General features: G+C 34.9%; 1 protein-coding gene and 3 long non-coding RNA genes across 6 annotated transcripts; 1 reads left to right on the top strand and 3 right to left on the bottom strand.

The window, feature by feature from the left end:
- Nucleotides 1-29,003: 29,003 nt before the first annotated feature.
- Nucleotides 29,004-29,954, bottom strand: LOC145113197 (uncharacterized). Its single transcript, XR_013710742.1, has 2 exons — nt 29,843-29,954; nt 29,004-29,703 (listed from the first exon to the last, which is right to left on the bottom strand). It is a non-coding gene; the product is annotated as an uncharacterized LOC145113197 (long non-coding RNA).
- LOC145113198 (uncharacterized) lies at nt 29,696-32,303 on the top strand. Of its 2 annotated transcripts, XR_013710744.1 has the most exons (3): nt 29,696-30,296; nt 31,093-31,897; nt 32,017-32,303. It is a non-coding gene; the product is annotated as an uncharacterized LOC145113198 (long non-coding RNA). The 2 variants fall into 2 exon arrangements; XR_013710743.1 differs by lacking the exon at nt 29,696-30,296 and having other exon boundaries at nt 30,990-31,897.
- A 1,723-nt stretch (nt 32,304-34,026) lies between these two features.
- On the bottom strand, nt 34,027-35,775 carry LOC145113196 (GDSL lipase-like). 2 transcript variants are annotated; one of them, XM_079049316.1, is made up of 5 exons: nt 35,392-35,772; nt 35,167-35,294; nt 34,865-35,086; nt 34,538-34,787; nt 34,027-34,446 (listed from the first exon to the last, which is right to left on the bottom strand). In XM_079049316.1, the coding sequence occupies exons 1-5, from the start codon at nt 35,675-35,677 to the stop codon at nt 34,217-34,219; spliced, it is 1,116 nt and encodes a 371-aa protein (XP_078905442.1). In that variant the 5' UTR covers nt 35,678-35,772; the 3' UTR covers nt 34,027-34,216. The 2 variants fall into 2 exon arrangements, with proteins under 2 accessions (XP_078905442.1, XP_078905443.1); XM_079049317.1 differs by having other exon boundaries at nt 34,306-34,446; nt 34,521-34,787; nt 35,392-35,775.
- Nucleotides 35,776-53,313: 17,538 nt separating this feature from the next.
- LOC145117312 (uncharacterized) lies at nt 53,314-55,711 on the bottom strand. Its single transcript, XR_013712600.1, has 6 exons — nt 55,672-55,711; nt 55,407-55,587; nt 55,272-55,310; nt 55,078-55,152; nt 54,711-54,811; nt 53,314-53,549 (listed from the first exon to the last, which is right to left on the bottom strand). It is a non-coding gene; the product is annotated as an uncharacterized LOC145117312 (long non-coding RNA).
- Nucleotides 55,712-72,089: the final 16,378 nt, after the last annotated feature.

The following is a 72,089-nucleotide window of genomic DNA, read 5'->3' as shown; positions in this document are numbered from 1 at the left end:
ATTCCAAAGAGAAGATGAAGCATATTACTGGTGGTGGTTCAAGTGATGCTAAAGCCGAAGGTTTGAATGCCAGAGGAAGAACAACAGAGAGAAGTAGAACTTCTCAATCTTCCAACAGAACCAGATCCAAGTCAAAAGGCAAACGAAAGTTTTGCAACTATTGTCACAAGAAGGGACATGTGCTTGAAGAATGCTTCAAGTTGAATAACAAAGAAAAAGAGAAGACGGCAGCAAATGGTAAACAAGCTAGCACTTCGGGTGAAGCCGATCTAGCTGAGGTCGAATGTATTGGAGAACTTTTGACAGTTTATTCAGATAAACTGGATTCCACTGGTGATTGGATACTCGACTCTGGTTGTACTTTTCATATGTGTCACAACAAAAGTTGGTTTTACACATTTGAAAAGGTTAACCAGGGCTATGTGTTGATGGGTAACAATACTACATGTCCAGTTATTGGACATGGTTCAGTCAGGATCCGTATGTTTGACGGAGTTATTCGAACCATGGGGGATGTTAGATATGTTCCTGACCTCAGAAGAAACTTGTTATCTCTCAGTTCCTTTGACAAAAAGGGATACGAGTTTGCTGGTAAAGGTGGAGTTCTCAGGGTATTCAAAGACGGTTCCGACAAACTGAGAGCCAAACGAAAAACCTTAGATCTTTACTTTCTTAACGGGCAAACAATTTCGAGTGATGCTGCTGTTGTTTCAAAGTCTCTTTCTGATCCAGATCAGTCCCGTCTTTGGCACCTTCGACTCGGCCATATGAGTTTTCAAGGCATGTCAGAATTGAGTCGAAGAGGTTTACTTGGTCAACAAAAGATTGTTGATTTGGATTTCTGTGAAGACTGTGTATATGGCAAGGCAAAACGAGTAAGGTTTGCAAGTGGTATCCATACAACGAAAGGACCACTTGATTATGTTCACTCGGATTTGTGGGGACCGGCTCGAGTTGCTTCAAAAGGTGGAACTATTTATATGATCACTATTATTGATGATTTCTCCAGGAAGGTGTGGTCTTTCTTCTTAAAAAATAAAGGAGACGTTTTCTCTACCTTCAGAAATTGGAAAGTTTAGGTTGAAAAGCAATCAGGTCTGGTGGTAAAGTATCTTCGTACGGATAATGGACGTGAGTTTTGCTCAGAAGAGTTTAATGTCTATTGTCAAAAGGAAGGCATTACTCGACATCGCACAGTAGTCCATTCACCTCAACAAAATGGTGTAGCTGAAAGGATGAATCGCACCATTATGGAGAAGGTCCGGTGTATGCTTTCTAATTCCAAATTGCCAAAGTCTTTTTGGGCGGAGGCTGCTTCGACTGCTTGCTATGTTATCAACCGATCACCGTCACGAGCAATCGAGAAGAAAACTCCGTTTGAATTATGGTCCGGTAAACCTGCAAATTATTCAGATTTAAAACCATTCGGATGTCCAGCGTATGCACGAGTTGACAATGGGAAGCTAGAACCAAGAGCAATCAAATGCGTTTTTCTTGGGTACAATCAAGGTGTAAAGGGTTACAAGTTATGGAGCTTTGATTTGAAGAAAATTATCATCTCAAGAGATGTTACTTTTGATGAGTCTGCTATATTTCAACCAGTTACTGACTCTTCTAAAAGAACAGATGCATCAGATGTATCATCCGAAGCAAATAAAGAGAATGCTCAAATGGAGGTGGAGCTTCCTACTTCACCTACCACTAATCAGAGTACACATCAGCATCAAGATTCTTCTTCGTCGGATGAGCATGTTGTTGGTGAAGATTCAACACCTTCACAACCACAAGCTACTACTCCAAGCATTGCAAGAGATAGACCGAGAAGACAGATTATTCCTCCGAAGAGGTATGCTGAATCTGATTTGGTTGCCTATGCTTTTATTGTTGCTGATAATATTGAGTCCGCAACGGAGCCTACGAATTATGACGAGGCTATCGAATCTGAAGACTCAAATGATTGGATGCTCGCTATGCAAAATGAGATGGAATCCTTGCAGCGAAACAGTACTTGGAATTTAGTTCCTATTCCGAAAGGGAAGAGACCAGTTAAATGCAAGTGGGTCTACAAGCTCAAGGAACCTGTCAACCCAAATGATAAACCAAGATACAAAGCTCGGTTAGTAGCTAAAGGCTACAGTCAGATTCCTGGTATTGATTACACTGACATTTATTCCCCAGTTGTCAAACATACTTCCATTCGTGTGTTGTTGGGGTTGGTTGCTTCTAACGATTTTGAGTTAGAACAACTTGATGTCACTACAGCTTTCCTAAATGGTGAGCTTGAAGAAGAGATTTTTATGCAACAACCTGAAGGTTTTGTAGTTCTTGGAAAGGAGAACTACGTATGCAAGTTGAACAAATCTCTTTATGGCCTCAAGCAGTCTCCTAGACAATGGTACAAGAGGTTCGATTCTTTCATGACCAGTCACAAATTCAGCAGGTGCACCTATGATAGCTGCGTTTATTTTAAGAAAGGTGACAATGGTTCAAAGATCTACTTACTCTTGTACGTGGATGACATGTTGATTGCAGCGAAAGATATGAAGGAGATTCAGAAGTTAAAAGACCAGTTGAAAGCTGAATTTGAAATGAAGGACTTAGGAGCTGCCAAAAAGATTTTAGGTATGGAAATTATTCGTGACAGGAAGTCTAGGATCTTGCATCTTTCTCAGAAAAGTTATATTGAGAAAGTCCTAAGACGCTTCAGTATGCACGAAGCAAAGTCTGTCAACACACCTTTTGCAGCTCATTTCAAGCTATCATCCGCTTTGAGTCCTACTAATGAGACTGATATGGCTTACATGGCACGTGTTCCATACTCTAGTGCTGTTGGATCTTTGATGTATGCTATGATCTGCACGCGCCCTGATTTGGCTTATGCTGTTAGCATGGTTAGTAGATACATGGCGAACCCGGGGAAAGAACACTAGAAAGCAGTACAGTGGATTTTTCGTTATTTACGCGGTACGTCTTCTATGTGTTTAAGTTTTGGTAAATCTAACACTGGGGTGTTCGGATATGTTGATTTAGATTATGGCAAAGATTTGGATAAACGAAGATCAATTACAGGGTATGTGTTTACTCTAAATGGTTGTGCTGTTAGTTGGAAAGCCCAGTTACAGTCTACAGTTGCCCTGTCTTCTACCGAGGCAGAGTACATGGCGATTACAGAAGCAGTTAAGGAAGATATCTGGTTGAAGGGGTTATTTGGAGAACTCGATGATAGAATAAAGGTGACCACAGTTTTCTGTGACAACCAGAGTGCTATCTTCTTGAGTAAAGATCAAATGTTTCATGACCGAACAAAGCATATTGATATTCGTTATCATTTTGTGCGGGATATCATTGAAAAAGGTGATTGTGTTGTGGACAAGATTCATACAGATTATAATCTCGCTGATATGTTCACTAAAAGTCTTCCTATAGCCAAGTTCAAATTATGTTTGGACATGGTGGGTGTTTCTGATCGCAGTTGAGCCTGAAGGCTCGTGGTGGAGGAAGTATTATTTATTTTTCAGAAACAATTTTTTCTCTATATAAAATTTGCAGGTTTTTATGGAAGTTTTAGAGTTTGATGAGCTATATGTTTTGACTAATCGTAAAGCGTGACTTGCTTAATTTTGACGTCAAGGTGGAGATTGTGGAAAAGTTGCCTCCAAAATTAGCAAGTGACAAATAGTTCAGGGGTTATTTCTGTAACTTATCATTTACTATTCATAGTTTGACTATCAATAGTAATATAAGTGTGAAATTGAAAATGAGAATGGACGGTGAGTTACATGTGGGGCGCCTAACTTTTTCTTCGCCTACAATTATGGACGGCTTTTTTCTTTCCTTTTCATATGTTCTCTTTTGGCTATAAATAGCCTAAGCCAGAAGGCTTGATATAATAACCCACGAAAAAAATCAAATATATATATATATATATATATATATATATATATATATGTATAGTAAAGCATTACATATATCTATATATATATATATATATATATATATATATATATATATATATATATATATTGATACACCACCGTATATTTTAGCTCTCCCACTCTATTTGTAATCTCTTTCATAATCCCTGTAAACACTGCAAATTATAGTGAATTGTTTCTCGGCTTCCTCCGCCCGTAGTTTTTTCCCGATTTGGGTTTCCACGTAAATTCCTGTGTCTCTATTCTATTTATTTTATTCGTATTACGTTGTGATTATTACGCTTTGATAATTTTTGATCCCATTCCGCATTGAGCTAATATTATTTAAGTCAATTTGGATCCGTCGTATTTTACAACATAGACGATTCATCAAAAATTTTAGTGCGATTTCAAAACCTTTATGCAATTTGCTCTCTAAAGACGCACCATTTTCTTTTGATGAATCGTGTATGAAATCCTTTCAAAATCTAAAGGGACAACTTTCCCAAGCACCAATATTGCGATCACCTGATTGGTCACAACCTTTTGAAATCATGTGTGACGCAAGTGGTTATGCGGTTGGTGCTGTATTGGGGCAACGGGTGAATAAAAAGCCCGTTGTAATCTCGTATGCTAGCAAAACTTTTTCCGATATACAATTGAATTACACAACAACGGAAAAAGAGTTGTTAGCAGTTGTCTTTGCTTTAGACAAATTTCGCTCATATGTTTGGGGGTCAAAAGTCGTTGTTTTTACGGACCATAGTGCTTTGCGTCATCTCATGCAAAAGAAAGATGCAAAACCGAGGCTTATTAGATGGATATTGCTACTACAAGAATTTGACTTAGAAATTCAGGATAAGAAAGGAAGTGATAATGTAGTAGCTGATCACTTGTCCAGACTCCCCATTGATGTATCAAGCACTTTCAAGGAAGAAATTCGGGATACCTTTCCCGATGAACAATTATTGAACATCAATGGATTACCTTGGTTTGCTAATATTGTGAATTATTTGGCTACAGGAAAAATACCAGAGTATTGGACAAAGCAAAAGATGAAACATTTCATGGCACAAGCAAAACGGTTTATTTGGGACAATCCAGACTTATTCAAGATTGGACCAGATCAAATAATTCGGAGATGTGTCCCTGACCATGAAATTCAAGATTTATTGGCTCATTGTCACTCATACGCATGTGGAGGACATTTCAGTGCTCAAAAGACGGGTCACAGAGTTCTAGACACGGGTTTCTTCTGGCCAACAATTTTTCGTGATGCGCATGTGTTTGTTAAATCCTGTTTGAAATGCCAGCAAGTTGGGGGGATCTCAAAAAGAGACCAAATGCCATTGAACCCCATCTTGGTTGTTGAAATATTTGATGTGTGGGGAATTGACTTTATGAGTCCTTTTCCAACTTCTTTCGGCAATATTTATATTTTGGTGGCTGTCGATTATGTCTCAAAGTGGATTGAAGCCGAGGCCACCAAAACAAATGATCACCATGTTGTTTGTAAGTTTGTCAAGAAAAATATTTTTGTGAGACATGGTATCCCTCGTGTGATCATCAGTGATGGGGGGGTCACATTTTAAAAACTTTAAATTTGGCAAACTACTCAAACAATATGGTGTGAATCATAGAATTGCCACACCTTACCACCCTCAAACAAGTGGTCAAGTGGAAGTGTCTAATCGACAGATCAAAGAAATTTTACTAAAAACCGTTAGACCTGACCGCAAAGACTGGTCACTTCGACTAGATGATGCGCTTTGGGCCTATCGGACTGCTTTCAAAACACCGATTGGCACAACCCCTTATAGACTTGTTTATGGAAAAGGATGTTACTTACCGGTTGAGTTAGCACATCGAGCATTGTGGGCCATCAAAGAAGTAAATTTGGAGTATGATCAAGCAGGAAAGGAACGAAAACTACAATTGAGTGAACTGGAAGAACTCCGGGATGAGGCATACAATAATGCTGCCACATATAAGTCCAAGATGAAAGCATTCCACGATGCAAAATTAAAGATCAAAACTTTTGAAAAAGGACAAAAAGTGTGGCTATTTAATTCACGATTAAAGTTTTTTCCCAGGAAATTGAAAAGCAAATGGTCAGGACCATATGAAGTAGTTGATGTCACACCTCACGGAGCGATTGAGATCAAAGATGAAAAAGGCGGTGAGTCATTCAAAGTAAACGGGCATCGTCTCAAGCCCTATATTTCATCCGCCACACGACATGAGGTACAAGTAGAACGGGTTGACTTTTTACAAGAACAACCCACTTACTTCATCTAGTTTTCGCTTCGAGGTAACACGTCTGGCTGAAGACGTTAAACTTAGCGCTACTTCGGGAGGCAACCCGAGAACTTTGTGGGTATGTTCACTGCAAACCCTCACGAGACTTCACTCGTCCACTAGGGTAACCTAGGGGTTTAAAAGGCTTGTTGCACATGCCAAGTGCAATCGCGATCCTCAGCGAAAATGATGGATTTATTTTATTTGGTGTGTTTGTGGTTTATTTCATTTTATTGTTTTATGGTTTTCTTTTGTGTTTTACATCGAGGACGATGCAAAGTTTAAAGTTGGGGAGGTATACTTAAATGAGAAAAAGGCGACAAACCAAATATGCTGCAATTTTTGGTTTTGATCGAGCCCAAAAAAAAAATTCAACATTTTTCTCCTATTTTTGAAGATATAAAAGTCTCCTCTACCAAGAACTATCAGGTGATCTCGATTTTTTGTTTGTTTTGTGTGATTTTTTTAATATAAATAAGAAATTATCCCAAAAAGGAAAGAATGTAATTGTGTTAGTATGTTAGTGTGCTTTTACCAAATTATAGCAGGAAACATAAAAAAAAAACATTTTGAAGCACCAATTAGTATTACTTGTATGGATATAGAAACAAACAATAGGATGCATAACAGTGAGAAAGTGGACCGTAATAGACTGATACATTTCATGCAGTAGATCAGCTTTCTAGAACTTGTTTTAACTCTATTTTAAGAATACTGAATATCAAAATGATAAAGGCAATTCATTTATTTTTATTTTTAGCCAATTAAGCCTTAAGCCTACCCATTTGTATTTAAAATCCCTGTTGTTAACCACTTTGAGCCTTAGCCTGTTCGTTTCTTAAGCAGATTTAAGCCATATCCCAAACACTTTCCTACCATGTCTTTCGACTTTATAAGCAAAGTTTTATCATTTCCGTGTATGTATTTGTTATATATATTGTTCATATTTTAGCGAGTCAAATAAATTGTGAAATTTCAGAAAATTTCTCTTGCTTGGTTCTAAAAAATTGGTTTAAATATATATATATATATATATATATATAAATTGAAAAAGAAGACAGCTACCCCTTTATTTGAATGTTCTCTTTTTGTTTATGTAAGTATTTATAGTTTTATAAACTTAAGGTTAGATATCAAGAAATTAACGTTGTTCGAAACATTTTACACAAATTTTCGACATTTTTAGAAAATCTAAGCCTAAGTTTAAAGTTGTATGATGTGAGATTTTTTATGTGTTATTTGTTATTTTTAGAAAATCAAAGTTTAGAAACAAATCTAAAGTTTGAGCTTCCATATTTTGATATATATCTGTTGTGTTAAAAAAAATGTTAAAAATAAAAGTATAGCGTTAGTGAAGGTTAGTTAGAAATATTTTATATGTTTATAAACGTTTGCAATTTTTGTTTCAAGTTGAGTCCATGTATATACACTTTGGGGTTTTGCTGTGCAAAAAAAAAAAAAAAAAAAGATTGAAAAGAAAAAGAAAGAAAAGAAAACCAGAACCAAGCATTTTAGTTTGAATAAATTTTGTGTTTTTGTTAATAATACAATTTTAATTTGAAATGACATATTCAAATAATGTCATGATTTTTAAGTTGAACATAATCCAAAAAGATTTTTGTCTTATCTAAATTAGATAAGTTGTAGATGTTATTAATGTTTGTATATAGTTGTATTGTATTTATCGAGTTGTAATAATTATCTTTGTTGTGCTCTTAAAGTCTAAAAGACCCAAGTCACCAATCCAAAAACATCCCTACCCTACCCTTAGCCGAACATTACAACCTGAAAGTCCTTTTGATTGATATTTAAGTAGTCACTAAGTAGAGGTAGATCAAGCCTATGGTAAAGCGATATCTTTAAATCGACCTTGAGAGTGTAAACACGTCCCCACTTCAAAGAAAGAAATGTGACCTCATCCTAACATTTGTTGCTATATCTTGATCAGGTGGTATTGATTGGTGTTATTTAATTCTGTTATGGTTCCATGTGAAAACTAGTTTATAATTCATATCTTTAGTTTTCAAAAACATCAAAGAAGTTTTCTAGCACGCTAATCAATTACATTTGGATCTTTCTCGGGACGAGAAAGAGATAAGTTGGGGAGGTTTGATCGGTATATTTTACATCACGCTTAATATACTATAATTTATGTAAAATAACCGATTTTATCTAAGAATGGTGCTACTTTGATATGTATTTGAATTATGTTTGTAGGTGGTAAATATGATGAAAATGGTACAAAAAGATGCAAAAAGAAGTTCAAGGAATTACACGAAGAGAAATCAAGATTGAAAACAAAAGAATTGAAGATGTTCGGGTTTGGAAAGACGAGAAAACAAAATAAAAAAAAATGAAAATTTGTATTTTTAAAATAAATATAATTTAATTAAAATGATTTATTTAGGAAATAATAATTTTATTATTTTCTAAATAATTTAATTTAATTAAATGTATTTTTAATAAAATCAAAATAAAAATAATATATAAAAATCATGTTTTTAAAAATAAAAATAAAAAGAATTTAAATTAATTAATGAGGTTTAATTAAAATAAATTAGTGGGAAATAATTAATTATTTTCTAATTAATTTATAGTAATTAAATTGAATTTATTTAATTTAAATTAATTTAAAAAAAAATTGAAAAAGAAAAGAAAAGGCCCCAGCCAAGCCAAGCCGAAGCCGAGCTCAGCCGGAGCCAGCCGAGCCAGCCAAGCCAACAAAAACCAAATAATTCCATCTTTTGAATTCTTTTTCATAAGATTTAGATTGGATCTTAGATCCAATCTAAAAGCTTAATATTCCTAGCTTTATTTCATTCTTTTTGGTATTTAATTTTCCAAAAATTCACTATAAATACCACCTCAAAATCACCAATTCTTACACACCTCTTACATTCTTACACACCTCTTACATTCTTACACACCCTCTTACACACTCATACACTCTTACATACTTCATATACCTCTTATACCAACCTATTTTCATACCACCACTTTCTTTAGGAAATCTCTATATTTTTTTGGAAGAATTTTAGTCTTCCAAATTCTTTTCTTTTTCCAAAGAATTCAAGCCATCAAAGATTCAAGACTTTTCAAGATTCAAGATCAAGACATCAAGAATTCAAGAATACAAATATGAGTTTGTATAAGTCTACAATGTGCGGCTAAATCCTCTCGTGATCGCAACCGGGAGTAGGTTTTAATTCTTACTTATTGTATTATTTTTGGGTGTGAACATTTGAATTTGTTGAATATTATTTGTGGATTTTTTTTTATGTTTTTAACATTATAAAATCGTTACACTTATTTTTATTCATTTATCAATTAATTGTCCCAAGTTTAAAACAATTTTAAGTGATCTCCCCACCGTGCCAAATCATCCAATAGCGGTGTGTAGGACGGAGGGTGCGGTTACACTTATTTTCTATTTTTGACTTAGACTTTAATTGAATCGGCTATGAAAAATTAATAACACTCATTTCTAATTCATATAATTATTAATTCTGAAACCGGAAGCGATCATTTTTTTTAATTGAATTAAAATAATATTTTTTTGTTTGTCATCATATTTATAAATCTCAAATTAATCATCATTTCTTTATCGTTAAATCAAAATAGTAACTAAACTATTAACCATAAGCTCCTCTGGATCCGACCCTTACTTACCACTCGCTAGATTAGTGGAAATAAGGTTTTATTTTTGACGCGACAACGACCGCTCGTCAGCTCCCACTAGCCCTTTTGGAAATCAGCTCCCTCTCTTAAAAGATTGTCCTTTGAGCAACATACACTTTGTTCTCAGAAGGCTGTTAAAAAATTATCCAAAATGCTTGATGGGCTCTCCAACGAGATAACACATCTTTAATCAAAGTCCTAGATTGTCGAGCGCTTCACGACAAGCGTAAGCCTCATAATCGTAGACTTCCATATATAGCAGTGAGGATATAATCCCACTTCATATACCATAGAGTGTTTCAAGAACCTACTTAGTTGGCACAAGACAAAGGACTTCTTGTAACATTATTCATGGTACAATCCACGAATTGTTAGCAAACACAGTGCGACTCATCTAGTACAAAATCAATGAACGATTTGTTTCTCTATCCAAGTAACACTTCCTAGTGGTAGTGTTTTGGGCGGAGATAGATCATGAAACTCTTTCACGATCACTTAGATGATCGATAAAGTTTGGACTGAGATTCTCACTATGAGTGTCTCATCCTATTGCCCAATTGATTCTTAACTTCGCTAGATGAGAGCTCTGAACACCTGAGAGGTTCCAGACTCACATTCATACGAAGTTGGTCTCGCTATGTATCGTGGTTAATCTGAACAGTCCATTAGTGTAAACTAATTCCAACAGATACTCACATCACCCAGTGACGTATTCATCATCTATCTTGATAAACAAGATTTGCATTTATCATAAGACTCGAGGTCAAATGATATCCAAAATCCGATCCAACTGGATACTTGGTAATGCATTTCTCATTTATGTATCGAATACTATGATTCCACAAATACATTTCACCCAAACATTTGGATGTATTTGAATAAGTACCTATTATGGTCAATCTGAACGATCCATTAGTTGAACTAACATCAACAGATACTCACAATAATTCACCTTATTCAAATGTTCGAATCAATTTTGAACTATTGCTACTATACTAGCTTCATAGATTTGATGACTTTCTTTTAACATGTTAGAATGCTCCACATTTAAATAAGTCAGAACTATCTCATAAATCATAGTATAAACAATTTCAATTATAATACCATAAACTAAACATTTTGAAAATAGTTGTCTTTTGATCCTATGAATGTAGCAAGGGCTTGGCATTCATGATCAAATTATCTTCTCCATGTTTTAGTCTTCTGACTTCATTTTAGTGACTTCACATTCTTGCAAATGTCAACACTAATCCTTAGCAAAACACTCAAGGTTTAGAAGTAATGTTTTGATGGCATTATAAATCCATATATTTGATTGAATAACAAACATGGAAAAACTAGTTATATTTTGATCCAATGGAAAGTAGCACGGGCTCGTGATCCATGATCAAATTTAACTTCTTCATGTTCCAGTACTTTCACCTCAAATATACATTTGGGCAAGTTTGATTTCTTAGTCCTTTTCTTGTTATGGAAACGAGCAGCTATCAGAACATGTCTTATAATAAGCCTTCTTTTGTCCTAGGTATTAGGGCCTAGATTAGGTATACTAATCGCCTTTTAAACCACAGGCAATTGACTTTCTTCTTGACACTTCTATTCATGATAGTAAAATATGGGAGTGTTTTGAAGTATGAGTTTCTATGATTGGCCATGTTAGTTCCAAAAGGAAACCTCAACATGCTACACAACTCCTTAATGGACATTCCAAGTTGTTCATATCAAAATCAGAATGAACTGATCATATGTACATGTTAGCTAGTCGACTAACCATAGTCAACTCCTAACTCAAGAAAATTCCATTTTACTTCAATATGTCAACGTACATTTGATAATTACTCTTTCTAACAATTTAGAATGCAATGTTTGAAGTAACCTAGGAAGAGATTTAACAAAGGCATGATCTTTCCTTTCGTTTATGAGAACTATTCCCAAACTACGAAATTGACAATATTGATCATCCTCATAGCTAATCCTTTCAAAGGTTTTATAGTAGTAGATTTTAGTGGATAAGGTTTTCGACATCATTCAATAAAATTCCATTATAGTTTGTTTTACTTATCCTTAGAAAATAATCACCCTAAATTATTTTAGAAGGCTAGGATCCATATTTGGCTCCATGATGTGTAAAGGGATGTCGTAAACACACCATAAAGTTATTTAGGTAGGCAAAGCCCTTTGCCAATTTTGATCACCACGAAATTCCTAGATCTTTGAGATTCATTTACTATCAATGGCATGTTAATCTCGGATTATGTTCATCTCAAATTCAATGACGGGGTCGTCGCGGATCACTGAACAGATGGTGAATCGACCATACAAAATCGCATGGTCCCCGACTCAAGTTACGCTTGAGATTCGCGAGTTCCACATCATTCTCTACCTCTACTCTCAAATTGACGTGCTGGTTAACCACACGAGCTCCATCAACAAGTTATAAAGAGAATATGTAACTTTTATGGATAACATAAGATTCACATTAAATAGACTGAGAATTAACCATACAAAATCGCATGGTCCCCGGCTCAAGTTACGCTTGAGATTCGCGAGTTCCATATCATTCTCAACTATACCCTAGATTGATGTGTCGGTTAACCACACGAGCTCCACCAATAGAATATAAAGAGAATATGCAATTTTCATGGATAATATAAACTCACATTCTATTAATAAAATGGGATTTTGTTTTATACTTGTATTTAGAATACTTTTAGATTGACCATTATCACTATCAAACCCTTTCGGTAACTCCATTCTCAAAATGCAATTGGGCGGTGAGGGTGGTAAGCGCGAAGCATATTAAAAACTGACCTCATTAGGAATCCAAGAGACCTCCTTAAACCCCTACATTCGAACGGGTGAGCCTAGTCGAGGTAAGACTGACAATGTCAATATTTAAACATGCGAGGGCGCATGTTGTAACTTTCTTATATATATAATAAACACAATTCTAATATATATAAATACAAGGGGTAAATTTAAAACTCTTTAAATTTAGTTGTCTATTATTAATTCTAATTAATTACGACGACGCAATGTAACAATTAATAAATCACGAGGGGTAATATTCAAATTTATAAATCTCTATTACAAATAATATTAAAATATTTAAAATTCACTATTTAAATAATAGATAAATATCCAAATTCAAAGAAACATATAATATTTATCAATTATCAAATAAATATTCAAATTTAAATAAACATATTTAAATAATATTTATCAATTATCAAATAAATATTCAAATTCAAATAAACACATTTAAATAATATTTATTAATTTTCCACATTTAAAAACAATTTAAATTAGGTATTTATCCATGTTTATCAAATCTTCATATTCAAAAAATGGCAAAAATCCGAAAATCCTGATTCTGCTGAGCTCACGTCGTGAGCTCCTAGCTCTCACGTCGTGAGCTGCGACTAAGGTATTATCAATTACGAATTTTTCAATAATCCTTCTACCATTCAATTCCAAACAAGTATTTTCAGAAAACATGGATCTAGGGTGAAAGTAACCATGAACCAATGGCTCTGATACCACTGTTGGGTTTTCTACGCATCAAATACACTCTAGAACTAGGCAGCGGAAAAATCGAAACAACGATATACCTAAGTGTACATACATCCTATGGATCTATGACTTCATTCTAATTACATCAACCCTAGAAAACATAAAAACAAAGAAGAGAACATACCTCTCATGTTGCCCTTGATCTTCATGCTTGAGATCTTGATCCTCCATGAAGTTGCTTGGATGAGAGGATCCAAACCAGAATCCCTCTAATGGTATCACACCCAATGACACCAAAGTGTAGAATAAAAATAACTAGGAGAAGGTCAATTTCACAAACCCAAAGGGGTTAGAAATCGTCCCTAAGAGGGGGAGGAAGAAGGGTTGGCGAATACTTCAAGCCAAGGTGCAAGGAGGAATGAAATCCCTAAGGCCATATTTATAGCCTTGGATCCCTCCTAGGGTTTAGTACTCCTTCCCATGTGGGATGGAGGCATAACCACGAAATTTCAATCCTTTCCCATGTGGGATGGAGTGATTTTCATCCAACCCTAATTCCATAAGGGTTCTGGAACATTCCTGATTAACCAACTATCGATTAATGAACATTCAACCCTTTAATTAATTAAACTGTTAATTAACTCCCAAAATATATTTCCAGTTAGTTTCTAATTAATTATTAACGATAATAATTAATAAACCAATTTATCCTTTATTTATTCTACTCAATTTGGGTCTTGAGGGCAACCCAAAAGGACCCTGTTATTATTAGAAATATTACCAATAGTTAATGACCTTGGACACTATTCCAACAGAAATCTCCTTGAACAACCCTAGATCTTTGAAAATTTGGAGAAGAGAGGAGGTTTTCTAGAGATAGTGTTCTTGAAAGATTTAGGAAAGAGAATGAAGTGGTGAGAGTGAGGTTCGGCCTAGAAGAAGAAGAAGAGAAGAGAGAGGGAGTGGGGTGATGTGTATGGAGATCCACCATGCAATAAAGAGGTGGCAAGCTCTCATAATTCCTCTAATTTCCCTTTATTTTTCTTTTCTTTTCCTCATTGGGCCGAGAATTGGGCTTAAGATGGATGAAATTGAATTAGTTTGGCCCACTCTTGGTTTTGGTCGATTTTGTGAAGCCCAATAAATAGGTTTCGGCCCATTGGGCCCTTAAGTGTATTAACGGCCCAATTTGACATAAAAGAATGGATTTATGGCCTATTAGGGTTAATTGGATTAGTTATGGCCCAATAAGGCCCATTAGGGTTAGAATGAATCATTCTAAGTCCAAATGGTCCAAAATGTTATAGGTTTATGAATTGGGTCAATTTAGAATCCAAATAGGGTTTCTAAGCCCAATATAGTTGAATTGAATGCTTATTGGTCCATTAGGCCCAATAAGGAAATCCTAGTCCATAAAGAACTTGAACTTGGATCTCTTGGGTTTTCAACCCTTAATTGAACATAAAAGATGTATTTAAATGGGCATTGATTGATATTCACTTAGAGTACATGCTTTACAATGGTTGAATGATTTCATAAGGATAGATTTTTCCTAGCTAAAATGCTAGTTGTGACATCATCCCTCCGTTAGAGGGAATTTCGTCCTGAAATTCTTTTGAAAGATAGGTTTGTGAATGCGAGAATAGGTGAGGGTACTTTTGCTTCATTTGATCTTCGCGTTCCCATGTGAATTCCAGTCCACGCTTGGCGTTCCATCGAACCTTCACAATAGGAATGCGACTTTGCTTTGTACGTTTTACTTCCCTATCCAATATCTCAACTGGTTCTTCGACGAACAGGAGATTCTCGTTGATCTCGATCTCTTCTATAGGAATGACAAGAATTTCATCTGATAGGCACTTTTTCATATTTGAGATGTGAAACACGGGGTGTACGTTGCTGAGCTCGACAGGTAGCTGCAGCTTGTAAGCCACTGGACCAATCCGGGAAAGAATCTCGAACGGTCCAATGTATCGCAGGTTTAGCTTTCCCCGTTTCCCAAAGCGGATCATTCCTTTCCAAGGAGAGACCTTTAGTAACATGCGATCCCCGACTTGAAATTCTAATGGCTTCCGCCGCTTGTCGGCATAGCTCTTTTGTCGGTCTCGCGACGCTTGAAGTCGAGCTTTGATTTAGATTATCTTTTCAGTCGTTTCATGGATGATTTCTGGTCCTGTGAGTGCACTGTCTGGTGTTTGCCCTTTTTCTAGTTGGGTGTCACCCACCTCGGCCCAACATAGGGGTGATTTGCATTTACGCCCGTAGAGAGCCTCGTAAGGAGCAACCTTGATGCTCGTGTGATAACTGTTGTTGTAGGAGAATTCGATAAGAGGCAAGTGAGCATCCCATAACTTACCGAAATCATTCACGCAAGCTCGGAGTATATCCTCAAGTGTCTGGATGGTACGCTCGCTTTGACCATCTATCTGTGGGTGATAGGCAGTGCTCATATCTAGATGTGTTCCTATTGCCTTTTGAAGAGATTGCCAGAATCTTGAAGTGGACCTACTATCTCCATCCGAGATAATAGACACTGGCACTCCATGGAGTCTCACGATCTCCTTAATGTAGATTCGGGTCAGCTTTTCCATCTTGTAGGATTCTTTTATTGGTAGGAAATGAGCGGATTTTGTTAATCTATCGACGATTACCCAGATAGCATCCAATCCGTCTGCTGTCTTTGGTAATTTGGTCACGAAGTCCATAGTAATCCTTTCCCATTTCCACTCGGGTATCACTGGTTGTTGCAATAATCCCGAGGGCTTTTGGTATTCCACTTTCACTTTGGCGCAAGTAAGACACTTGCCCACGAAAGTGGCTATTTCTGCCTTCATATTAGGCCACCAATAATGTTGCTTGATATCCAGATACATCTTATCTGACCCCGGATGAATAGAATATCGCGTCTTGTGGGCTTCATGCATAACTACTTCTCTGAATCCCCCAATCTTGGGAACCCAGATTCTATTCATGAAGTAGTGGGTTCCGTCTTCTTTAACTTCAAGTCCCTTATCCATTCCACGCAGTGATTCACCTATGACATTCTCCGGCTTCAACGCGTTCAATTGGGCTTCCTTGATCTGTGAGGCTAGATGAGATTGGATGGTGATCGATAGAGTCTTCACACAACGACTTGAATACTCCTTCCGAATCAGGGCATCGACTACCACATTAGCCTTGCCTGGATGGTATTTGATCTCACACTCATAATCATTTAATAGTTCAACCCATCTCCGTTACCTCATATTTAGTTCTTTTTGATTTAGAATGTGTTGGAGGCTTTTGTGGTCTGTAAAGATGGTGTACTTGGTACCATATAGGTAGTGCCTCCAAATTTTCAAGCCGAAGACCACCGCCCCCAGTTCGAGATCATGCGTGGTATAATTTACTTCATGAGTTTTCAGTTGTCTGGATGCATATGCAATTACCTTCCCGTGTTGCATAAGGACACAACCTAAACCTTGATTTGAAGCATCACAGTAAACTACGAAGTCTTCGGTTCCCTCCGGTAAGGATAGCACTGGGGCACTACAGAGGGCTTGTTTCAAGGTTTGGAAGGCAATCTCTTGCTTCTCGGTCCAGTTGAAAGGTACGCTCTTTTGTGTCAATGTGGTGAGGGGTTTGGCTATCTTGGAAAAGTTTTGAATGAACCTTCGGTAGTAGCCTGCAAGACCCAAGAATTGGCGAATTTCTGTTGGCATTGTCGGAATTGCCCAGCCTTCAATGGCTTTGACCTTGGAGAGATCTACATGAATTACTTCCTTGCTGACAACATGACCCAAGAAATTTACACTGCGGAGCCAGAACTCACACTTGGAGAGTTTCACATACAACCTTTCATCCCGCAGGGCCTCTAAGATCTGTCGGGGATGTTGGCTATGATCTTCTTCGCTTCGAGAGTATACGAGAATATCATCGATGAAAACGATTACGAAATTGTCAAGAAATGGGCGGCAAACTCAATTCATGAGGTCCATAAATGCAGCGGGGGCATTTGTTAGACCGAAGGGCATCACGACGAATTCGTAATGTCCATAGCGAGTTCGGAAAGCAGTCTTAGGAATGTCCTCATCTCGGACTTTGAGTGGATGATAACCGGATCTCAGATCTATTTTTGAAAAGTAACTAGCCCCTTGAAGCTGGTCAAATAGATCATCGATTCGAGGAAGTGGATATCGGTTTTTGATGGTGAGCTTATTTAATTTGTGACAACCCGAAACTTTTATCTTGTACACTTAGCCAATTCTATCAATGCTAAACTCGTTTCAACTATCTTTTAGCATCGTTTTGAGCCTGTTTGGATGATCTAAAGCCTTGTACAACCAAAGTTTGAATTAGGGATGGGTTGGTTTAAGATTTAGGGTTGCAAATAGGCCAAACACTCCATCAAAAGGAGTGTGTGGCCGCACACCCGAGTGTATGGCCGCACACATGAGTGTGTGGCCGCACACCCGAGTGTATGGCCGTACACATGAATGTGTGGCCGCACACCCGAGTGTATGGCCGCACACATGAGTGTGTGGCCGCACATCCGAGTGTATGGCCGCACACACGAGTGTGTGGCCACACACCCATCCTCCAGCCGCACACTCATCCCTATTTATATAGGGTGACCCCTTCACTCATTCCTTTTATTTGGTTGCACTCTACTTTCTCTCTCTAAAAACTTCATCCAAGAACGCTCTCAAGGCCTCAAAAACGTGAGTTTTCCATCACCTAGCTTATCATACATGAAGGACCCATTGATCTAAGCCCTTAACCATCAAAGTTCATCATGTTCTTCATCACATGAAGGTGTACGGCCGCACACCTTCATAAGGTGGCTGTACACACCTCAAAGAACCTCCAAAGTGAGAGTTTGATTCCCTATCTTCTAGTTGGACTTGGTTTGAACCTTAAAACGCTGAAAAATCGACTATTGGGGCACATATGAAGGGTGTACGGCCGCACACCCCTGTGTACGGCCGCACACACCCTCTGTACGGCCGCACACCCCTTGGGCCGCACACCCATGGCCGCACACACCTTAAAGGTGGCCATACACTCACCTAACGCAATCCTTTAAGGTCCTAACACTTAGTGCAAGTAGTCCCAAGTTCCTAGAGTGGTTCTCCATCACATTTGGTGGTGAAATACCTTCATTTGACTCCTTTATGTATCATTGCATGTTAATTAGGATCAAATCGTGTTCAAGACTTCACTTGAACACCCAACTTTTCGTGTCGATCCTTCATTCAAATCACCCAAGGTGAGTTCATACCCCTACATTTTCCGTGTTTTTAACGTTTTCAGGGGGGAATACAAGCAAAAGCATAAGGAAACTTGTGCTCAAAATATGTTATTTTGCTTAAGATAATTATATTTTTAGTATGCTTTTAACAAGGAAAACAGTTTTACCAACCGATTAAGAAATCAACACGTAGAAATAGTTTTCAAAACTAGAACAATGAACTTGTGAATCATGTAGTAAAATGTATTATTTTATAAAGGATTCATGCAAATCATAAACAGGATTTTCTGTATTATTACTTGTAAATTTGTTAGGCTAAGTTTGAGACACGTCCTTGGTAACACTCCCACAGAATCAGAGTGTAGGACTAGCACTTGTGACCAGAGTCTCTTGTAGGGAGAGCATGACTGTTGTGTATAGATCTATACGGGACTGACAATCCCGCACCTCACTGCTAGCTATAGTCGGACCAGCAGGTCTGCGGGTGACAAATTCATTAAGGATACAGGCCGTTGCGGGCTATATCCAGTCAGTTATGGTCATGAAACTCAAAACCTAGGTAGCAGAGATTTACTTTTGTAATAATGAATCAAGTGAACTAACCTCAAAGTAATAACCAATTTAATTACTGGAGGGTATTAATAATAATATCCTTAGGACTTAGTTCATCACGGTTTTTCTTTTATTTAGTTTTTAAGGCTAATATACCTCTCTGGGTGTAACCAGGGTTTTTAAAAAGAAAACTGCTTTTATCAACACGAGTATGGTAGATACTTGCAAACCTCAGTTTAAAACGGATAATCAACCATCAACCTTTAGGGAAAATATAGAATTTTCCCGGGATAAACCGAATATTCAAAACAAACTGTTTTACAACCAATGGATATTCATATTCATTCCACGACTCCTTGGATTGTACATATCTTGTACGAATCTGGAAGTCATGGAAGGAATGGGCTTTCAAAAACGCTTTTCATAAGAAAATGTAGGATTTTCTTGAGGAGCACTTTTCAAAATGATCAAAGAACATTTTTCCACCAAAAACTAAACGCTTATGAACTCACCAGCTTTATACTGATATTCTTCAAAATTGCTTGTATTCTCAGGGAATTAGTAGACAGGTACTTCCAGGAGTTCGGAGAAGTCGGAGCATTAGAGTCGCGTCTTTACTATTTTACTTTTGATATGAACAAAACTATGTATTAAACAATGTAAACCTTTTTCATATATGTATTCAATGTCTGGTTGTGTTTACTATGCTTGCTATGATACAATTGTTGTGATACTACGTATGACGTCAGCCACCCCCGAACGTTTCCGCCGTTCCGGTTTGGGGGTGTGACATAATTCCCTATAGTCAATGCACATCCTGAAGGATCCGTCTTTCTTTTTAACGAAAAGAACCGGAGCTCCCCATGGAGAGAAGCTTGGTCTTATGAATCCTTTATCCAGGAGTTCACTCAGTTGGCTTGATAATTCTTGGATTTCAGCGGGAGCCAACCTATAGGGTGATTTGGCGATTGGAGTGGCTCCAGGAACTAGGTCGATTCAGAATTCGACTTGCCTTTCTGGGGGTATTCCTGGAAGATCTTCTGGAAACACATCCGGGAAGTCACATGCCACTGGAATGTTTTGAATGTTCACTTCCTCTTTGGTTTTATCCACCACATGAGCAAGGAATGCGTAGTTCTTCTTTTGTAGACACTTTTGTGCCTTGATACACGAGATAAGGTGAAGGTTTGCGCAGGGTTTATCTCTGTAGATTATTAGGGTTTCGTGCTTAGGAAGATGAAGGCGAACGGCCTTCTCGTGACACATGATATCGGCACGATGGAGGCTTAACCAATCCATGCCAATTATCACATCAAAACTCCTAATATTTACAGGCATCAAATCTGTTTGGAAAGTGTGGTTGTTTAATGTTATCGTGCACCCTACATAGCTGATTCTGTCTTCCCATTAGCCATTTCCACCGTGAAGGTTTCATTGAGCTTTTGGGGTTGTTGTTTTAGCAAATGTTTGAACTTATTACTCACAAAACTCCTTTCTGCCCCACTACCAAACAAAATGCATGCGTATGAGTTGTTAAGTAGGAACATACCGGTGACAACGGCTAGGTCCTGCACTGTTTCACCCTGACCCATTGTCAGCACTCTCCCTGCCGCTCCTGCCCCTTGATTGTTTGCGTTGGGGAAATTACGCCTGAAATGCCCGATTTTTCCACATCCGTAACAGGTATAACTGGCCCCAACATTGGTGTTGTTGTGGTTGTTATTGTTGTTGCTGTTGTTGTTGTTTGGCACCTGGTTTTGTTGGAGATGAGTCCTACAATACTTTGTTGTATGGCCTTTCCGGTTGCACCTTGTGCAAATCATCTCCTTGCATTCCCCCTGATGGTGGAAGTTGCATTTGTTACATTTGGGGAGATTTCCTGAGTACTGCTTCGGAGCATTAGGCGTGGATGAGGCTGGAGCATGTGGTGTGGTGGTAGCTTGAGTTGCAGCATGAACAGTCACCGTTTGTTGTTTCTTAGATGATTCCGAGTTTTGCTTCCCCTTTCGATTGTTGTTTTTCCCTTTCTTGTTCTCACGTTCCTTCTTAACCTCCACTTCTACTGTTTTGGCACCCTTTTTGTTGCCATGATCATACAATTTCCTAGCTAACCTCTTGGCGCTGTCGAACGTCTCAGGATTTTCCGCAATGACATTTCCTTGGATAGGTGCAGTCAATCCCCAGATAAATCTCTCAATCTTTTTCCCTTCTGAGGTGATCATTCCGGGACACAGAAGAGATAGCTCACTAAACTTGGTTATGTAGGCATCGATATCGGAGTTTTGAAGCGTGAGGTTCCACAATTCTTGTTCCATCTTCTGGATTTCACCTCTTGGACAGTATTCAGCCAGAATCATTTCTTTGAGCTCTTCCTATGGCAATGCGTTCGCCACCGGGAGTGTCATGGCCTCTATGTGGCCATTCCACCAGGAGAGAGCTTGATCAGTGAATGTGCAGGCCGCAAACTTGACCTTGCATCCATCTGGGCACCCGCAGATTTCAAAAATGGATTCCACTTTCTCAATCCAACGCTTCAAGGCTATGACGCCTCCTGTTCCATTAAAGGTTCGAGGTTTGGTGTTGGTGAAGTCCTTGTAGGTGCAGGTTCGCATGGTTCTGTGGTTTGTCCCTTGATTCGTGCTTCTGGCTCCCTGTCCGTTGCCTTCTCCGTTGTTTCCATTGCGAATTTGCGCAAGCGCTGCAGTGACCGCAGCGGAAACTGCTGCTTGGAATGCAACCGAGTTTATCTCCGGTGGGGTTGGTGTTGCGTTGTTTCCACGGTTGGGTCTTTGAGGCATCTTTCTGTCAAAAACCGGAAAGATGTTGAGTGCATGTTTGTATTCCAAGTTTAGAGTTTCATAGACCCAGTGTATCGAGTGTGTGTTTAAGTAATTCCATGCATTAACATAAAACAAGGAAATAAAACACATATCAGATAACAACGTCATGATAAAAACATAAAGCATATTCATTAATACTAATTGTTTTGATACATGAAAATTTGCCAGAAGGCATACAATACATGGGGAAATATAAGATTCGGCTGCATGACGACCCTATGAGTAGTGTGATCACTTAAACATAAGGTCGATAGTACATAAAGTGGCATACATATAAAAGGAAACGATACTAGTGAGTGAGGGAGTGAACCCTAATCATGACGAGATGCGTCTAACAGAAATAGTGATATCATATTCCAAAATGTTGTGCTACTAAGGTAGCCATCTCGGTCATTTATCTAATGACCTCATCTCTTTCCTGTTCCGCTTGCACAGCTCGCGTCTCCATTTCCAGTAGCTGCTATCGAAGTACGACGATTTCTTCTTCCGAGGAGCAGGTTTCATTAATGGAGGCCCTTGGCGGCATAGGGTGGTCCTGATGCATTGTGGTGGGGGGCTTGTCGAGCACTACTTCGGTGTCCTTATCGTCCTCATCGCCATTCTCGGTCTTATCAAACTCGTAATCCATGTTTGTATACTCCTCTTCTTCATGGTCAGAAGCTGCCTCGGGTCCTACTTCGGGGTCCTCTTCAATTTCTCCCTGAGCCACTAGGTTCTGGTAGAATTGAATGCCCTGATGCGCTCCATCCATGGCTGCTGTGCGAGAAACTGGGAGTGAGAAGGGTGAAAAGGGGTGCAAGACGTCGTAAAATTTTAATCACGTAAGCATATAGTATTTCCAAAATACTCCTATAGTATTTTAATTATTTATTTTTGAATTCCTGCGAAGTTTTGGGTATGAGGTAAGTTTCTAGGTCAACTTCCCGCCATAATTACCCCCAAACACATGTTGGTCGTATTTTGAATAAATATAGTTGATTAGACTATATTTACCCCAATATAACCACATAACTGTTCGGGTTTAATCACAACGTTCCATCTCCTCTAGAGACTTTTAATGTTATAGTTTTAATGTATGCACTTTATTCAGAGTGTTTTAGTCTCATTGTATTTATAGTTGCATATCATGTATGGTTAGATATGCTAGTTCACTATAAACAATGCTCTGATACCAACCTGTCACACCCCCGAACTAGACGGCGGAAACGTCCGGGGGCTCGTGTGACTATAAATTGAAATATCATCACAATGAATATACATGAAACATAACACAATCGTCACCAACATTACATATAACAACTGGCATTGTTCAATCAAGTACATTGTTTTACATTACATAATCCGAAGACATAAGTTGTACGAAAATTGACATATGCATAAAAGAAATCCCAAAATACTGTCGACGATTCTTCAGCTTAACGATTACCTGAGAATATAAGTTATTTTGAAAACGGTCAACATATATAATGTTGGTGAGTTCATAAGCATGTTTGAATAAAAGTCTTTGTATCTTTTGTAAAATCAGAAAATCTGATATTTTCTGTAAAATGTCTGAAAAATGATGTGAAAATCGAGTATAAATGCATGTGTGAATTTCATAGTAGTAACATATAGAAATGCAGTTTAAATTTCTTTGTATTCTTTCTGTTGTATGTAAGTAGTATTTGAATAATAGTATTTCCCCAGAAAATCCGATATTTTCTGATTTATAAAAATGTCACGGTCCTTGCACTGTAGAAATGTTTTGTATCATTATGACTTACGAGTTTTTAATTTTCCGTAATGTCTTAATGGAAATGGATCTCTATTTGAGTCGTTATAACCATACATGATAGTGACTGATTTGCATGTCTTGGCATTTTTCCAAATGCCAGATTTTCGTTCAAGGTTTTGTCACCCTATACTGGCCTAGTCTAACTGTAGCGAACATCTCAGGTGTGGGGGAGTCACCCCCATATAGATCTATACACAAACTCTCGCTCTCCCTCCAGGAGACTCTGATTATAACTACAAGCTACGACCATACACTCAGTGGTGTCAACCGACACGTCTCACTAGATCTCATTTGTATTCACATGAATTTGTATAATGTTAAATGTATTTAGAAGTTCGATCATTAGATAATGTTTGAAATGATAAGACAAGGCCCAACAAACATGAAGAAAAGGCAACTATGGCCCATTAGTCGTGTAAGTTATTTTCAGGCTAAATTAGCATGTAAATGGGCCACTAAGGCCCAATAACAAGTAAATGCTAAATTATGCCCATTTAGCATGTGCTTGGGTCACTTAGGCCCAATAGACATGTGATGAATACATTGGGCCCAATAAACGTGTAAATGGACCACGAAGGCCCAAAAACATGTATAGCAATTACTAGGCCCAATAATCGCACCATTGTTGTATTTCGTTTGTTAAGTCGTAATTCTATAAGTTGAACTTAATTTTAATAAAACATGCGCTTTAAACCGCTTAAAAACTAATTTGAGACATTTAAAGACTTATTTCACAAAAATGTCATTTTTGGTCTATTTTAGTTAAAAATAACATTTTAGTCCATTAATTTATAAAAGATCTATATTTTCGGCCCAAATGTTTAATAATTGACAGGTTTGACCCAAAAATACATGTATTGGCGTTTTCAGCCCATTTTTGCAGAAAATTACATTCTCGACCCATTTTTCGTGAATTTTACATTTTTGGCCCAAATTTCCAAAAACTTTGCATTTTTAGCCCAATTTAGAAATAAATGTTATTTTCACCCCTAAATTCGGCTTATTTACATTTATGACTCAAACTTTGATCAAATGACATTTTTAACTCCAAAACTCTTATTTTTTTCGCAAATTTGGGCCCAAAACCGTGAGGCCCAATTATTAAGCCCATTAGGCTAAAAATTACACTTTTGGTCCTTTGAAAAGTAGGGTTATCATAAAAACCCATTTTTATATAAGTATGACCTGTTTGATCCTTATAAAACCGTAAATGTCACTTTTTGCCCTTATCTTTTGTTTTCTTGATAAATATGGCCCTTAACAAGATTTTTGCTTTAAATTTTCATATCTTAAACATGTAAACACTTTGAACTTGATAATATGATGTATAAGGTGTCTTAGTTCATGGATTTTTACTCAATGTTGCTTAAGATGTCGAGATGTGTTAAGATCTAACATATTTTTACAAAATAAACTAAGAAATCACACATGACATGCATAAAACACATAGATATACACATTTTACTTGTATTCTCCCCCAAAAATCATGTAAAAACCGAAAACAAGTGGGTATGAACTCACCTTTGCTTTGATGTTTCGGTTTTGAAGAAGAAATGAAGAGATTTTTGGTCCTAGCAACACCTTGAAGTAGATCTCGAGCTTATGGGGGTTTTCTAAGATTATGATCACCAAAAATGTTTAGGAGAAGTGTTCTTAACATAAGAATGAAGTTATATAACTTGGGTATGTAGGAACTTACCAAGGAAAGATGATTTTTGGTGGAAATCTCCTCGAACAACCCTAGATCTTTGAAAATTTGGAGAAGAGAGGAGGTTTTCTAGAGAGAGTGTTCTTGAAAGATTTAGGAAAGAGAATGAGGTGGTGAGAGTGAGGTTCGGCAGAGAAGAAGAAGAAGAGAAGAGAGAGGGAGTGAGGTGATGTGCATGGAGATCCACCATGCAATAAAGAGGTGGCAAGCTCTCATAATTCATCTAATTTCCCTTTATTTTTCTTTTCTTTTCCTCATTGGGCCAAGAATTGGGCTTAAGATGGATGAAATTGAATTAGTTTGGCCCACTCTTGGTTTTGGTCGATTTTGTGAAGCCCAATAAATATGTTTTGGCCCATTGGGCCCTTAAGTGTATTAACGGTCCAATTTGACATAAAAGAATGGATTTATGGCCTATTATGGTTAATTGGATTAGTTATGGCCCAATAAGGCCCATTAGGGTTAGAATGAATCATTCTAAGTCCAAATGGTCCAAAATGTTATAGGTTTATGAATTGGGTCCATTTAGAATCCAAATAGGGTTTCCAAGCCCAATATAGTTGAATTGAATGCTTATTGGTCCATTAGGCCCAATAAGGAAATTCTAGTCCATAAAGAACTTGAACTTGGATCTCTAGGGTTTTCAACCCTTAATTGAACATAAAAGATGTATTTAAATGGGCATTGATTGATATTCACTTAGAGTACATGCTTTACAATGGTTGAATGATTTCATAAGGATACAATTTTCCTAGCTAAAATGCTAGTTGTGACATTAGACACCTAATCCAACAAAATTTTTCTCCATACACAAATTAATTATTATGGTAATGAGGGTTGAGATACGCTGGAATGAAAGGCAATCCAACAAATTCAGTTGTTAACAGAGGGAAAATTAAGAATAAATAAGCAAGAAATTGAAAGAAAAAAAGAAAGATTGGCGGTTGTTTGAGATTTATATATGTCACCGATGAAATCATGTATGGGCCGACCATTAGAGAATCTTCCAGTTTGCTGCTTGAAGTATGATTCGCCATAAGGCCAAAAATTCTCTTGAATTTTCGTAGTAGTGTTTATGTAGTTGTTGTTTCCGGGATCGAAAAGCGAATCACCGAAAATGAAGAACACAACATGTTTGTTGAAATGCCCCTGAGAACTCTCGCAACTTGTAAGGATCAACATACAAGAAACAACAAAATACCCAAATGGCTTTTTGCAAGAGCCATATATGTCTAAAGTTGATCTTATAGCTTCACACTGAGTATTTACATTGCCTTCCATTTAAAGCATATATTTAAGACAAAACTACAAAAATGGTCCATGTGGTATGTATTTTTTCTAAAGTTTATTCCAAACCTCGACTTTTTTGGTTTCATGGTCCTTTTAGCCATTTTTCTATGTGGAAATGGTCCTTATGAATATTGAAATGACTATAATACCCTTGGGGTATTTATTTTTCATTTTTCTTTCATTTTTTTAAATATATTATTTATTTACTTATTTAATATTTAAAAAATAATAGGTTCCTCTATCTCCCACCCCCCCTCTCTCTGGATTTGTATTTGATAAACATCCAAGAACATCTTCATGAAGTCAAGAACATCTTCAGCCACTACCATCGCTTGACCATCGTCTGCCACCACCACAATCCGCCACCATCACCGTCTTCCACCTCCATCCCCACCTAAATTGTTCTACCACTTCGTATCTGCCTAAAATCATCCCAAAAACAAAACTCATACACAAAATCTGGGTTTGTTCTTAAGTTTGCCCCTGAACATCATTCCAGCCTCTTTGTCTCTATTGTCATCTGATACATCTCCCTCTCCGTCTCCAGATCTAAAGTCTCCCCATCTCCGTCTCAAGATCTAAAGCCTCTCCCTCTCCGTTTACGGATCTGAAAACCTTTCTTGTTTATGTTCATCTCAGATCTATTAAAGCCCTAGGTGGTCGCATGAATGTTCACACAATCCTGCATATCTGACATTCTAACATATAAGAAACACACAAATGCTAGCCGAAAAAGCATATAAGTAATCCATCGATTTTGAAATGAAATTAGAACTAGAATCTAAAGTCGTTTTTCTCAAAGAAGAGGGAAATCAAAAGAACATGTTGAATCAGCCGAGACTATAAAAATTGAAAGTCGAAAATGAATCATTTGTTCTTAAAATCGTTTTTGAAGCAAAAAAAAAAAACATAAATCGATTCTAGAATCGATTTGTGTACGTGTGTCCATCCCCAAAAATTGATTTGTTTGTGTTGTGTGTTTTTATGTGTGCATCTGATGATTTTAGTCTTAAGTTCTTAAGTTCCAGAAACGAAATGCAAAATCAATTTCAGATTCAACATACGAGGATGAACATACACACACAACAGATGAATCACAACATATATGTGTGTTCTTCCCCTTCTTTCTCCCCACCAGATTGCATCTTCACACACACACACAGGAAGAGAGAGAGAGAGAGAGAGAGAGAGAGGGAAAGAGAGAGAGAGAGAGAGGTGGCCCCATATTTTTATTATTAAAACTTTAAATTAAATAGAAAAAATATAAAAAAAATGTATCAGAAAGGCATTTTAGTTTTTTTAGTTTTTTGAGGGACCAAAATCACAAGCAAACATGGTCAAAAGGACCACCAATCTAAAAAAGTTGAGGTTTGGACTAAACTTCAGAAAAAATGCATACCACAGGGAATATTTTTGCAGTTTTGTCTATATTTAAATGGTGAAATTATCTGATTATGGACTAGAGGATTTTGTGAAAAATGGGGCTATTTCTAAAAAGCTTTGCAAGAATGGTGCTTTTTTTGTGTGTGTTTTATAAAAATGCGCTTTGGATCCACGTCGAAGATAGGGTTAAGATAAAACTTCAAAAATGGTCTTTGTGGTTTCACGAAATCTGAAGTTTGGTTCCCAATTTTTAAAAAACTCACGGATGGTCCCTATGGTTTCAAAAACTTTAATGTTTAGTCCTTACGCCTAACTATGTCAACTTTCTACCGTTAAGTGAGGGGCATTTTCATCATTTCAATATTCAGGGACCATTTTTGAGGTTTTCTCTTATCCCTATTTTAATAAATGAATAATTTTAATCTTCTTTTGCCAAGTGTCACTCTAATACAACTCATTAATATTATGTCACTCTAATACAACTCCTCATTAATATTATGTCATGTGTCATGTAGATATATCAGATAACAATTCATTTCAAAATTCAAATTTACATTTTCTAATTATATGTTAAATTTGAAGTTATAATAACTTTAAAATTTTGATATATCTCTTAATTAATAATTTTTTTAAAATGATTTATTTAAAATAATTTATTAATAATTATAAATTTTTATTATGAAAGTTTAATTAATTTTATAACTCGTGGTTCCCCCGAGTTATAAACTAGTTTTAAATAAAAAGAAAAAAAAATGAAATTTAATATGTAAAGGGTCCCCACACTCTCTATCTTTCACTCTCTCTCTCAATAACCCAATCAACATAAAAAAAAAACATTTACAGCAAAAACATTTTGAGTTCTTCCATAATACACTGATTTGAATTTTACACAGACTGGAACCTAGCCATTGATTCTAACCCTACCCGTCTGATTTGGCGATCGTTGGAACCTAGCTGGAGAAACAAAAGCCTATTTGAAGTGCTTCAATGATGGCAGATATCTCAAAAGTTCAAGTAAGTTCTTATGGTTGCAGAAACCTCGCCGGAGCAATTGATCGTGATTTCCCCACCGACATAAAGCTTGGAAACAGTAAAGAAGATGAAGTGGTTGAGCTACCTCCAAAGAACAATTTACACATTTTTTCTGACCCATTTCTCTTTTCACTTTCTATTCTCGCTTCTGATTTCAGACATGCAACTGAAGATTTGAAGGGAAACAAGGTGGGCGGGGTCAAAAATCATGTCCATTACTCTCCAAGTTGCAAATCTGGTCCTTGGATTAACCCACAGACTTCAAAATCAAGTCATTTGGATGAACCAGCCCCCACATCTCCATCCTCTTTAATCGATTCCAAAACCGGGTTCATGTGTATCTGGATGAACCACCGAACTCTCTCTGTTTCTGGTAATACAGACGTTACCTCAACTTTTTCAATTTCTCCCCTAAATCTCCATAGTGATATATCACCACAAATTATGTCTTCATCTTATGATATTATCGTTCTTACCCTTCCAAATCTACTCTGGAATTTTCTTGTTTAAAAACCATAGTTAGTTACCGATCAATCGCTTTTCGTACTTGGAGTTAGCTCGAATAGTCAAAAATCCACAAAATAAAACAGAAATAAGATCGAGAAAAATGGAGTTAAGTTGAGTAAATACCCAGAAGTTGAAATGGAGGAAGAGGATCTCAGTTGCTTCGTTTAAATCGCCAGTGAAGGAAGCAAAAGAGCTTTGGTTTCTCTTCAACCTCATTTCATAGCTTCGATTTCTCGATCATACTTGAAAAACCAGAAGCAGAGGCGGCGACAGTGGAGGCGGAAGTGGAATTGCCGCCATTAAAGAAGGTGTAATCTTGCTGTGTGGGTAATCTCGTTCCATTTTTTTTCTTCTTCAAATTCTTTTCTGTAGATCTTAAATCCACCGATTGGGGAGGGGGAAAGGGGTATGGTTTAATAATCTGTGAAAAGGTGAAGGAATTTGAGCATTTGTGGAGGATGATACTGCTACTGATTATCAGAGAGAGAAAGATGATATGGGAAAGCCATGAAGAAGAGAGAATAGAGAATGAGGTTGAGGAGGATTGGTGCACATGTCTCGAAGAGAGAGAGAGAGAGTGAGTGAGTGGACCCTTTACATATTAAATTTCATTTTTTCTTTTTAAGTGGTCCCCGGGTATTGAAATGATGAAAATGTCTTTATTTAACGGTAGAAAGCTGACGGAGTTAGGTGGAAGGACTAAACATTAAAAATTTTGAAACCACAGGGGCCATTTTTGATGTTTTTTAAAATTAGGGACCAAATTTTAGATTTCGTGAAACCATAAGGACTATTTTTGAAGTTTTGTCTAGGATTAATATGAAAGTTACGTAAATGGTCCTTCTTTTTTTTTCTTTTTTTTTACAACTTTAACCTTCTGAAAGTATGTTATAGTTATATCCCATATTTTTTAAATATTTAATTTATACCTTCTCCAAATTTATACATATAATCTCTTTTACTAAAAATATATTATTAAAGTTTATATATAAGTTTTAATGATTTATATCGCTAAAAGCATCTTATTATTGTCTACAAATCAGTATCAATATTGTATATAATTAAAATAATATATATCAAATTAATGAATGTAGGATTAGTATTAGAAATGTATAAATAATAAATTCATATATAACTAGTGCATGTGAATTGTTAAATCCAAAGATAATAATATGTAAAATCTACTTGAACAATAATTATGGAAGCAAAAAAAAAAAAAAATTAGCTTTGGGTTCCTATTTTTTCTTTTGTACTCGGATTATCCATAGTTTTGATTTTGTTACGGTGCAAGTCCTTACCTAATAAAAGATGATTATAATACCTTTAATGTTTTATTTTCAGTTAACTTATTGTTGTAAATTTATTTATAATAGAGTAAAACATGTGGGCCACCATCTACCCTAAAAAGGCTTTCTGCCTTCTATCTCTCTGCCTCCCACACACTCAATTCTTCTCTACATTCTTCAAATCCGGCGACCCATCACAAGAAAATTGCCGATGACCACTCTATTCCAGCGACCCCAGGAAGATCAATGTTATGGGTACTGAGGTGGCTTGAAATCTACAACCCATCATCGACGAGGATCACTCTATTTCTGGTATCGTAAAACTGCACCTCTAAAGCCGCCACCATCGGAATCAAAGTCGACATTGAACCTGTAATTCAAGTCCCCGTTGGAGCTATGACCCAATTAACTATCCTCTTCTATCGCCACTATTCATTATCCTCTTCTGCTACCATCACCACCACTCGGAGGCCAACACCACTACTATCGACCATCTCTAAGCAGATCTAGTTCAGGTAGGCGATAAACAAATAGGTATAGCCAAGAGGGAGGAAGAATGGGTAGATGGCGATGGCATCGATTTCTGGTGAAAGAAATGAATGGAGAGAAGCGGCAGAGTGGCTTTGGTCGGCGATCCATGGGTTTTCAGTGGTTCTGATGTCGTCAAAGTTAGAGCTTGCCCTGGAGCTGTGACCTCATCGACATGTGAAAACTTCGTCGGTGACCTCACCTATGGAGCCGGTCACCATCCCCTTTATCTCCTCAATGTATTTGCAATCTACATGTAGAACTCACTTTCGTCTACATCTGGAACCTACAGAACCAAAAGATCGACAAACTGACTTTGTGTTTGATTTCTGGAATGATTTTTAGGAACACATTTTGATTTCAGGTATTGTATATAGATTTTGATTTTGATTTTGGTTTGGTTTTGATTACAGATTTTGATTGTGATTATATAGGTTTTTTTTTTTTTTTTTTTTGGTTCAATTTCTTTTCATTTTGGTGTAGTGACCGGAGATAAGGTTGAATCGGTGCTATCAGATGTCAAATGTGGTGGTTGAACGGGGGTTGCTGGTGACCGGTGGTTGTTGGATGTAGGAGTATGAGTGGATCCCATGTCTATAAATCATTTAATTGATTTCTTTATTTGATACATAATAAACAAATAAGAAAAAAAAAATTGAAAAAAAAATACAAAGGGAAAAATAGTCTTTTTACTTTTTTCAGGGACGAAAAATGAAACGAAAACAAACTATAGGGACGGTCCGAGTGCAAAACAAAAGATAGGGACCAAATGTGAAATTTTTGTAAACCATATGGACGATTTCAATAATTTGTTATAAACTGAATAAAAACAATAGGACAACTATGTGTAAACATAATTTTTCAGAACGGAAAAATCAAATTAGAAAATAAAGATAGCAAGAAAGTAGAAAAAAATAAAAATAAAAATAGATTACAAAGTCATACATGCTAAAGAAGGCCTGTGAACCACCCCATCCAACTTAAATTACACTTATTGTGCATATTCTATATAAAATCACATAAACCGTTAACTATTAAACATATCTTCTCTAATAAATAAATGATTTTTTTGACACTTGTCACATTTTCATTCAATTTGTCAAATTTTGTGGATATTTTGAATTAAATTTTTTTTCCACATGTCATTTTATTAGTTTTTCTATTTTATTAAATTTCACATAATATTTTAATATAATAATTACAATAAATGTAGTAATAAATTGATATCAATTTCATTGATGAACTTATCTTTTAATTTCAAAAATTCTCAAAATTAAAGTTTATTAGTTTCTTTTATTTATTTAAATTATTTGTTTAAATTTAAAATATAAAAAAATATTTCTATTATAATAATTCATTATTTTTTTTATTTTCTTATAAATTCAAAGTTTTCAAATATTTTGACATTTATATTTATTTTTTTTAAATTAACCCATGTAATACATGAGCCTCACAACTTGTAATTAACAAAGATATGAACATCATCAAATGATTCTTAATGCCCCCTCCGTTTAGTAGATTCACACAACCATACTACACCTAAATTTCTAAATTTCTAAGTTTCATTCTTTACACAAATTCTCTAACATATAATTCGTTCCCTAAAAGCAATCAAATCAAATCCACCATTGACATTAATGGTTAAATACCATTTTAAACCTAAATCTCACCATATAAACTAATTGTCATGGTTTTTCTCAATTTGAATGGACATATTACATTAAAACTTGTGTTCTACCCTCTTAACATCATCAACTTATCCATATAATTTCATTTAAAAGGAGCCAATTAATGAATCTCCATTATATAATCTCAAAAACTCAAATAAAACACGTAGATGGATAGAAGTATACATTAGATGATCTTCTTTGATGAAACCTCTCAATTAAGAATTTCTTACAACAAATCAAACCTGAAATATCAAATATAGATGAAGTTAAAGTCCTATGAAAGGAAGACGATTATACATAAAAATCACACACCTTCGATTTCGTTAATTTTGTATGTCTTTTCCTCTACGTGACACCACAACCACCACAATACACGGTGGTAACGATTAACGAACCACCCTCGTGGTGTGTATATAGGAAGGTCTAAGAACTAATCTTAAGCCTTTATCGTTTATAATCTAAGGGCCATGTTTGATGACTTTTCGTTCTTTTATGAGTTTGGTACTTATTAGTTATTACATTTAAAGGGCGTAAATTTAATATTTCTTAGTTTACGACTAAACAATTACATTTTTCATTTGATTTATCTTTTAACACCTTTGTACTTGTCTAAAATATAAAATATATCAAATATCATAAACTTTTATTCTCTACATACAAAGATCAGTATCCATATATATACTCCCAAAATACTTTTACTTGTTAATAATTATCATGTATAAGTTATTAGACTTTGTAAGTTAACCGTATATGACAATAGTTTACTTGTGACTTATGAACGATCAATAAAACTATTCAACCCAACATGTTGATCATTCACATGTGTATGTATAGATGTATATATTGGGTATATTGGGCATTCTCATATAAACAACCAACTACCTAAGCACCTATAATCATTAGAATGTGTACGTTCACCCCCTGTGAACATACACATATTCTAAAGTGATTGTTTAATGTTGTTTAAGCAAGTAATTATAGGAATCATATCTTAAATTTAAACAATAAGTAACTTAAAAGAAGGCTTTTAAATTGTAAGGTGATGTGACTTTGGAATCTCCTTTCCAAAACAGCTCTGCGAATTGGCGGCATGCGGCTTCACTAGGATGAGCAGAGTCGAAGAAGAGATAATCATCAGGATTATCACACAATTCAAACTTTCGTATTCCTCTCTTTCCTCCACAACTATAAAGCCCTCGTAAAGGACCACTACCACAACATCCACTGTCTCCTACCTTGAAACCTGCACATCCATCAAATTCCAACAATTTTTCATAATTATTACTTCATGAATTCAAAGCAATGAGATCAACTCACTACGATTCTACGAGTACCATATTTTGATGGGTTCTTCATCCGTTTGCTAAGTGCAGTTGAGTGATCATAGTTTGCAAACATGAATCCTTCAAATTGTTTTGTCATCTCTTTCATTTTCTTGGATAGTGCTCGATTGTGTAGACTTGCTATGGTGTTAAATTCTTCGTAGCATGTATTGCATGGCTGCTGTGCACGAGCTATAGGCAAACAACCTAATTGCGGGATCATAGTCATTCCAATCTTCCTCCCACCTTTTTCATGGATTTCCTTTTCAAGTTAAGGGGAAAAAAAAAAGAATTGTTTAAATATTGAGGTAATTGATTAGAAACGTAATTCCTGTTTACCTTGAACACATCTGTCAAGTTTCCTATCACCATTTCAACGTACTGCTGATGATGATGACTACTCTGGTTGTTGCGCAGGAGGCTTGCATAGTCGTTGATTCCGCAGCTAAACAAGTAGACAGCGTTGGACAAAAGCTGCTTGGCTTTCACATCACCTAAATTCTTCCTAAAACGTTTCTCTAAATCCGAGAAATACTGTAGCTGTGTTTTGAGATCAATTACCTACATGCATCAAATTGATTTATATATGAAATCGATATATGAGATAATTCAAGTGGTGGATACGAAGAAGGGACACATACGAGTCCTCCATTGGTCTCAACTAATGCACCAGATCCCCCTGACGCAAAATTTGCTCCATACCCAAATTCTTTATTATGGTAAAGGGGGTCAAGATACGCAGGAATGAGAGGCAATCCAGCAAACTCAGCTGTTAACAGAAGGAAAATCAAGAATGATAAGCAAGAAATTGAAAGGAAAAAATAAAAAATAAAAAATTGGCGGTTGTATGAGATGTATATTGTCACCGATAAAATCAGGGATGAGACGGCCATTAGAGAATCTTCCACTTGGCGGATTGAAGTATGACTCGCCATAGGGCCAAAATTTCGCTTGAAAGTTGGGATTAGTGTTTATGTAGTTGTTGTTTCCAGGATCGAAAAGTGAATCACCGAAAATGAAGAGCGCAACATGTTTGTTGAAATGCCCCTGAGCACTCTGGCAATCTGTAATGAGGAGCAACAGACACGAAACAACAAGCCGGAATCCCAAATCGCTTTTAGCAACAGCCATATGTCTGAAGCTGTTCTTCATCCTTGACCTTGAATTGTTAAATTTAGTAAAGTGCAAATTTGTTCTAGTTCGTTGTCGCAGTTGCTTTTGATTTAAAAAGGAACATTTAAAAAAAAAGATTCAGTCTTTATTTCAACGGAATATTGTGGTGGTGTTGTGTGAGATGAGACTAACAACTTTTCATTTTAATCAATTAAATTGTTATAAAAGTAATGAATTATACAGGACATTATAAACATGTTTAATACTAACATCACGAACATGTTTTAAGAGTTGGATTACAAACATAAATAGAACTGAAAATGATAGAGCAAATCTGGCAAGAAAATATATAAACAATCATGTTATCGAATTTCCCTGAAATTCATCTATTATTATAATTAATGTTCTCAATCATGTTTTAATTTATCCAATAAACACATTTTGTCGGTTGAAATCGAGTTCAGGGTGAATTTGGATGTTAGGGTCATTACTATAAAGTGGATATCTTCCCATGAAAATTTCCTACATAAAAAGATATGTTGGAGAACACATCCTTTAGAAGAAAAAAAAACACAATTTAATAATAATTTTAACAAACTAGTGACATAGACAAATTTGTCAAAACTGAATTGGAAAGTACTACGAAATATCAACGGAAATTAATGAAAAATGTTTTTTTTACACTAATCATCCGTCGGATAATAGCAATAAATATTGACCCAAAACATATTTCAAAACCTTATTCCACAGAAATACATCAGAATTTTTTAATTATTGTCACAAGGCCCGGTCAACAGACATACAAAGAGACATACAATGTTGTTGTTGTTGTTGTCGTCGTCGTCGTCGTCATCGTTGTCTTTGTTATTATCATCATTAGTGTTATTTGGTTTTTGTTGTCGTCTTCGTTAGCATCATCATCTTTGTTGTTATATAAATATAGGAAAGAACATGAAATTTCCTAGTTTTCTACAAATATAAGGAAAATATAGAAAGAAATATATACAAAATTTAGAATGGACATCGTTAAAGGTGGGAAACACTTTTTGCGAGATATGGAAGTAAGTTTTTACTTATGACAACTGATGACAAAAGAAAGCGGTAATGCACTAAGTTTGAAATGTACAACTCTGGAAAAGGAAAAAAAAAATAGTATGAAATACTCCAATGCAACCAACACTTCTTACATGAGTTCATTCTTCTCAAAGGTGCACCAAGAACACTCCAAAGCACTTAAAAACACATTCTTTTTGCTCACAAGGCTCAATATAGGGTTAGGGTTTCAAGAGAGGGTGTTGGAGAGGTGGAGGTTGAGAATGAAATGGGTTTGGGAGAGTTAAAAAGCTTAAATAGGGCTCAAACCACGAAAATAAGGTTTGGGCACTAATCGCATACGCGCTGGGTACTCAATTTATGCCCAACGTACGCCCATCGTACATGTTGAGTACGCCTAACTTACTAGGGATTCCCTAGCATGCCCTACGTACTCCTCGTATGTGCAACGTACGCGGCTGACCCAGAAATCGCCTAACTTCAAACGGTCGTAACTTTTTCGTTCCAACTCCGTTTTCGACGTTCTTTATATCCACTGAAAGGTATTGAAGAGCTCTATAATATCATCTAACTATCTTGGACTAAAAACTTCTCGAACAAAAATCCATATTTCATGCAAAAACATGGCCTATGACTTTTCCCTTTTTTACCCTTCGGCCCAAAACACAATTCAAAGGTTAAATCTCTTAACCTACATTACCTCCTTCTACAAGGACTAAACTTTGCTTCTTTAAGGCCCAAATACTTACACAATCGACTTCCGACCTACGGCCCAGAGATGGAAGGAAACAGGATGTTACAACAAATCCAGCTGATATGCAACCTTGCTCACCCGGGCCGAAATCCTAAAAGGTCCAATGAATATGGGGCCCAACTTACCCTTCTTCCGAAAATCGGATGACACCTTTCCAAGGTGACACCTTCAGAAGCACCAAGTCTGCCATATGAAACTCGATATCTGAACGTCGTCGATCTGCATAAATCTTTTGTCGGCTTTGTACGACTCGCAACCCGTTGCGCACCTGATGAATCAACTCAGTAGTCTTGAGTACAACCTCCGTACTACCTATGAATCGATGCCCGACCTCCCCCCAGCAAACTGGGGTCCTGCACCTTCTTTCATACAACATCTCAAATGGTGGTCGTTCAATACTAGCATGGTAACTATTGTTGTAAGAGAACTCGGCAAGTGGAAAGTAAATATCCCAAATCCCTCCAAACAACACACAAGCCCGCAACATATCCTCAAGTGTCTGAATCGTCTGCTCACTTTAGCCATAGACCTGAGGATGGCATGATGTACTAAAATGCAACTGAGTACGTAACTCCTCATGAAACATCCTCCAAACTCTGGAGGTGAAACGAACATCCCGGTCCGAAACCACCGAAACTGGCACTTCGTGCTGAACTACTACCTCTCGGACATAGATGTCCACTAACTTCTCTGTGGATATACTCTCGATAATTGTTATGAAATACGCATTCTTAGTCAATGTATCAACAATGGCCCAGATAGAGTCAACACTACGTGTCGTCCTTGGCAATTTTGTGATGAAATCAATGGTAATCTCTTTCCACTTCATCATGGGAATGGGTAAGGGCTGCATCTTGTCGTGGGGTCTCTAATGCTCGGCCTTGATTTTCCTGCAATCAAGCACCTCTCCACAAACCAAGCTATTTCCCTCTTCATACATGGCCACCAATAATTCAACCTCATATCCATGTACATCGTCGTGGCCTTTGGATGGATAGAAAACTTTGACTTATGCACCTCCTTTAAAACTGTCTGTCTCACCCCAACTGATGCCGAAACCCAGACTTTGTCACACTGAGTCAACAACCCGTGACTGTCTCTGAAAAATAAGGGAACTTGTTCTCTGATCTGCTCGGTCTTCCAGTTTTCCTTTTTCAATCCCTCCACCTGAGCCTTCTTGATCAAATCCATCAAAGGCGATGTGACAGTCATCCTCAAGCAGATATCCCGGATAGATGAGCTCACAGCCTTGCGACTAAAAGCATCGGCCACCACATTAGCCTTCCCAAGGTGGTATATGATCTCGCAATCATAATCCTTTACCACATCTAACCATCTCCGTTGCCGCATATTCAGATTCGGCTAGTCCATAAAATACCTCAAACTTTTGTGGTCAGTATAAATAGTACACCGAACCCCATATAGATAGTGTCTCCAAATCTTGAGGGCAAAAACCACGGCTTCCAACTCCAAATCATGCATAGGGTAGTTCTCCTCATGAGGCTTTTGCTACCTCGAAGCGTAAGCAATCACGTTACCCCTATGTAACCCTAAACCCTTTTATGTTGATTTCGAAATTACCTAGGGTTTCTAGGGTTTTGTTGTTTAATAGAATGTTACATCAATAGTGTTATGTCTTAGATCTTTAGGTTGCATGTACCCTTAAGTGTTAAGGATTTATCCTCGTCAACACATGTAAAACCCATCAGTGGTATCAGAGCGTATGGTTGTCTAATAATTGATTGTATATTGCTTGAACTTGAACAAGGAGGATAAACAGAATCGTCATTCTGTTTCGACACCACGACGTGGTGGTCTGCGTATTCGTATTCTTTTTCTAATTTAACACGACGTGGTAATTGTTTACCACGACATGGTGGACGATCAGATTGCTAAAATCAGATTTTGCTTAAATTCATGAATTGATTAGGATAATTAACTTAGATAATGTTTTTATTATGTAAAACTGAATAATTATCTTAGTGGTTAGATATCCTTATCTTGAATTTATGAATTATCCATAATGTTTTAATTAATTAGATATCCTATATCTTGAACTTGTGGATTATCTTTATAATTTAATTAATCGTTAATTAAAAGATAAATATTAAATCATTATTGGTATAAGTTTAAGTTTAATTAATTAGATATTAATTTCGAAATTTAAATTCAAAACCTTGTATTTTCGAAAAGTTTTAAAATAAACCCTTATATATATGTACTATAAGATTAATTACTATATGTATAAGAATAAGTCAGTCAAGTCGCTAGTATGTCTCATTCACGAAGCCGGTCTATAATAGGGTATAAGGAAACTGCATATAAAATGGCAGTTGAATGGGTGTCCACTCTTACCCACCGCTTCCTTGTGGAGGGTCGTTAGCAGAACGGACTTGATAGGACATAACCTCATTAAAAGTATAATGTTATTAAAGTAACTAAACTAATCTTAAAATCTCATTCTTAGTTACTTTAGGAAAAATGTGAAAAGTATGCTAATACATGAAAACGCACATCATGCTTTATATGTCGTTAGTAGAGCGTCTGTGGTTAACCGGCACACTAAGGACTATAAAAGGATATGATGGGCATATTGAGAATTACCATTGTTGATGGAGTGTGTGTGGTTAACCGGTACATCAATGTGAGATGATAAATGACATCGAAGTTGCCAAGCGGATTTGCATGGTTATTCACATGTCATTTGTGATCCTTGGCATCCCAGTCACAAAAGTGAGAGCATAATGTGAGATTAAACATGTCATTGATTAGATTCAATGAATCTCAAAAGATCTAGGAATTTCATAAGATTAAAATTGGTAATAGCCTTACCTACCTAAAATAGATCTGAACTTGATTACGACATCCCTCTTCAAAGTTCGAATTGAAAATATGGATCCTAGCCTTAATTTAAAGTTTATGGGTTAATAATTAAGGATTGAAAATCAACTAACCTGAATTTTCTTTTTTCCATTATAGATGTCAAGTCAAGACAATTATGATCTTCCTCATTCTTTTGGAAATGGTTTTCATCTATCATCCGAAGATGATCTTCCACTTTCTAATCAAGGTGAAAATGTTTTCTCTGAAATGGTGGAACTGGACATCATGCTTCTTCAACTCCTCCTCCTCCTCCTCTAGTGACTCTCCCCACATCATGTTTTCCTCAAGTTGAAAGATACGAAACTATCCAAGCCCTATTGGCATGTAGACATCATGATGGAAATTCTGTGTGTGCGCATGTTTCTGGAAATGAAATCGTACATTGACAAGTTGGATAGACTGGGTGTCGTTTTTCCAAGGGTGCAAGCCATTGATTTGGCTCTTCTTTTGCTTCCTAAGTCATATGGTCAGTTCATTGAGAACTTTCATATCAGGAATGTCGATGTGACCCCAATTGATTTGACATATATGTTGATTGTTGCTGAAGCAGAAACACTTAGGATCACATTTGAAGTAGAGGTACTTAAAGGGTTTGATTCCAAAGTTTCCATGAACATTGACAATGGTGACAATGGTGGTCCAGAAAATATTTTTTTCTTCCTAATGGAAAGGGGTCGGCCAAGTTCAAACAGTTTGATCGTATGGTAAAGAGAAAGGCTAGTTCTGAGATGGTTCCATGTGTTAACCCCAACGAGTCCATATGTTTCTATTGCGAATTGTAGGGGCATTGGTTGCGAGGCTGCCCAAACTACCTGAAAGATCTTAGAGACAGTGAAGTCAAGTTGTGTGACTCTACTTCAGGTACATCCATTATCTAACTCAATTATCTTAACAAATTCCTATTCATAGACTCTTAATACATGATGTTATGATCACATTTTGATGTTATTGCAGGATGTAAGAGAAAGAAGGAAGCTTAAGAAGAGTGAGCTAAATCTGATCGTGAAAGATGGACTTCGGTCACATGGTTCGATGATCAGAATTTGGAGCTATTTCTTAGGAGTTATGATAATTTAATAGATTGCTTAGGATATGTCTAGAAACATAGTTTTGATTTTTATGCATTCTAAGGACAAGTTCCATTTTTTCATTTATTATCAATAAAAGTGAAATTTTGGTTTATCTGGTTGGCTTATTTGTATTTCCTTACAATGTGATTTATGAAAGTGTTGGTTACATCTCTATTAATAGCAATATTAATTATGGATTTTATTATACCGCTTGTGGTAGTGTCATAATTAACTAAGTGAAAAAGAATTCTCATCACCAAGTGTCAATTAGATAGAAACTTGAAGTCGTGCAATTTGAATTGTGAGATGCATGAGAGTTTTAATAGTTGGAAAATTATGACTAATTCATTGATCACATGTTTATGCGAGTCAAGTGAAGGACTAATGGATCTAGTACATATTAATATGGACTCTTCAGACCCACCACAAAGGACGATAACTCTATTCGTCATGATTTACTAATGCTTCATTAAATATGGTTGTGTTTATAAGATTAAGCATAATTCTAATATTTTGGAAGGGTTTTTAAAGAGTTGCAGAACGAATATAAGAATCTATTAGGTAGAAAGATAAAAGTTTCCTAATCTGAAAGGAAAGTAGAATACTTTAGCATCATGTTTTATGATCATCTTAATGATTGTGGAACTATATCACAATTGATCCTCGAAGAACATCTTAGTGCAATTGTATGACTAAGAAGAGGAATCAAGAGATGAGTCATACTTTGTTTCCAACCAAGTTTTAGAGCTATGCTCTAGTTACTATAGATTGTATCTTGAAAGCTTATTTCATACTAAGTAGGTTAATAACACCTCATGAAATGGGGGAGTGATAATGTTTTCTTACTCTAGCACATTTGGAAGTTGTGATGTTTGGTTAAAACAAAGATAAACTAAGACCAATTCTATGAAGTGTTTTCTTGGGAATCCACACGAATTTTTGAATATTTTTTTAGCTCGTCAAGGAATGTTCCTTGAGAGAGAAACTTATATGTCAAGAAGTCAGTGGGAGTCTTATTGATCTTTAGAGTTTCAGGAGTCAGTCGAGAATAAACCTTTTAGTTATCACTAGCACACGAATTGAGGTTGATAACCAGTCGTGGTTGATTGACAAATTCTCATTTTTGTGCATCTTCCAGTTGAGTTAGCAATGCTTATGAGTTCTATGTTTTTCATTTAACTACAAAAGCAAAGAACGTTGGTCAGTGAAAGAACATTGATCAATATGGGTGAACTGCTAACAAGATGGAAGCGCTGGTAGGCTCTTGTGCTACCAGAAGGAAAGAAATTTAGAATAATGAAGTTCAGTCCAAGAATGGGAGATAAATTTGAATTTGGTTTTGTTACTAAACCTTATCATATGATTGTAGGTTGGAAATGATAGGTTCACATGGATGGGAACGTATACACCATAAAATCTAAGTGGCAAAAGTTTTCGCTCTAATTCATAAGATTGATTATGAGGAAACACTTTCCACTAATAGGTTTTAAAGATCTGATAAAGATCAACATGGTTAGTGGTTGAGTTAATTGCATTCATGAATTCATAATATGATTACGGCATCCCTTTTCATATTTTGAATTGTGAGAAATGGCAAGGATTTGTTTGAACTTTCAAGACTTATAGCTCTAAGTTGAAGGGGTTTAAACACACACACATATGCTATCCAATGAAGGTGTATAAGCTTAAGAAGTCTAGTTGGAGACTTATCGAAGCATCACGTATCAGAAATCTGCACTTTAGTAAGAAAGTCAAGAGTATTTATTTCTAGAAGTCCAGTTGATTTCTGGGTATATGTCAAAGCTAGTGGGAGTATAGTTGTTATGCTAATATTGCTAGTTGGCAATACTATTCGTAGGGAACAAAGTTCTCAAATTTGTAAATTGCAAAGTTTGGGAATTGTTTCGCTATAATAGGCTTAAGGGAGAGGGCACTCATACTTCATTTCGATTCTAAAAGTTTAGATCATATAGTCATAAAAAATATATATCATGTTGAAATACGTCAACATAGGAAATTATATATATGGAAATATTATAGCAAGAGACAGAACAAATATCAGGTCCTTATGTAAGACATAACAAATCGAGTCCCATATGCTTTGAATATAGGATTGATTACATAAGCTATAATATTCACTTATTCTAATTTTTCCAAATGCCTTGGGCATTGAGAGGGAAAAGGACTAGAACTTTGTGTGACTAAAGTTGTTAAACAACTTTCAAGAACATTCTAAGGTTATACCAAAAGATTGGTTGCTTACAGAAAATTGGAAGTATGGTGTTGTTTGGAAGGACCATAGTGACATGTTTTAGATTGGGATGACTCTTGGTCAAAATTGATGGTCGTATGGAATATGGAAATGTTTCCATAATGAAAGTTCATTATTAAAATCTACATGTGAGTTGGAAACTTTGATGCAAGAAAGGTGTTCAAGGAGTGTACCTTGAATTTGAGACTTCGTTGCCATGGAATGGTTTTTAGTGAAAAAAGTTCCAATGGAACATTCTATATTATCGTTGGCTTAGTCTTTGTGACTTTGAAGCCTCAACATCACAAAAGGTCAATGCATATAAGGTTGGAATTCTAACACATTTTAGTAGTAACAAGAATTTGGAATTGTGAAATGAACATCATTGGAATAGTGTCCGGTCGATCTGTTCACAAAGGAAGGATCATAGAGTGACATAGTATGCATGTTCATAACATGAGATGACTGATGTTTAATTCATGTGGTTAGTTGATTAGTCGAAACATTATACAATGAATAAAGTCTTAATTATTATGATGATTAAATAATAAGAGTTTTATTTATATTAAATAGTTTTGAGACCATAGTTAATTAGTTTATTATTGTGTTTCACTTTGCACATTTTATTTCCTGAATAATTTGATTATTCGAAATTCCACAGTCGCTCATACTTTTGGAAATAGGTAGTGAAATAAGACTGTCATGAATTGAATTATAGATTGTCTATGGGGATTAGAAATTGAAATAAGATTGTTACAATGTTCATGAGTACTTAAAAAATGGGGATTTTGAGTATTAGATAAACCCACACTCAGAGAATTACTTCATGAATTTTATCATGAGTAATTCTGAGACGGTAATATCTTATATTCTTAAAGCGGAGATATATGAGTTGTAATTTACAAGTCGGTTGTACATTGGTAATGCGTAAACGCACCAGTAACATGATGTTATAAAACGTACTGCCATGTATGATTTGATGAGTAAAAGATGAAAGCATATATGTCAAAGTTTATTCGTTCCTTCTGCCCTAACGGAAAAAGCGATATCTTTGGGCCCCTCGGTGATTTTGTGTTGAATTATAAATGCTAGGCCTAGCCAAGACTAAATTGATGTGTTCAATTAGAAGCCTTATGTCGTCATCACAAATCAGAAATCTGGAAAAAAAATCTTGGACAATGAGATTGATTATAATCCATGTCTCATGTTCGTGCAATATTTTTTAGAACGGTGGAATATTTGATCACTTATCTTAGAACACGTAACTGAATGAGTCAGAGTTCGACATCGGCTTTTGGAAGCTACAATTTGTTGATCACTTTGGAAGTTATATTGGCAATTATAGTTACAGACTTATCCAAGTGGGAGACTGTTGGATTGGGTGTCTAAACCCATAACTATAATTGGTATAAACTTGAATTGATAGTAGCATAGTCCTTTTGGGTTGCCCTCAAACCTAGCGACTGGGCAGGATGATTTTTGGAGAGAGAGGTTGATTTATTATTTGATTAATAAGTTGAAATAAATGATTTGTTAATATATTATGAGAATAATATATTAGTTAGAAATAGTAATATTTAATTAATAATTAATCAGATATTAATTGGAATTAATTTTGGAATTAATAAAATTAATTAAAAGTGCATGGATTAAAGTGTAATTGTTCAATAAGGTAAACAAGAGGCATTCTAGAACCTCCCTGACGGTTTTAGGAGGATTCTAGGGTTCTAGAATTATCCTTGGAGGATAATTAGGAAGCTAGCTAATTACCAATTCAAGATAATATTATTATATTGGTTTTGGGCTTATCTAGGGTTTCCTTGTTGCACTATATACGGAGTATAACCCCTTAGAATTTCGGCAACTCCATGATTCCAATGCTAGACCGAAATTTTGCTCTCCTTCCCCCTATCTCCATAATCTCCTTCTTGCTAGCTTGGGTGTGAACAATTAGAGGCACGACATTTGTGGTTCTTGCTTCCAAAGGCTCAACAAGACAAGGATAATTGTTATTTGCTATAATAACAATAAGGTATGTAATACTAAGATCGTTTATGTTGATTTCGAAATTACCTAGGGTTTTTAGGGTTTTGTTGTTCAATAGAATGTTACATCAATAGTGTTATGTCTTAGATCTTTAGGTTGCATGTAACCTTAAGTTTTAAGGATTTATCCGCGTTAATACATGTAAAACCCATCAAAACCTTAGGATCATCTCGTGCAGGAAGGCTAGGAAATACTTGCAGAAATAGTATTTCGCCTTCTTAGCTCATATTGTCGATAGGAAAGACAATAAGAAGAAAAAGATCGAGGAAGTACCTCAGGTGTGTGAATTCTATGATGTATTCCCTGAAGATCTACCCGATCCATCGCCAGTTCGTCAAGTAGAGTTTAGGATTGATCTATCCCTAGGAGCTGATCCAGTAGAAAAGTCTCCTTATAGATTGGCACCCTTGGAGATGCAAGAGCTCTCCAGCCAACTACAATAACTTCTTGACAAACGTTTCATCAGACCAGGCTTTTTGCCTTGGGGAGCACCCGTTTTATTTGTCAAGAAGAAGGATAGATTTTTCCGAATGTATATAGACTACAAAGAGCTAAATAAGTTGACCATTAAGAATAGATATCCTCTACCCCAAATAGACGATCTCTTTGATCAATTGCAAGGATCCAGTTGCTTCTCTAAGATCGACTTGAGATCAGGATATCATCAACTTCGAGTCATGGAATAGGACATTCCAAAGACTGCGTTCAGAAAACGCTACGGTCATTACGAGTTCTTGGTCATGCCTTTTGGATTGACCAATGCCCCGACAGTCTTTATGGATCTTATGAATCGAGTGTGTAAACCCTACTTAGATAAATTCGTGATTGTATTCAATGGCGATATTCTGGTCTACTCACGAACCAAGGAAGAACATGGGCAACACCTTTGAGTAATCCAAGAGTTGTTAAGGAAAGAAAAGTTGTACGCCAAATTTTTTAAGTGTGAATTTTGGTTAAGAGAAGTACACTTTCTTGGGTATGTGGTGAGCAGTAAAGGAATTCATGTCGACCCTTCCAAGATAGAAGCGGCCATGAATTGGGAAGCGCCCAAGACGCCAATAGAAGTGCGTCAATTTCTAGGACTGGACGGCTACTATTGGATATTTATAGAGAATTTCTCTCCAAACCCCTCACAATGTTAACCCAAAAGGAAGCAAAATTCATTAAGGAAGACAAGCATGAAGCAGCTTTCCAAAAGATGAAGGACATGTTGTGTAGTGTACTAATACTATCTCTTCTAGAATGTGTCACACCAAGGAATGGGATGCGTATTAATGTAAAAGGGAGAAGGTCATAGCCTACGCCTCAAGACAGCTTAAAGTGCATGAGAACAACTACACCACACACGACCTAGAGTTGAGAGCGGTAGTTTTTTACCCTGAAGACCTGGCGTCTATGGAAAAAAGTGTGTGGTATACACGGATCACAAGAGTCTACAACACATTCTCAATCCGAAGGAAATCAATATGAGGCAAAAAAGATGGTTAGAGTTGCTGAACGACTATGATTGTGAGATTCACTACCACCTAGGAAAGGCTAATGTCGTAGTTGACGCTTTGAGCCGTAAGGAACGAGTGAAACCTCATAGAGTGAAATCCCTTACAATGATTGTTCAGTAAAATCTAATCTCCCAGATTAGAAGTGCTCAACTTGAGGCTTTAACGAAAGGAAATGTTAAAGAAGAGAGCCTTAGAGGTATGGAAAGACAGCTCGAAGTAAAGGATGATGGAACGAGATATTTCATGAACCAAGTATGGGTTCCGAAATACGGAGGAGTCAAGGAACTAGTCTTAAATGAAGCTCATAGTACTAGGTATTTCATTCATCCAGGAGCGGACAAGATGTATCTAGACCTGAAGGCCCATTATTGGTGGCCGAACATGAAGGTTGAAATTGCGTCCTACATCAACAAGTGCCTAACATGTTCGAGGTTAAGGCAGAACATCAACAACCCTCAGTATTATTACAGCAACCAGATATTCCCGAGTGGAAGTGGGAGCAGATTGCAATGGACTTTGTCACCAAGTTGACAAAGACTACTGCAGGTTATGACACTATATGGGTAGTCGTCGATAGATTAACCAAGTCTTCCCACTTCATACAGATAAAAGAGACGGACAAGATGGAGAAGCTGACCAGAACGTACCTCAAAGAGATTGTCATATTACATGGGGTACCCTTCTCCATTATTTCTGACAGAGATAGTAGGTTTACCTCTCGTTTCTAGCGGAGCTTGTAGAAATCCCTTGGTACGTGCCTAGATATGAGTACAACTTATCATCTACAAACCGATGGTTAAAGTGAAATGACCATTCAAATGCTGGAAGACATGCTCAGATCATGTGTGATAGATTTTAGGAATGTATGGGATACTCACCTACCCCTGGTTGATCTTTCATACAACAATAGTTATCACACGAGCATCAAAGCAACGTCGTTCGAAGCACTGTATGGTTGGAAATGTCGTTTTCCCATTTGTTGGACGGAAGTTGGCGACACCCAACTAGCCAAGAAGTTCACAGGGGATACCTTACGAACAGGACCATAGATCATCCACGATACGATAGAGAAGATAGTGCAGATAAGAGAACGTCTGAAGGCAGCACGCGATCAAAAAAAGAGTTACGCCGATGTGAGGCGTAAACCCCTATAATTCCAAGTGGGAGGCAGGGGGATGCTCAAAGTATCTCCTTAGAAAGGAGTTATAAGGTTTGAAAGGCGAGGTAAACTAAATCCAAGATACATAGGACCATTCGAGATCCTTGAAAGGATAGGTCCAGTTGCGTATCGACTCAGATTACCTCTAGAGCTTAATAACATGCACAAAGTCTTTCACATGTCAAATATTAAGAAATGCCTTTATGGCGATACGCTCGTCATTCCACTCGATGAAATTCAGGTTAACCCTAAGTTAAACTTCATCGAAGAACCTGTCGAAATAATGGATAGAGAGGTCAAACGACTCAAGCAGAATCGGATTGCCATAGTTAAGGTACGATGGAAATCTAAACGAGGACCAGAGTATACATGGGAAAGAGAAGACCAAACGCAAGTACCCTCATTTATTTTAAAAGAAATCCATGGACAAGGTAAAATTTTGGGACGAAAATTCCGTCACTAGTCACTGTTAGGAAATAATAGGAAAATAAATGTAATAGAAAGCATTGTAATATTCGATTTTTAAGATAATAAGAATCAAATATGTTGTTACATTTATTTGCCAAAAATCGTTCATTAGACTCTAAAAATTAGCAATCAAAAGTTGTGACGTTTTCCAATTTGTTAACATACTTGGATAGTACATGTTAACGTGATCTCAATGATATAAGATTCGTAAAAATCCGACTCCGAAGGAGAGAGTTATGGATTTTATAAAAATAGAAATCAACCATGTAATTAAAATTAATTACGTCGAAAACGGTACTTAGGGATTGGTTGAGTTTTGACTAAAAGTGCAAAAAGGAGTTTCGTAATACTCCTCGAGATATAAAATTTAGGAAAAAGTTTTTTGAAAACGGGATCCATATGAGTAAGTTATCATTTTTATAAAATCATTAATTCTTACCCCCGTTGGGCTCGAAAATGAAAGTCAAAACGGCCAAAACAACCAAAAGGAAAGTTGTAGTACCCGTTGAGATCGTCACATAGATATAGAGAGGGTCTAGATTAGAGCGCACACGAGGAAGTAATGATTTTTTAAAACTATTTAATTGGGCGTCAAATGCACGCCACCGCGCACCTGACACTGGATTCGAACAGATTACGAGTGACATGGCTGAGTAGGGTGGGGACACGTGGCAACTTCCTGTGGAGCCACAGTGTTCGAATGCACACCCACATAGGAAAGGCGCGACGCACACCCCAAAAAATCGACTATAAATAAAGGGTTGTTCCATTCAGTCTAGCACACCTTTAAAACACACCTCTCTTTCTCTTTGGTTCGTGTGTTACCTCGTGGAGTGGTCCCTGGAGTTCCGAGCTCGTCTCTACCCTACATCGGTGGTTTCAAACCCTAGAATGAGTTCACGATCCCTATTTTACTATTTTAAAATGCTTTCAGGGGGGAATACATGCTTAACAAATGATTTTATAAAAACATTTATTTTATAAATATGAAGTCATTTTATAATAAACTAGATGCCTTAGGATAGTATAACTGTAGATACTATGTCTAGATTTAAGTTATGATCTGTGTCTAAAGGACATAATGCCCGATAATTTAGGAGTAGGTATTACCTAGATATTATAATGGCCAAATCCCTAGGAAACCTTAGTACCTAGGAGTTATGCCAGACAAGATTTAGGATATGCACTGTACTTAGTTGTTACGCTGCCCAAATATCCTGTTAAAATAACCACAATTAGGATATATATATATATATATATATATATATATATATATATATATATATACTAATTTATAATGCAAAAATAATAGTGGGACCCAAACATTTTAAGACTAAAGTCTTAAAAACAAGGAGATGCATTTGAGTCCATTAGATCAAATATGAGTGGTGTGGATTGATTACTTTATTGGCAATATTTGTAGATACCATTTAAATAATAGATTTCGATCTCATATTTAAATCCCACTTACCCTCATTTGAATATTCACGTTACTCTTTAGAAAACCCTCTCTATACAACTATAATCACCAGCCCCACTTGACTTCATAACTTCTAACCTCAACCGGTCTTCATAGCTTCTAACCTCAACCGGCCTTAACAACCAAAATCAGCTCATGACACCAGCAATCACCAATTCCATTACCATTAAAAACCGTCACTATACCACCGGCTCCCTATCAGAGCCATCCTCCAAACAAACACCACATCCACCACCCACAACTGTCTTACTCCTTTTCTATATTTTAAAAAAAATCACAACTATCACAACTCTCTCTATCTCTACAGAGCGGATCTGGTTTGGATCCATTAGACCAAAACCGATTTAGCTTTTTAGAAAGCATATATGTGTTAGATCCTTGAATCAGAAACCATGAAGACAAATATGGATAAATGAAGACAAATATGGATGAATGCTTTTCAAGTTATATATTAAATGTATGTTTATTCTTTAGTTTTTTTTGCCTTTTGGTCCATCCAGGTTTGTCTGAGTTTTTAGATCTGAAAATGTCTAATCAGTGGCGGATGCAAGGTCAAAGTAAATGGGTATCCAAAAAATAAAATCACATAATATATAATTAAAAAACCACAATTTCAATAAGAAGAAAGCAAGTAGTTACATTTTCGGTCTTAACATTCTCAATTGCAAATCAAAATACCATTAATCATAAAATCTCACATGAACCACACCCAAGTTGTTGCTGTTAAATACGGTATCGATGACATTAAGAGTCAAAGAATATGTATAATGCCCGTTTCGATTTTCGGTATGTCATTATTATTATTTTTATAGTTAAAAATAATAACAATAATAATAATAATTAAAATATTAAAATAAATCAATTTATTTAATATAAATAAGATATGTCCAAGGGGGTATTGTGCTAATTCTATAAATCAGTTTGCTAAAGAATTTCGGTTTAAGGGTAGATTCCGTCGGAATGGGCATCTTCAAGGACTAAAGCTGACTTTTTTCGGAAACTGCTTTGTCTTTGTCTTCTCTAAGCAGGGTTTCTTTAGCGTTTTAGCAACTGCAAGACTCGAATATTTGAAAGTAATTTATCCTAATCTCTCAAATGTCCTCCCCTTTAACTATTATATCGATTACTTCCTTCCTTTTGGTTGTAAAGCCCGAGATCAATCTAGGTTCTCTCTCTTGGCTGTCATAGCTAGGGATTGAGAAGAAAGCTGTTGTAACACTTGATCTAAACCATCTCGTAGGTATTACACTCCTGGAAAATTTTTGAGGGCTACCCCGGGCTCTACATTGAATCCGCATGTGTGTCTAATGCGAGTTGAGTATTTGTTTGTATGTTTTTTTATTCACTGAACATGGATGAATGCTATTCAAGTTATATATTGGATAACTGTAAATTATAATATTCATGAGTTAATGCTTAGTTGTATATGGATGTTACCAAGATATAAAGGCATTTAAGATATTACATTGATTCTTTCTCTAAACGGCTTTAATACATGTAAATGTATGTATGGGGTGGTGTTCTGTTTTTTTGAATATCTGAGCTCCAACAAAAACTTTGTTTTTGTAAAAAAATCAAGGGTTTATAATAAACGAATTCGATAATGATGGAAAAAAGGATGAGTCATAAGTTGAGAAACACGTGCCATGAGTTTTATATAAAATGTGTTACTTTTTAACGGTAACAGGTTTAAAATAAAATGGTGTTTTTTAATTATTTTGTAAAAGGTATTTATTAAACGTATATATTCAATGAAAAACCCAAACATTTTACTATTTTTCTATCAAGTGTAAATGAATAAATATTTTTATGTAATAACAAACATTTTGATGTTTAGCTTTTTGCACTTTATATGCTTTGACATTCAACAATTTTAAAATATAATTGCAAGACCAACCGTCGTCAATTGAAATCATTGTTTTTAATGAAAATTTCTGTTAAAATATAAATTTGGAGTAAATTAGCTTTTAAGTCTTAACTAGACTTAAATATTGACAAGAAAAGACGAAACAATAAAAAGTATGAAATAGATTTTTGTAGAGTTCAAAAAAGTAGTGGTGAAGTCTTGCAGTAGGAGAAAGGAGGTGACTATTCGTCTCCACCCTATAATCTAAATATCTATGAATATTAGTATAAACTAGGTGGAAAATCTGTGTATTACACGGGTTGATTAAAGAAAAATAAACTATTAAAATGTAAATAGTAAGTGTTTTTTAAAATAAAATTTTAAAAATTTGAAATAAAGAATGAAACATATTAATTGCAATTTATTATAATATCTACTATTACATTTGATACTTTATATATATAAATATAAGATTATGTGACTTTCTAATTTTAAAAATTGAAAAAAAAACATAAATTGACATGTGGATATTATTTATTTAAAAAATATTATAAAATGACAAGTGTCAAAACTTATTATAGATTGACATTTTGCAAAATTATCTTCATTTATTATAGTAGATATTAGTTTTGTAGTATAAAAATAATATTAAATATTTTTACATAATCTAAAATATAGAGATGAACATTTGGACCGGGGAACCAGCTGGAACCGGTACCGAAACCGGAACCCGATGGAACCGGTTGGACCGGGACCGGGACGATATTCTTGTGGATTTTTGGAACCGGGAAACGGTAGGAACCGGAACCGGTAGAATCGGCAAAAACCGAAACTGTATGTTGCTATTTCTCAAGGACTGGTTCCAACATTGAAGATACGGCAAGAACCGGAACCGGTAAAACCGGCGGTCCGATTCGGTTCTTAATTTCGGCTGACTTCGGTTCCCGGACCGGGTCCGATTCAGGCCGGTTCCAGCCGGGTCGGTTCATTTGCTCATCCCTACTAAAATATGCAAGGACCTTTGTTAATCTAATTTTTTTACAAGTGTTCCACTAACTTTTATTTAATAAAAACTTGTAACAATTTTTTTTGTTAACATTTTTAAAAGCCTTTTAATAAATTAACTTTTATCAATCAAAAAACATATGCATACTCTATTTTATGTATAAACTAGAGAAGAACCCCGCGTTGCGGGATTAGAATTGGTAAAGGAAATAACATAAAAAGTTTGCATTTTTTAGCGTAGATAGTAAGCAATTTGTGTGAGATGGTTAGAAAACCGTATTTGTCAACAAATAACATCATTCTTCTTTACCCTTTGTTTGAAATCCTCACTGCACCTTGATGACATCACATGGTCAATTATGAGACAAATCTTATTCTTGATAAGCATGTTTCCAACCTGCAGTATAAGGCAACCAATAATAAAGATAGTAAGATTGATCAAAGGGTTGCAATTTTAATATTGATAAAATTATTATCATGGAAAAACTCATATACAACGAAATTAGGAAACAAAGAAAGTAAACATGAATATCTAATTCAATCCCTTCTATACAGCAGTGGAACTTTTTCCTTATCATAAATGCCCAATAGTCCACACCATCGACTCTTAAGAAAGATATACACATCAAGATAGTGGCAGAAGGGAAAAATGGTCATTTATTAACTCACATTAATACAAATTATTCGGTCCAACAAAAAAAAATCTTTATGTATACAACACTTACTCCCTGGAGACATTTAAAGATTCAAATATGGACAAGAAAATGAAAGTGATTGTGAAAAGGGGTTGTTTTCTAATATTTTAAATGCAAGGGGTAGTTTTGGGGACTTTATTTCACCTATGATGAATCAAAGTCAAATCAGAAAATTATGATCATCAATTGATTAAAGCTATGAAAAGTTAAATAATACGCATTTATGTCAGCAATCAATAACTTATTTGATCCTAGATAATTGGGAAATGAAAACCGTAATCACTGCCTATCAAATTACCAAAACTGGGTATTATAGCTTCAAGAATGAAATGAGTATTTTGGTGGTATATGAAAAGGAAATAATGGAAAATATATACAATAATTAATACAGTGCATTAAAAAATTATATACATTATGTGCTTTTGTGATCTTTTATAAAACTAAACGAATTCATTTTATGGTTTTGAGGTCATCAATAAACTAAACGACTATATATGTCTTTGGAAAGTTGTTCGAACAAATAAATAAATAAAAAACATATAATTGAAGATTTCATGGAAATTTAAGTTTTTGAAACTCTTTTAGATCAGGCATTTTATCAAACAGGTAATATGCATCCCAACTAAATATATATTACTGTTAAATCTGAAGCCATCTAAGCCCAGAAGAATCAATTTCATAAAATAAATATTCTAATAACCAGTTCACAGATTTGAAGTAATCATTCAAAAGGTAACCAATTGACAAACATACATAATCTAAGAAGTAATCAATCATAGAGTATCATTTGTAAACCATTTCTTATACGAAGGGTAGTTTGGTCTTCTAATGAAACACATATGAATATGGGAGTTGGTTGGTACCTGACAGGTGAAGACATCCAAATCTGTCGATTTGGAGTCTTTTATTCAACATATATGTTCCCACTTCCCAGATCAGCAAACTTCACAGTTAAAGATTGGTTCTGTAAAATAAATTCAAAAACAAAATTTTATCATAAATAATTGATCAACACATTAAAGAGAATTAAGTTATCATAGGAACCAATGAGAACAACACAAGGTAAGGCAGATGCACCGGATTTTACAGAATAAATCAAAACCTGAATCAGTGGCAAATTCAATAGGATCAAATTAGAACACTTAAACTGAAAACCCTCAAGGCAATATCAATTTAGAAACAAATAAGAGAAGCTGAATAGAAACAATTAAGAGAAGATGAAAGAAGAACCATAAGAAGTCGTTTGCTGGTGCGAAGGTTAAAAGCAGATGAGAGTCAGGAGTACGCCTGCAAACGTGGGCTGTCCTGGATACATATGAACAGGCAAAACACGATATTAGAATCAGGATAATTGAATCAACATACAGACACTCACACACACAAAACACGAAACAATTTGAAGACGCCAGTGAATAAGTTTTTACCTTCAAAAGTAACGTTCGATTGAAAGTTGTAGCTTCAATCTTGCAAAAAAAAAAAAAAAAAAAAAAAAAAAAATCAAAAACACAATAATCTGTAGTTTCAATCATGAAAAAGTTGGAAAAAAACAAAAAACATACTTTTGGTTTCCCCAACTGCAACGTAAAATATCGGAGGGTCGATTCTCGATTTTGCGGTTGTATGTGTCGCTGGAAGGGCGATGCTTAAATGTCGATATCGTAAGAAGCTTCAATCGATTTAAAAGAACCATCGACCGTTGAAGAACTTTGTAATTGATGTTGAATCGGAGAAGGCGGAAACCTAAATCAAACATAAAAAAAGAAAATAGTAAGACCGGTGAAGATGGAAGTCCAAAGCAAACCCCAAATGGAAACAAAATCATACCGAAATCAAGATGAGGGCTCGAAACGGTGTCGGGGGGGGGGGGGGGGGGTAGCTAAAGAGGGAGGAGACTGAGTGTGGGTGGACGGTGCGGTGAAGAAAACAGAAGGAAAACTGGGGGTAAGGGTCGGTGAAATCAGCTGACTCAACAGAAGAACCGAGTAATACCGACACGTAGACGGTATCTGTGGACTTCACACACCACGTGTAATCCACTATCTCCAAAAAAAAGCCAAACAAAAATAAAATTAAGGAAAAGTAGACCAGAAATAGAAAAGAGAAAAAAAAAAATTCCAACCAATCATATCCAAGAACTGTTTATGTGGCACTTCAACATTAGTATATATATATATATATATGTATATATATAGAGTTAGATTATTTTGTTTTTGTGCCAAAATGCACAGATCTGGACCACTGGATGAATAAAATCAACAATCATGATCTGAGGGTCTATGATATTACCATAGGGTAACATGTATCATATAATCACACAAATTTCAGCAAAAGAGTATTTTGGTCAATTAACCTATTTTAAAAAAGGAAATTTTCGGATTTTAAGGGATCATTAATTCTCTTATTTTTTAAAAATCTGAATTTTTTAAATTAATTCTAATTAAATTTTAATATTATTTTTAATAATAACCGATTTTATTCTGTCAGAATGACAAAAAGTCAACAATATACTAGTAAATATATTTGCGGTTTTATTCTTGCAGAATATTGTTTCATTCAAGATACTTTTTATATTAAACACGCTTAAAGAATTATACAACACATTATCAAGAATAACATTTTCTAAAGAATACAGATTACATTTATTCTTAAAGATTAAAACTAAAAATGGTTAAAAAAGAAAAAAACATAAAAATCTAACAAAAACACTAATCCATTCCAAAATAATATTATTGTTAAGAAACACTTTATACATTTTAGCATAATACATTTTGCAAGAATACACTCTAGTTCTCCATGTTGTTCTCCTTTTCCACATCAATGACAGTCTTTTCAAAACCTAAATCCACAAAAAAAAAATATAATCAACTTTCTAATATTAAAAAATTCGGAGCATTCTAAAAGAATAATAAGTATAAATTCTGATAGAATTTAGTAGACATCAAACAATTGTAATCTAACAACATGCATTACTAGTTATTCTGCTAAAATATAACATAACTTCTATTCTAATAGAATTTACATCTTTTTTTTATAAAATAAAAACACCAAAATAACATAACTACACATATTAACATCTTTTACATTCTGGCAGAATACATTCTGCTAGAATATACTATCGTTTTTCATGTTTTTTTTTTCTTTTCCATATTACCAAGAACCAGGAAGGTACACATAAATTTTTTACATTTTATAAAATTCAATTACGGGTCGAAAACTCCAGTAACAAAAATTAACCACCTATAAGCAAAATACTAGACAATCAATTAGCAAGAAGAATCAAAATTCAATTAGTAATAAGAATCAGAAAGCAATCAATAAAAATGGCAATCATGTAATCAATAAAATTGAACTTACCTGATGTTAGTGGAAGAATGAAATCCTAAGAACCTAAGTAATGCACAACAGGTAAATTCAAAAAGAAGATGCATCCATTAATTTTGAAAATCCATTAATAAACCCAAAATCACTTTCACATTCAGAATCAATTTTACAAAATTGTGATTGATAATTCTTCTGGGTATTACCAATAATCAATAAAAAAACCACAGCGAATTGTAAATCACGTAGGTATTTTGGGGACTAGCAAATAGAGAAAAATTCGAATTCATAATTAACTTTTATAACATCGTGATTGATACTCATGATTGGTATACCAATAATCAAATGAAAAAACATACTGGATGTTAGAAATCACTTACAAACGATATTTCACATTTGTTTTTTGGTCGGCGATTGACTGGAGATTTATATGGCCGACGATGTTTTGACGAAGAAGGGGTGAAATTGTTGTCAATGGTGATGGTGTTGATCCCGTCGTTTCAATTGCAATTCTATCATTGGTCTCCGCCATTGAAGAATACGAGCAGCATAAGAGGGATGAGGTGGATTTCAACGTTTGGGGAAGCGGTTTTGTGGTTGTGAGCTTCTTGTAGAAGACGTTTCCATGGCGGCAGAGTGGGCAGAGGATTGAACCTGGTGGTCCGGTTGGTGAACTTGGAGTAAAAAGGGTTTGAGGATTTTGAAGGTTTTATTAGACAGTATTTAAGAGAGAGACTAGATCAAATATACTTATTTTATTTCCTTAACTGCAAGATTCAATTAAATGATTTCCTTAATTAAAAGTACAAAAGGTCCAAAATACCCTTAAATGATTTATTTAATTGTTTATTATTTCTTGAATTCTCATTGGTGCATTTAGGCACACAATACTTGCTAAAAACATTTGAACCTAGCTCTCTCTCTCTCTCTCTCTCTCTATATATATATATATATATATATATATATATATATATATATATATATATATATATATATATATATATATATATATATATATATATATATATATATATATATATATAAAATAAGTAAGGGCCTGTTTGATTTTAACTTACCGGGTCCGGTCAGTGCTGACTGCTGACTCGGTCAGTAGTCAGCTGTTTGATAATTACAAAATATAGCTGATTCGGTCAGCCATTCCAATTTCCCTCGGTCAGCCATTCCACTTACCCGGTAAGCAAAAAAAAAACCTCCTGACTGAAAATAAGAAGTGTACGCGTTTTTTTGTCCTTGCTCGCCTCCACCCTCCTTCGCCATTACCCTAGACAAAAGTCGATCCCCAACACCTGCTGCTGCTGATCGCCTCCATCGCCAACAACTTCTACCACGAGTTCACCTCCTGCGCCATTTTCTCCGGCGACGATTACACAGCGTCGGCGACTCCTCTGCACCGGCGACGACCACACATCTCTACTGCAGGTAACGTTTTCTGCAGTGTTTTTTTTTTTTTTGCTTTTTTTTATGAATTTACCCAAGTGCTCTCAATCTACTGGTTTTGAAGATATCGAAGCTTGATTTGATTCAATTGTCTTGTTTCAAATGGTCTTGAATCTGCATTTGTTTGTAAATCTATTTTTGAAGCAATGGCACTCTAAAATCTGCTAGAAAAGGGAGGAGATAAGTTGTGCACACAATGTGTTTGACAAAATGCTCTAGAGAAATTTAATACTAATAGGTTACACCCAAATCTTGGACTAAAAACTTATAATCATATTTGATCCTGTGAATTTTGTTAAGATAAGAAAGTGTTATATGCTTATGAGATCAAAATTTATTTGTATGAAATCAAAATTTATGTTGTATGTGCTGTTAAAATTTATGCTTGATTTATTTGTAAATGTGTGTTATGTGGATGATTAGCTATTTTTTTTTTCTTTTTACAATAGACATGACAGATAAAAGGGTAATATGGTCATTTTTTATAATTATTTTATTTAGCACACGAGACAACGCAAGGGTAATATGGTCATCTTTTTCATTCAGCACAACCATTCAGATAAATAATCAAACAGCATAAACTCAGTCAGATATGGACTCAGTCAACATTTCTAACCCAGTCAGCTTCTAACCCAGTCAGCAACTATCAAACGACCCCTAAGTAAAACTGCAATGTATATTTTATATCTATTTATTATTTAATTATCATATATTTTACTAAAAACTATAAAATGATGATAAATTAAATAGTTAAGTGATATTTATATATTCACAACATTAAATAAAGTTATATATATTTTTATAAATAATAACTGAATATATATTATATGACTTTTTTTATTAATCCAATGTCTATTTTTTTTAAGAAGAATACAATCATTAATCTATAGTATTTTCGTTAATGTATACAATTATAAGGATTTTAATTAAAATGTAATGGCACTATATTTTATAATATTCAAAACACTTTTCTTCATAGGGTATGTGAAAGTTAACGTTTTTATAAAACACTTAGTGCATAGTATAGCAAATACAATTTTTTCGTGTGTTTTTATGAAAGTTAACGCGGTAGAGACCGCACCTCCGGTGCCACTTAGGACGAAACACCGCCCCTGACCACGGTTTGGGTGTAGTAGAGACCGCACTACGACACTCCAATGGTGCACTCTTACAAGCTTTGTGATTGGTTTTTTTTATTTAAAATAAATAAATAAACAACCCAAGTGTGACACCACTCTTTTGATTAGGTATGAAACCACATTTTTGTGGTAAAGGGTGAGGTGACACCTATTTGTTACTGCGGTTTCATGAGAGAGTGTGACACCACTCCCTCCGGTCTAAAAACGGCACTGTTCAAAATTTATAAGATTATCAAATATCTTTATGCTTTTAAATAATAAATATCAAATTTAAAATACAAATGTTCAAGCATATATAAACCTAAACGCAAATTCTAAATACTAAACCTAACGATATGTTTTAAATATAATAAAACAATATATTTATTATATTTTTTAAGTGAAAGTAATGTAGTCATTTATGAGAATACACGTACTTTTATTTTTGTCAATATTTTTATCGCATATTTTTATTTTTGTCCCGAAACTGCCTACTGAAAAAACTCTAATCGCCGAAAAAACTATGTCGTGCCGCCGCATCGCGCGTGTATCCTACTAATATATATATATATATATATATATATATATATATATATATATATATATATATATATATATATATATATAGACACACTCACACACATAAATCATTTGATGATATATACTCGGGAGAGGTATATACAAAGATAGTGTGATATGTGTGTGTGTGTGTGTATATATATATATATATATATATATATATATATATATATATATATATATATATATATATATATATATATATATATACATACTAGTCGTTTACCCGCGCAAAGCAGCGGGATGTGAATAGTTTGTTTCGACAATTAGTTTCTTTTCGGTGGACAATGATTAGTTTCAATTCATCAGTCCGTTTTCTTTTCGACGAACAATATAATTTGTTAGTCGTTTTTGTGTATGTTGGATAAGTGTTTTTATATGTTGGATCTATTGTTTCGAAGTTTAGATTCTAGGGTTTATTTAGGGTCTCCGGAGGGATGGGAAACTATCGACCGTCAACATTTCAAACTGAAATTGTTAAGTTCTTCAAAATGCAATGTTATATTTGGTTAGTTAAAAAAAGTTTGAAAGTGTAAGGCTACATTGGGTTGGTTAAATAAACTAAAATCAAAATGCTATAACTGGTTATATATTTAAAAAACTCAATTTCGCTATAAAAAAATAAAATAAAATAAAAAAAGAAAACTCAATTTAGTACTCAAAAGACCTTTTTTCTCTACAAAACCCCCTTTTTTTATGTCAAAAACAAATAACCCCATATTTTTTTAAAAAAAATTCCTACGTTTGTTGTAAATAATCCTAATATTGTTGGTAAAAAACTAATGTAGTAGGGCACTCATGCAATGCGGCACATGACGATTAGTTTTGTTTCGAAAAATAATTTATAGTCTACAATTAGTTTTTCCTTTTGTAGGCGGAAAATAGTTTAATTTTGGTGAATAGTTACCTTAATGTGATTAGTTTTATTTCGGAAACATATTTAAGTAACACATAATGCTTCAAAAGATGAATGAAAACTAATAAATGTTAAAGTCACGTCACTTAAAATAATAGTGTAATTTAGAAGTAAGTTACATAGTGTATGTATCGCCGGTCTAAAAGAAAAGGATTTTGAATTTCAAATGACTTTTGATGTATTTAATGTAGTCGGTTTCCAAAAACTTCCACGTGGTCTCGTGTAATCAAGCTTCCCATGATCATCGTATATATTTTAAACTCTTTATCCCCTACCTCATCTCTCCTCACAGTTTCATGTTGCTCCATTGGAGGTGATAGATAATGACATACAACAACATAAAAACTGGTTAATATGAGATATGAAACTATTTTCAATTTTAATAACATATTAATATCACACAAACATAAAAATAGAAATATATCAAAATGGCAGGAAAAAAAACATTTTGACAAACATATATATAAACATTTTCGGCAACAATTTGAGCTCAAATTTTTACATTATCAACCTCGTATTCACATTTGAAATCATAAGCCACAAAAGTGAAATGTTCAATGAAACTTAAAGGTAAAATCAATGACATAATTTCAATAGGACCACCATACGGTAATTTATAAGCATTATAACTAATAAAATTACTTAATTAAGGGTGGTAACAATCTGAAAGAGATAGAAATCCATAGTCCCATGCAACTATAACAAAGTTTCAAAAATCAGAAATTAAATCTCATTTAAACTTCAACAAATTCACCAATTAAAATTTCAATTGTACCATGTGCATATTTAATAGTTTACGCATTAGTTGAAATCATCTATACATAAACATAAACAGTTAGCATATTAATAGAAATCATACATGTAAATGAAGGGATAAATGAGAATGCATTTCAAAACTGGAAGCCATCCAATTTCCGTAATCATATGCAAATTTGATACAAAGTTATTACAAAAACTACAGCTCCAAATTTAATACATATACATGTGAAGGAAAAAAAACAATTACAATATATTTCATGCCATCATGGTTTGTGTAGTCCACAACACCCACGACACCTTCAAAACAAAAACATAGTTCCTCCTTTAAGCCATTGATGATTTCTATTTGCACTTTTATGGGGTACTACAAAGAAAATACATTATGAAACTAAAAAGTAAAATAAAATAAGGAAAATTTTGATAAATAGACAAAATGCATACTTGTATCTTCATTAACAGTCCATGGACAACTTTGATCTCAAAAGAGCAAGGATGAAGGTTAGTTAATCATACAAAAACGATCAAAACTTAAACTTGTTCATTTATGTGAAAAATTATTAGAACATAAAAACAAAAATAAAAACACAAAATAGAAGGCTATGATATTAAATCATTTGAAATACATAGCAAGTTCAGAAGATGATAAACTCACTTTTTGTTGATGTTGTTGTTTTGCTTTTGTGATTTTATTTTTTCTTGATGAGTGTAGATAGGTAATATGATGCTTGATGTATAGCAGATGTGCAAACTCTAGATGCTGAATGACAGAGGGTAGTTGTTTGAGGCTGTGAAAATGGTGTATATTGAAGCATGATTCAACCTAACCAACCATTTTTCTACCAAACACCACCAAGGAATCATGCTTCCATACCACATTCAATAATATACAGATTTCCATACATGCAATTCCATATACAAAAATCAATGATCAGATTTATGACAGAAAATAAAAGTCCACATACATACACTTCCATGTAAAAATTCAGTAATATTCAAGTTTCATACCTCATTAATGTCTCCCATAGGCACCCATTTAACACCAACACAAAACTTAGTGGTCAAATCTAAGATATAAAATAATTTTGGAATGGTAAAAAATATCAGAAAATATATGAATATGTAAATAGTACCTTTAATTTGGCGATTTACTAATTATCTCTCTCAACAGAGAGCAATCTGAAGTTCATGACCACCTATTATTCAGAAATAAACGACTACAAAATAATGGTTAAATTAAGCTTCAAATCAAATTTGAGTAAAGGCTTTTCATGCAACCTCAACAAACATAAAGAACAATCAGAAGCTAAGAATGGGTTTACTCAGCACCTCAAAATCACAAAAACTGTGCCATTTATGGAAGAAACCACGGAAGTTGGAATTTGTTCAAATACATAGAAATCGAAAAGGCATCAATAATCAGAGCCATAGAACGTGGGGAATATATGGAAGAAAGTTAACATACCATTCAACATCACAACAAAAATAACAGATGGAGAAGATGGTTCGACGGTGGAGAAACTAGGTTTTATGATTTAAAGTGTTCTTTTCCATTTAGGTTTCAACATCTTCTTCCAAACCTTGAAGATTTTCATGATGGTTAAGAACTTAAGATCAGGATGATGGCGGCATTAAGGGCTTTTCTGAGAGAGATAGAGGAGGATGACGATAGTGTTGGAGGCAGCAGGCGGTAAGATATGTGCGGTGTTACGATGCAGAGGCAAATTTAACTGAAACTTAGGGCTTCTTCGCTTTAATAGGGGAGGGAAACGAAGAGACGTGAAAATGAAGAGACGGGGAGCTTCCTCGCTCTTTTTTCTAGGTTGTGGACGGTTGAAGGTTATCGACGATGTATCTGCAGGGTGGCGATGATAGACGGAAAGAGGCAGAGTGCCTACGTTGGTGGTCATACTGTTCATGGTTAAGGTTAATTTGCGAGAAGTAGGTAGGTGACAGAGAAGGTGAAGCATGCACGACTGTGGGTGGTTTGAGGCGAAAGGAGGCAAAGTGACGTCTAAGGTTTCAATGGTGGTGGATTATGGAGGTGACGAAGTTGTGCGGTTGTGTTGCTGGTGAATTCCAACATCTAGGGGTTTTCCATTAAATGGAGGAGATAATGTGATAAAGGGATTTAAAAGTCCGTTATGATTGTTGACCGATTAAATTGGCTGAAAGAGGGTCAGATCGACTTCCTTAGATAAATCGCCAATGTTTAAGGATTATAACCTGGGATTAAACAGCTTAGTCAAAATTCATGCATTGGTGATTGTACATTAAGTTTAAAAATTTAGATGATTTCAAATTTAATATTATTTTATTGATAGTTAGTTGTACTATTAGCTTAAGGGTTTGGACGTCTTAAAAAAATAATATTATTATATTCAATCTATTTTTAGAAATAATAAGATTTCTTTTATAAGATAGTGTATATATATATATATATATATATATATATATATATATATATATATATATATATATATATATATATAGGGGTAATTATGATAAATATAAAAGATAAAAGCCTAGGGTTAATGTGTTAGTGAGTTGGTTATTCATCCAAAAGCCTTGATTAAATTCGGCACATCCCCAATACCTATAATCGTTAATCTTGCGAGAGTTAGGAAGTTATGTATAGATCTATACGGGGCCATGACAACCCCACTTGTGATTGCTAGCTACAATCCCGACAGGATACCTTCCATATAAGTTACTATTCGACGTCTGATGAAGCGTCGTGATTAGGGGTACATTTACGGTCGTAGTATCGATTATAGGGGCTCACGCTAATATATTAAAAATTGTCTTAGAGCTTAGATTACCATTAGGGACGCCTAGTATGATAATTAAAATACGTTAGGATCGTTAGAAATCCTTAAAAGATAGTAAATTAGGGTGAACAAAAGATAATCCTAATTAAATTACGTTAGGATCGCTAGATATCCTGAAAAGATAGCAATTTAAGATTAATAAAATATACCCTAAAAGATAGAAGGCTAGGTAAATAAATAAGAAATGTTTTCGCAAAAGAAACGTATTCTTAAAGGAATTCAAAAATAAAAATTTGTACACTCACCAACATTATGTTGACTTTCAAAATACATGTATTTTCAGGAAGATGAGTGTGGAAGAGTGTCCCCCAAGTATAAAGGAAGTTTGCAAGGAAGTTGTTGAAGTTTAGTATAGTTATTTTAGGAGTTTGTGGGTGTCCCTAAGACAATGTAATCCTTCAAAAATCAATAATAAATAAATGTTTAAAATATACCTTTGTGTTTGATTGTGCCTGTTGCAGAGATCTAATTATTCCTACGTCGCACTACCCGGTGTTTCCGCCAACGGCTGGGCAGGGTGTGATACTATGTGTAAGATTAAGGTAACTATGCACTCACTTGTTAAAGTGATGATTTGAAATTTGGGCAGCACTTCACTTCAAGCACTTGACCTTTCCTTTGACATGACCTAGTATCATTATTTAATAGTCTTATTCTAACGATTCTATTGATATTCTAGACCTATCAATCATTCCAATGAATATTAATAGTTCTATCAAATAAGGATCAGCCAGGAAGGACAGTTGGGAGGCAGGACCATTTCGACGTGTCACCTTTCTGAAATCCAACAACCAATATAACATGACCATTCTAGTCACCTCTCTCGTAAGTAGATCAATCAGTAATATAAATTGGAATTATTGATAGTTCTTAATTATAGGTTCATAATAACGACTATGATTATAATTAAAAGTTACAATTAACATAAACTAAGTGTAGCATAACTTACAAAGGTTATTGATGATAACCGGAAACTAAGTGGGTAGAAAACTGACTCGGGATCTCCTACTCGAAGGTTACAGCTAGTCGAGCACTTAGGGGTGCATAGGGCTTCACCGTAAACCAGAAACTCAAGGAAAAAGGGTCTACAGGAGGGAGATTTGAGAGAGAGTGGCTCTAGGGGCTGAATGTGAGGAGCTTCTAAGACATGGACTATTTATAGACGATTTTGCCAGGTGCGCCATGTGCATCTAGAGTGCACGTCGTGCGCTTTTGTGATGTCGCTCCCCTTGGCTCGTGCCACGTGTCGCGATATCGGTGGTCCACATACGCCTCTTATAGAAGGTGCCATGTGTCACCTTCCTATGGTGCCACATGTTACCACGTTGTGGAGCCACATCACCATGTCTCTCGGAGAGTTCGACCACCCAACATTGCCACGTGGTGCTCTCTCGCAGTGCCAACTCATCGCGCGTTTTTCTAGATTTTTAAAATGGCGTAACTTCTTCATACGAGATACGTTTTTGACGTTCTTTATATCCCTGGAAATCTCTCAACGATATCTACAACTTTCTTTTAGACCTCAATAGTTAATTCTCACTCTATCAAAAAAATTATATTTTTGATAGGCTTAGGCCGTTATAAATCGTTGTAGAAATTGTAACACCTACATATGGACTCCGTTCTCGATGTTCTCTATATCGACAGACTCCTATTGAAGAGATCTTTGATTCTCGTTTTAGATTAGTTTTCCTAATAATTTAGCATTCCAGAATTCGATTTCTGTGCACACACTACTGCAATGAAACTTCAAAAAATCATAACTTCCTCTTACGAAGTCATATTTGAATGTTCTTTATATGCATGCTCTCGGTTTAACGACTTCTAAGACTTTTATTTAGATCACTAAGGCCAAAAAGTAATTTATCAAAAATTTAGTTTTTACGATACGCAGAGTCGTGCTGGTTTAGTCGTGAAACTTCGAAGAAGCATAACTTCTTCATACGAATTCGGATTTCATCATTCTTTATATGTATGGAATACTTGTCACATATATTTTAACTTGTTTAAGATTATCTAACCTAAATAATCCTCTATTAAAAACTCATGTTTTGAGTGGACCTGGGAGCCCGTGGTGGAGATGCATGAGCACTATCCAAATCTATTTGCATTTGGATATTTCGAGGACAAAATCTAGTTTAAGTGGGGAGAATTGTAACACCCGATCCTAGCAGATATTATTATTATTTAGTTTAAAGTTTAATTTCATGAACTTTACCCTACGTTGAGTGTAGGATAGTCCCCCATGTTGAGCGTAGGTGGGAGATTGGATGTGGGGGTTTAGTAACCTGCGGTGAGCGTAGGTTGAGCTACGTTAAACGTAGGTGTGTAGCACCAAAAGCCTAATCGGTTGGGTTATGAGCCCTATTTAAAGGATCTAAGGCCCTCTTCATACTCATCCTCCAACCTCTTAAGCAGCCACCTCAAAACCTTAGCCATCTTGTGAGAGGTTTGTGAACTTAGAGTGCTTTGTGTGCATATTTGTAGGAAGAGATTCATTGGGGAAGCACTTGGGAAGCTCCAAGCTTTGTGGATCTGGAATTTTCATCTTGTAATCATCCTCCATAAGGTATAAAGTTTCTACCTTGATGATGTTTCATGTTAGATCTAGTTCTTGTGATTTATATGCTTTTATGTCGATAATCTTGGTCTTTATGAGTATGTGGTACTCTAGACCATTTATGTATCTTTTCTAGACGTTTTTAGGGTTATTAAGTCATAAAAATAAGAGCTTGGTCACTCTCATCTATCCATGCATTAGTTCTTGAGCAATAGATAGCTTTCTGGACCTAGGTTTTGTTTTTGTGCTCTTTGTGACCATGCAAATGGATAAAGTCAGAGATTTTATCCATTAAGACGTCCATTTGGTACAGATCTGAAAGTATGGGGAGCTGACCTTCTGTTTTAAGAATTTATGAAAAGTTGGACATCAGGTGGCTACACGGAGCGTAATTTTCTATACGTTGAGCATAGCTCTGAAATTTCCCATTTTGCAGCCTTGAGCCCTATGTTGAGCGTAGAGCTGCATGCTAGTTGAGTGTAGGTTGACTGGAGGTTGACCATTGACTTTTGACCAACTTTGAATCTAGGTCAACTAGTGGATATTGGGCTGTAGTTTAAGAACTTGGTTCCTGATTATTAAATAGGTAACCAGTAGTACATGTTTTGGATTTGTGAGAGTTGTGTTGTTTGTCTGCTAGTCTGCGAGGTGAATTTTCTCACTATACTTTGTACTGCAATATGTGTCATTGTGTGTAGGATGTTAGTATACTGTAGTGATCTGTTAGATTTATAGATCTATATGATTACCTGTATTTGTTAGTTATTGTTTGTTTGTTTGCATATGTCGACATAGTGCAGTTAGGTTGAGGTGGTACGACTTTATGTTGTAGGTTAACAAACCCAGGGCAATCCAGTCGTGTGTTGTGAGTCGGGGCAATCCAATCCTATAACTGTAGGTTGGGGTCAATCCATTATGATGACTGTGGTCCAGGGGCAATCCAGTCTGATGACTGTAGACCCGAGGGGGGGGGGATCCAGTTTTATACTGTGGGTCCGGTGTGCATGCATTGTGTGTGTGTGTATATATATATATATATATATATATATATATATATATAGAGAGAGAGAGAGAGAGAGAGAGAGAGAGAGGAGAGTTCAATTGAGAAAAAAAGGTTGAGAATGGGGAAATCATTCTCAGTCAATCATTTAATTAGCATCTTAACATAAAATACACGGTGGCAAACTTGTAAATATGATATGATATCTTTCAAACACAGATACGTAACTGTGGATAATTTGATAACAATTCAAATTCATTACTACTTGATCGTTCATCATCCAAACTTCTTCTCCAACCTTCAACGATCATCCAGATTTCTTCAATTAAATCTTCGATCAACATCATCCAGTGTTAATCAATCATCCATCTTTGTCAAAAACACGTTCATCAACATCATTCAACAGTAGACAAAAAAAATTTGTTTTTGGTTCTTTCAATCCAACTTTCAATTATGCTTGAATGCGAGCATATCTTCAACATCTACGATTAATTATACTCCCAGTGTCATTATATCAACATCATCGATAATCAACAACAGTTTCACTTCTTATCATTCATTCAACATCGATCATCAAACAAAACTTCGAAATTAAGGTTAGAAAAACATCAAATCATTTTTTTTGAAAAATTTCATATAATTCTCTATCAATCTACTATTTTGTAAGTTTTAAATAGTCAAAGTATCATGTTTTTAGCATTTTTTAAAAAGCTTACTTGTATGCACTCCAACCGTTTGATGAAATGCATAAACTAAATTATCACGTTATATTCACATATGAATATGTTTTCGCACCTTAATCAGTATATGATTATTAAAACACAAAACAAATATACAATTTTATATGTTATTCATATGTGAATAACATATAAAAATTATATATATATTTGTGAATATACCTTGTAATATTCATATGTTAATATCCTGTGTAATATTCATATGTGAATAAACTGTGTAATATTCACATATGAATATACCATCTAATATTCATAAGTGAATATATCATCTAATACTTACAAGTGAAAATACTATGTAATATTCACAAGTGAATGCATCGTTTAATAATTAAATATGAATATATTGTATCATATTCACAAGTGTATATACTATATATTATTCATATGTGAATATACTGTGTAATATTCATGAATGAATATACCTTGCAATATTTAGATGTGACTAGAATGTGTAATATTCACAAGTAAATATACCATATAATATTCACATGTGAATCTACCATATAATAGTCATATGTGAATATACTATGTAATATTCATTTGTGAATATACCATGTAATATCACATGTAAATATACAATATAAACAACATATATCATATAATATTCACATATGATTATACATTCATGTGTGAATATACCATGTGATAATTAGAATGTGATAAATCGCTATTATTATGAACTAAAAGTATATTTTTAACATTTTTTATGTGTATTCACATGTTTTTCAGGTATCGTTATAACTCAATAAAAGAATAACTTTTCAATCAATGGTTGGTTCATATCCCGGTGGTTGACGATTGGTTGACGTAATTGAGAAGATATCATTGACGAAGACAATATGTTTTTATATTCACGTGTAAATGTTATATAATTTAATATATTCTTCATTTTGATCGTGTTAAATTCAAATGCAAATGATATTCATTAACCAATACAATGTTGTTTGTCTTAGTATAATGTTGATTTTACATGTAAAATAATATTGTTACAATATACAAAAAAACTATTCACAAACCAATTCTTATAGTGTATTATTTATTTTTATATATAAAGGTTGTATTCACAAAATAAATAAATCAACATGTATAGTTTATTCACATAAATAAAAATAACAGATTACAATGATGTTTTTACTAGTGGGATTGAAGTTAGTAACATCATCAGTAAATATGTCGTAATGATTTCTAAACTTTATTTATATATGAATAAATAGCATGTCATGATGATGTCATCACTAGTAGGAATGAAAATTTAGTGACATCATCAAAACAATTTGCCGCAATGAAGTTTAGTCTCGGAATTGGACGAAATTCGCATATTTGATGTAAAATGGTGTGATTTACAAAACTCACTGCTTCACCGTGACATACGGTGTTTTTCGGCCATTCGAGACTGTTTAGGGCCTCAAAATGACGTTTTTCTATTTTTATAATTTTCCGAAAAAAAAGTTATCATTTATTCACAAATGAATATAACATTAATAAAAATATATATGCTTATATAATTATTTTATTAACCTAAAAAGATTAGTTGTATGTGAATAAATATATATTCTTATCAAATACTTTTTTATCTTTAATTTTATATATTTTGTAGTCCTCGGTTTTATTGACAGTTTTATTCATTTGTGAATAATACATATAAATTCACATTTGATTATTACATATATATATATATATATATATATATATATATATATATATATATATATATATATATATATATATATATATATATATATTCATTTGTGAATATTACATATGTTCACATGCGGATATAATTCTTATATGTTATTCACATATGAATTACAAACTTGCTTAGGACCTCAAAACAATGTTTTTTTTTTCGAAAAAAATACATTATCATTTATGAATGTTACCTGTATTCATTTGTGAATATTACATGTATTCGCATGTGAAAATAATTTTTATATGTTATTCACATATGAATTACATAGTTGCTCTGTATTTTTAAAAAACATACATTGATTCTCGTGTAAAGGCATATTCACTTGTGAATATTACGTGATATATTTAGTTTATGCATTTCATCGAACAATTGATGTGCAAATAAATTAACTTATATAATTATGGTAAAAAATTAACAATTGAAGCCAATAATTACAACACAAATCAAATTCTATCAAAATTGATCAATAATCAGTAGGTTTAGATCAAAAATTGTGAAAATTTTTATGAAAACGAAGTTTTTCAAGCCTGAAAAGCGATATTAAAAAAAATCTTCAAATATATGGTTATGTTGATGCACTTTCGATTGCTATCTGTTTTTTGATATTGGTGAAGGTTCGATTGATAAAGTTTCGATGACTGGTGATCGCAAAATGATGTGACATCGATAAATATGGATTATGTTTATCGATTTTGCTTGACATCAACGAAACTGGACAAGATTGAATCACGACTAACACTTAATAGTACGAATAAATGTTTTTGATGATGAATCACAACATTTTGATGAAATAACGAAGATTTTTGATGAAGAATTGATGTTTTATGAAGTGTCGATGTTTTTTGATGATGAACAGGTGACGTTGATGTTTTTTTGATGAAGAACAGATGACGTTGATGAAGAACAGATGATGTTGATGGAGAAGATATGATGTTGATGAACAGAGGAACGATCCAGATGAATGAATAACAGATGGTGTTGATGAAGAACGAATGAACGAAGAAAAACAGCGTGTCTTTAATGACTTAATCTAAATGTGTTTTACATATATAAAAATGATTGGCTGAGAATGATTCCCCCATTCTCAACCTTTTATTTTTTCTCAATTGAACTAACATCTCTCTCTCTCTCTCTCTTTATATATATATATATATATATATATATATATATATATATATATATATATATATATTGTGTTTTAGGGAAATTGACTAAGCTTTGGCTTACAGTTGTGGATTTTTCAATATTTCAGGTACTTCAGATGATCGGGGCAAGACGA

This window comes from Lactuca virosa, chromosome 5 (assembly GCF_052849685.1).
Source record: "Lactuca virosa cultivar CGN04683 chromosome 5, Lactuca_virosa_CGN04683_v6, whole genome shotgun sequence".
NCBI lineage: Eukaryota > Viridiplantae > Streptophyta > Magnoliopsida > Asterales > Asteraceae > Lactuca > Lactuca virosa.
Note: the sequence above shows the minus strand (reverse complement) of the source record. Positions and strands in the feature narration are given on the sequence as shown.

Bases quoted from the DNA above. Each gene is read 5' to 3' on its own strand.
- LOC145113196 (XM_079049316.1), bottom strand. From the start codon at position 35,677: ATGAAGAACAGCTTCAGACATATGGCTGTTGCTAAAAGCGATTTGGGA. The intron at 35,295-35,391 runs GTGACAATATAC...TTCTGTTAACAG, and splicing joins TCTCATCCCTGATTTTATCG to CTGAGTTTGCTGGATTGCCT. The intron at 34,447-34,537 runs GTACTCGTAGAA...ATGGATGTGCAG, and splicing joins GAAGAACCCATCAAAATATG to GTTTCAAGGTAGGAGACAGT.